The sequence below is a fragment of the Physella acuta genome, unplaced genomic scaffold, assembly GCF_028476545.2.
Source record: "Physella acuta isolate Inbredline_101_S28 unplaced genomic scaffold, ASM2847654v3 ptg001481l, whole genome shotgun sequence".
Lineage (NCBI taxonomy): Eukaryota > Metazoa > Mollusca > Gastropoda > Physidae > Physella > Physella acuta.
The window spans coordinates 176,743-232,274 of record NW_026732996.1 but is presented as its reverse complement, the minus strand read 5'-3'; the positions used below and the strand labels follow the sequence as shown (position 1 = coordinate 232,274).

General features: G+C 33.2%; 1 protein-coding gene across 15 annotated transcripts; it reads left to right on the top strand.

Moving 5' to 3' along the window:
- Positions 1–14,697: 14,697 nt before the first annotated feature.
- Positions 14,698–51,986, top strand: LOC131928312 (cytoplasmic dynein 1 intermediate chain 1). Of its 15 annotated transcripts, none has more exons than XM_059284304.1 (19): positions 14,698–14,852; positions 20,127–20,303; positions 21,098–21,188; positions 21,532–21,619; positions 25,310–25,434; positions 26,941–26,970; positions 29,036–29,059; positions 32,431–32,502; positions 38,762–38,893; positions 39,464–39,629; positions 39,876–39,975; positions 41,633–41,758; positions 42,243–42,389; positions 43,100–43,213; positions 47,007–47,140; positions 47,921–48,065; positions 48,393–48,533; positions 51,266–51,391; positions 51,495–51,986. In XM_059284304.1, the coding sequence occupies exons 2-19, from the start codon at positions 20,208–20,210 to the stop codon at positions 51,618–51,620; spliced, it is 1,983 nt and encodes a 660-aa protein (XP_059140287.1). In that variant the 5' UTR covers positions 14,698–14,852; positions 20,127–20,207; the 3' UTR covers positions 51,621–51,986. The 15 variants fall into 15 exon arrangements, with proteins under 15 accessions (XP_059140287.1, XP_059140284.1, XP_059140286.1 ...); XM_059284301.1 differs by having other exon boundaries at positions 38,732–38,893; XM_059284303.1 differs by lacking the exon at positions 26,941–26,970 and having other exon boundaries at positions 38,732–38,893.
- Positions 51,987–55,532: the final 3,546 nt, after the last annotated feature.

The following is a 55,532-nucleotide window of genomic DNA, read 5'->3' as shown; positions in this document are numbered from 1 at the left end:
CTGAATAATCAATATTCTGTAATTCTAAATTGTGTATAAATTAATCATACAATCTCTAAAACTAATCATAACTATGATCACAATTAAACTCAGCAACCCACTGTATTAATTTATATTGCTGAAAATAATTTAACTATCAATTTTTAAGACAGAAGATACATTTTTATAATATTAATGATTATTAGCTTTGTAAAATGAATGGTTGTTTAATTTTTCTTATATTAATTTTTTTAAGCAATTAATTAATCGAAATGGTTTTATTCCATTAGCTAGTTTGTACTGTTTATAACTATAATTAGAGTCTCAACGACAGAATCAAATGAGAAAAAATGTATAGCTTTATTCTTAAATGACGTCACGCTTTTTTGGCCCTTTTTTTACCCCCCCCCCTACGTCACAAATCGTCACAAAAAGTCAGACCCCCCCTAAAATGACGTCACACTCTACCCCCCCCCCTAATTTACACTTTATCTTATGTTTTAAGTTTGAGGGGGGGGGGGTGCAAATCGAAAATTTGAAAGTTTGTCCCTGGGAAAGGTCTCTATGCCTCTGGGGGGGGGGGGGGGTGACACCATTAAGTGCCGCACCGGGTGACACCCGACCTCGCTACGCCACTGGATTTAGTAAAGACTCTCCACTAGATTATTAAATTGCGTGTTTTGCTGTTAGCGAAGAGGGTGTTGAAATAGGACAAGAAATACTCTCACACTGACTTAAATCTAAGCAAATTTTATAGAAATTTCATTAATAACGATTAAATAATAATATAAGTAACAGGTTATACTTATAACTTAACCGACCATATCTATATATATTCATATTTCTAAATCTTAGCAAGATCATTAACAGAAGTATTAAACAAAAACTACTTACAACAGTATTAATATGGCAATCCTCAATTGAAAGTTGTGATATTTAAGCTAATTCATTCTCCCATGGAGAATTAAAATGTTCCTTCATTGAATACACAGGGACGGAATTGATTTTTTTTTTCTGTATGGAATGGGAATTCCCTTTACATCAAGATCTTACTCTTCTATCCAATCTACACTCTCACCATTAATTTCATTGGCAATTATAACCATCAGTTCACGTTGGCGGCTTGCAGTAGGTAGTCCAAACTGAAATTAACTATTGATTGCAGACTTCTGGAGTGAGTATGTCATGAAAGAACTTTTAATTGTAAGCTCTATGCCACAAATTTTATAAAAATATCTTAACAAATAAAAAAGTTATGCGATTTTTAAAAAAGCAAAATTTGGTAAAAAACTGATTTTTAAAAAGTGCCATTTTTGAGAACCCATATTTTCTAAACTAAATAACATAGAAGTGTAGAAATTGGTAAAGTTACTGCAAAGTTTGCAATATATATGCCCAATTTTTTTTCAGTCATCTAAAATGAGTCTTTCTAAGGTAAAAAAAATAATTGAAAATGACAAAAATGCGTTTTGGTCACTTTTATTTTCATAATTTTTTTTTTTTTTTTTTTGCTTTGGACATAGAATAACTCTAAAACTATTTTGTTGGTAACATTAACAGGAATAATGTGTTCATTATTTTCAAAAATCACATGAGTTAAAATATTATTTTAAAAAAATGCCACAGTTATCTAGAGCAGGAGAAACAGAATCAAAATTTAGTGGAGTAATGTAATGTAATCTAATAAAGACGTGATGCCTACAAGTAATTCAGCAGTTGCTGCTACATTCAAACCTATTAGGTTGATAACTGCTTTGGGGGAACAGTTTTTAAAACGACAACTCCACATCTTTGTATGTCTTGTTTCCCCCAACCTTGATCTTGTGGAGCATCAAGAGTAAGTGATATGTTTTGGGAACTGTAGTTGGGGGGGGGGGGCTTGGCCTTCTTCCCTTCCCTTGTAAGGAAAGTTCTGGATAGGCCACCATAAATGTCTCCAGCTATGGAATAAATAATTGATTTAGTGATTAATAAAATATAATTAGATTTACTACTAGCCTATTGTGTAGGCCTACTATTTATCCTGTGACTGTAGCTGGAAACATGAAAAAGCCTGAAAACACCTTTTTGTTTAAAGAAATTTATACTTGATAGTATATTTTGAACATTAATTCTATTGAATGAAATATTCGTTGTTTGTGCCACAATGGTTGAGATATCCAATGATGAAGATGCCATACTGTGGTTCTCAACATCATATAGGACAACTTAACTGTCCTTCAGTGTTACTATATGCATATAAAATAAATAAATAATGAGAAATACTACTAGTACTACTTACACTTACAACTAATATAACATTTACAACTAAGTCACAACATGTACAATCTTATTAAATTGCACCACCATCTAAAAATTGATCTGGTACATTTTATTAAGGAGACTGGCGCAGACCATTTCACATTATTCAGCAGGGGAATCAGAATCAAAGTGCACAACGGAAAATTAAAAATTAATCACATTAGTCCTTAAAATTTAGTGTCTTTTGTTTTAAATAACTTGATAAAAATGTATAGTTATTACAATTATAAGTTTCTTTTGTGTTTCAATAACATTTTATAAGTATTTAACCTTCGTTCCCTGTAAATAATTGAGTTCGTCCACATAGTAACCAAGAATGTCTGGTGGCCATTTTGAATTTGTCGATTCATAATTTTGACGCGATAGTCCAGATAAACTGTAGTAATACGACCCTATCATTAATCCCATTCGATAGATTTTAAAGAATTCGTAAACACTAGCATCTAATAGTTAAGTGCATCCATATTTTAAGTCCTTAGAATGTCCTGAATTAAATAGCTTCACGTTTAAACACACCATGTGTACAAGCGTAGTTCACACGCTAAAACCGTGGACTAGTAGGGTTCAAATTTACATTAATAACGTGTGCTAATTAAACCAAACTGACATTCAAACTTAAAATTCATTTATTAAAATGGAAATGAAACTTTAAAAATGATACTTACAACTTGTTTGAAGGCTCTAGCAAGGGTAAAATCCGTTTAGCATCATCGGTCGTCAACCTTTAAAACCGTTCGGCGAGCAACTGACTCCGGGGCTGAAAGTTGACTCGAGGGTTATATGCTTATTGAGGGTACGGCTTCGCGACCGTAAATCAGAAAGACTTGAATTTACAACACAAAGTAGTTATAAAAGTGAACTTTACATCGGTGTAAAGATTGAAACAGAATTAGTTTGTTTTCGTGTATATATCGTCATTTAAAGTTTAAAAACTGATTTTTAAAAATGAAATAAGCAAGTTATTTTTTCAATTTATACATCAAACGATAGACTAGAATTCGCTCTTTAAAATGACATTAAGATTATGCTTCTACGATGCTTCGTCGCGAAGCCGCAACCAAATGAAACAGTGTGGGGTCGATCGGTACACGCAAAACGGTGAAATTTGTTGACGTAACTGATACTTTTCAAACAAGTATAAAACACATTCAAACATGTGTTACAGATATAAAAATACCAGATTACGACAGATAAAGGCTTAAACTTTATTGACATATAATTTTTATTCTTATAGGACAACTAGAAGTAGTGAAATTTTATTTTTGAAAACCGCAAAAACTGACCCTAAAACGCACTTTTTCGCCAGTTTGGACTACCTACTGGCAGCAACTCTCAGAGGCCTGTTTATGAGTTAAGGAATGATTGCGCAGCATAACCAATGAAGAGAAGTATGAATGACACTTCTTACAAACCCTGTCGCTGATCACGGATTGAACAGACGGACAATACAAATCATAAGGGATTGTGCGATAAGGATTTGAAGAGCGGGGGAGGATTTCATCCACTTTTATACTTTGAGTAGCAAAAAGAGATGGAAATTTATGTGAAGAGCCATCTGTTGAACGCTCAGGTATTGTTAGTCCACAGCTTGTTTTGGCGACTGGTAAAGGTGGAGGAAGAAATCTATCAGTTATTAAGCTGAAATACGAGCTTCTTGGCTTTGAGCAACATTTACCATCCATGCATTTAACGATCTGAGTCGAATACTGGCTAGTTCTCACATGAATATCGTGCCAACGCTGATCCTTTGAGCAGAGCCGGCGTTAGGGGTACGCGGGGCCTATGGCCAACCATCCGCGCGGGGCCTTATATTTTTTTCATTGGTGTATAATTAAAACATGTACAGTGAGGCGTTTGTTTTTTCTTCTCAACGCGAATTAATATTTATAACGATATATATGGTATTTTTAAGCTGCTTATCAATTAAGACATTGATTAACAAATAATTTGTTTACATAGAAGTGCTTTTGAAACGTTGCTTGTTTCTTTTAAGGTTTTTTGTTTGAAAAGTAAAAAATAAAATAGATATAATTTTGAGACACGCATTAAAGAGACGATAAACGTCAGCTTCAAACCTGATTTTTTTACATTCATGTTTATTTATGAAAATCTTACCAGTACGTTCACAAACGAAGCTCTACTTTTCTTGCCTTTCGTGAGGAAAATTCCATGATTATATCATCATAGTCCAAACTGGAGGCTGTCTTTTTCTATTGACAGAATTGGGACATCGTTGACCTCAAATAGTTCTTGATCAACTTCAGTTTGGAGAAACTTCTTTTGGCGCTTGCCACTGTGACTGGAACTGTTAGCAAGATTCTGTAGGCGATCGCCGTATTGGGAAAGGAATCCCGAATACTCCAAATGTACTGAAGGCACTGTTTGGCTGACTTAATACCTTCAGGCACTTTGAAGCAACGTTAAATCGGTCCACAGTGGCAGGTGATAGTATCAATATTTTCTCAATTTATCGAGTGTTAACAGTGGCATTCAAAGTGTGTGGATGCCGGGGAAAATAGCAAAACATTGATGGATTTCGGAATAAGCTCGAATTGTGAAAAACACTGTTTACGGCTATAGGTATCCAAATGAAATGACTCTCAAATGTAATCACGGACGCTCAGTAGGGTGGAATACTGGGGTGGGTGACAAGCGCGGGGGCCTGGGGTGACCGCCCCGTTTGCCACCCCCTAACGCCAGCTCTGCCTTTGAGAGCAGAGAAGTTTCAAGGAGTTCAGAATCTTCTGGATCTATGTATGCTGCCACTGTAGAAAATGTATCCACTGTCAAGTGTGACCATATTTCTGCCAAAGTGTTTCCGGCAAACTGAAAATTCTTCTTCTCTAAATCTGTATCTATTGTGACTCCTCTTTCATCCAAATGACTGCCGTAGTGGTCATGGGGTAAAACTAATCCTGTGAGCTCATTGCTAAGTGGCGCCATTTTTTTTCAACCCTATTAAATGCACTTCTTCCTGGTGCATTGGTAGCAATGAACAAACCATCATAGTTTTGATTGAGAAAGTGGTGTACCGCAACTTTGATCACCTTTTGATACCTAGGATTTTCGTCTGGGCCACCATCAACCGTCTAGATCGTTCAACAAGCATGAGCTACCGACATGAACACCATGATGTAAGGGAGACAAGGCGTGTCATCAAGGGCAAGAGTCGCAGCCCTAAGTGTGAACATAAGTTCTGTAAATAGTTTTTAAATAAAGTATTCGGGAAACGGGGTTTAAAGTTTTATTATGACTGCCCTACTCTGTAAACTTCAAAGAATAGCAAGGATTACACTGATACCCCTGCTTTACCCTCACTAGTTGATATGCTTCCGACCTTTATTCATATAGCACTATTGACAAATTTGCAAATACGGCAGTCTACTACACAACATACATCGTCAAATTATAGGGCAATTTAATTAGAACAACTATATATTTCACAATCTTTTGACAACTTAGAAGTATCGCAACCAATGTAAAAAATTATTTAGTATTTAGTAAGTTTATTTTTCTAAAAATAAAAAAAAAATGCATGTTAATCAATTAGTGGAATTAAGACAACGTGACGTCACACTTTCTCTACCCCCCTCCCCTCCCCCTCGTCACACATCGTCACAAAAGTCTGAACCCCCTCCCCCCCCCCCTAGGCGTGTGACGTCATTTATGGACGACCCCTATATCGACACTGTCGATGAGCCACTCAACGACAGTGTCGTTGAGTAAAGTGTAGGATCGGCTGGTACCGTGATCTAACCCATACCTTATCATTATGTTAAAAATTATCTTTAAAGAACACACAAAACAGTAGCTATTTTTTTTAAATGAATTATTTGAACCGTAAGACCAATATTCTCGACATGTATTTAGACTATTATTCAGAATGTTCCACCTATTAGTTTTAGTTTTTCCATTTGATTGAAAAGCTTGATTTTATACCAACTCAGATTTCAAAAACTTTCATTGTGTTGTAATATTTAACATTAATGATGACAATATATTTAATTCTGATTATAGACAACATCTATTTATATAATTCTCTTCTGGGAGACGCTAAAAAACATGCTGTAAGCGCGCTCCCTACCACCCCACCCTTACATGATCTGGTGAGCTGTGGTTCACGCTAAATGTTTACAGTCGTAGAGCCGGGTTTAGTGACGGTTACTAGGGGCAGATAATTTAGTTTGAAACGATTTTAAACTTAGGGGAGGTAGCAGAGAGGAGGCTGTTTTCACGGGGGTGGGGTAGGGGTTGGGGAAAGGGGGGGGGGGGGGTATCGTCCTTAACGAGCTACTGATAGTGTTTTAAAGCAAATATATCAAGTGGCAGCATTGGTACTGTCGAATTCACAAATTATGAATTACTGAAAAGTAGAAAATAAAACAACTAAATAGCGGCGTATGATACGCCGCGGGTCGGCTCGTATATTTATAAAAGGGAATAGTGTTAAGCTACTATATTACATACTAAAGCAATTATTGATCTGTTTTGACATTTGCAATTAAATTTGTAGAAATATACATATTTATATTAAGAGATTAATTATTTCCCCTGGTTCGCATGTCTTAATTAATATTCTAGGAATCATTATGTCAAATTGTTTTTTTTACAAGGATTACAAAACAGATTGTGTTGCGTTCATTGTTTTTGGTTTTATTGTGTGTATATTTTGTTTGCTTTTTGTTTAGAGTGATAAATTGTTTTCTTTGTCGGCCTACATTGTGTATGTTTTCTTATTTCTTCAAAGTACTATTTTCAATTTATTTTACATCATATATATATATATATATATATATATATATATATATATATATATATATATATATATATATATATATATATATATATATATATATATATAATGCTGGAAAAAAAATTGCCCGCGCATGATACGATCCTGGCTACGCCACTGGTGCGATAGACAACGGATTAGATGGAGCGTTATAGTCCCTCGCTAAATTTGGCGCCCCGGACTAATCCAAGAGCGCTATGGCGCCTATGTTAGTGTTAAGGAGCATCCTACAATATTGACTAGGCTGCACACGACATTCGATGATTAAATCGAGGCAGGGGCTGTACGCAGCGCCCCTGTGGTAGTGTAATCGAGGGCTCACGAAAGCGCTCCTCTACGTCCCCGAAACGTAGGCGGTGAGTGCAGTGTTTCTTCCAGACTTTTTTTCCGAGGGGGGGGGGGGGCACTTGAAATTTTCGGGGGGGGGGGGGGGCGGTAGACTTTCTTCGGGGGGGGGCGGACATTGTTAAAAGTATATATTTTCTATATAAATTATATACATTTCATTTCGTTCGGTGGGGGCGGTAAAATTTTTTCGGGGGGGTTTTCCCCTCCCCCGAAGAGATGCCTGGAAGAAACTCTGGATTAGTGATTAACGCACACTCAAGGCTTTCATACAGCGGTAGTGTAGATAAACCCGTGTCCCGAAAAATACGAACCAACATAGGCATTGTTTACATTTAAATAACGCAGTTTTAGAAAACAAGGTCACGCGTCTAAGAATATAGAATTGGTAAAGCATTGATGAAACCCTCCTAATATATTTCGTCAGACTTTATTTTTCTTTTATGCATTTCTACACATTTCATACGATCGCAATGAAACTTTGGAACGTCGTTAGGAATACTCCTGAGGAGATTTGTGTGAAAAATAAAAAACATTTTGCACGGGCAGCGCCCCGGCTGGTTGCAATTTGGCGCCCAGGGCTTTCCTGTGAGCGTGATAGAGCCTACGTTCGTTTTAAAAAGTGCTATAGACTATGGATACAATTAGGCTTTATAGTCACTGGGGATGGGCACGCTAGTTTTCTTCATAAAATTCATTTCGTTTGTAATACTTAGCTTCAAGAATGTCGGAAGCCAACATTGTGTACAAGTACGAACCTTGGAGACATTTTTCTACTGTGTGAGTGTCAAATTCTCTGTTGATTGTAGTAGGCCTATTTTGGCTAAGTTTTGTTATCGCAGTTTTTAATTTCTCGTATACAAAGTATAGAGAAAGTATTGTAATCGTGCAAAAAAAAATCGAGCTTTTAAATGTAAACACTGCCTGCGCTTGGATCATAAATATCGGGACACGGGTTTACCAACACTATTGAAATAATGAGGTAGAACACACTTCGATGACCGCCCATGAGTCAGAGATTTAGAGGATCGCTCTTGGGAGCCCACGACTACATTACCGAAGAGCAGAGGCGTAGCGATGGGTGGGGGCGGGGGGTGCGGAACACACCGGGTGACACCATTTAGGGGGGGGGTGACACCATTTAGGGGTGACACCAAGGCAAAAAATAGCAAAATATATAGAGAAAAATTTGAGGGGGGGTGTGCAAATCGAAAGTTTGAGGGGGGGGGGGGTGCAAATTGAAAGTTTGAGGGGGGGGGGGGTGACACCATTAAGTGCCGCACGGGGTGTCACCCGACCTCGCTACGCCACTGCCGAAGAGGCTCCGCGTATGGTCCCTGGCTCCTTAAAACTAACATAGACGCCATAATGCTCACACAGGAAAACCCAAAACGCTAAATAGCATCCTGAAACAATGATGCAGATTGCGTCATTCGCTAAAGTGACACAAATCAACAGGATTTTTCTTTAACACGTAAATTTTTTTTTATTTGACGTGTTTTAAACATCAGTGTGACTGATGCAATTTGTTAGGGTTACTGATGGTGAATTATTGACGAAACTGTTTGGATTTTTGTATGGACAAAAGGAAACCACCCAGTTAATAATCTAACCATAGTTAATTTTTCTAATTATTAAAAAAATGTATTACATGGCCCTTAGTGAGCGACTGGTGTCAAACCGCAATCGACTTTTATATTTTATATACCGTATATAGAGAAAAATCGCACCCTCCAGTGGCGCCGCCCTTGCGAAATTAAAAAAAATATTTTTGCAGAACACTTTCCTGCAGTGTTCTTATTAACTCCCCAAAGTTTGATGGCGATCGGATAAACTGTGTCAAACAGCAATCGACTTTTATTTTTATATACCATATCTAGAGAAAAATCAAATCGCGCCCTGCCGGGGCGCCTCCCTTGCGAATTTGAAAATGTTTTTTTGCGCAGAAACCTCTACAGGAATATTCTCAACATCTTCCCAAAGTTTCATAGTGATCGTGTGAACGGTGTCACTTCAATTCTCTTTTATTATTTTTATATACTGTATATAGAGAAATCGTACCCTCCCGTGGCGCCACCCTTGCAAAATTGAAAAAGATTATTTTGCAGAAACCTCCATTGAAGTGTTCTAATCAACTCACCAAAGTTTCATGGCGATCGGATGAAAGGTGTCAAACAGCAATCGACTTTAATTTTATATACCGTATATATAGAAAAAACAATTCGCGCCCTGCCGGTGCGCAACCCCTGCGAATTTGACATTTTTCCCCCCGCAGAAACCTCCCCAGAAATATTCATAGCAACTTCCCAAAGTTTCATGGCGATGTGATGAGAGGTGTAGTAATGCATAAAAGACAGACACGCAGACAGACAGACAAACTTACATTGCTTTTTATATATTGAGATTGTAATAGATTGAGATAATTGTATTGGTATTATATTTATATTGTTATCTTGAGTGATGTCCCTTACATGTTGTTATCTATATATAGTTGTCTCTGGCCACTTCCTCTCTCTCTTTGCATCATGGCTGTCTGTAAATAAAAGGCTGTTAACACCAATGTGGCTCCTCGTCAATCCATAACATTTTGGCGACGAAGGATAAACATCTACTAGAAAGAGCACCTACTTACGCAAAAAAGAGGTTTGCTAGAGCTTATTAGCTAATTATTTCTAGAATAATGGCGCTGTATGGCCAAATAAATCAATTTGATGCGAATGATGAAATCATTCAAGATTACCTAGATAGGTTAAGCTTTTACCTAGAAGCTAACGACGTGACGATAGAAGCCAAAAAGAGAGCTATTTTGTTAACAGTCATAGGGCCTCAACAATTTAGGCTACTAAAAGACTTATGCGCACCAGCTAGTCTAACTACCAAGAGCTTTAACGAGCTGAGCAAATTGCTAACAGACCACCATGCGCCTACCCCATCAAAGTTTCTATGTCGAGCTAGATTTGACAGTAGGACTCGTCAACCAAACGAGTCAATATCAGAATATGTTGCTGCTTTACGTCATTTAAGTGAATTTTGTGAATTCGGAGACACGCTGTCTGACAGATTATGTGAAAAGTTTGTGACAGGTGTAAACAGCCCTGATATTCAAAGAAAGTTGCTGCTCGAGTCAGATCTAAAATTGGAAAAAGCAATACAACTTGCAATGTCATTCCAGCAGTTATCAGATGCGGCGAGATCTTTAGCACCTTCAGAGATTCATGCAGTAAACAGCAGGTTAGTCAATAAACATCAACCCCATCAGAGCATTCCAACTTATGCTAAACAGCCTGCTCGTTCAAATCCTAGATCTAAATCTAGTAATAATTATCAAAAATGTCATCGATGCAAAGGTCCCCATGCATCTCATCGGTGCAAGTTCAAGTCTGCAACTTGTTATAAGTGCAGTAAGCAAGGTCACATTGCCAAGGCCTGCTTTGCAAAGTCTTCGTCTGTTGCTAAATCTAGCCAGTCAAGACAGTACCGCAACCAAAAGCAGCACTATGTTAACTCTCACCAAGACTACCTAACCCAACCAATGAACCACTCTACCTGTGAAAATGCTCAAACTGATTTGCAGCCGGATTTCAACCTGTTCTCTGTGAAATCAATAAGTCATGCTCCCATCAATGTACCAGTTTATATCAACGGTAAGAGCATCAGCTTCCAACTTGACACTGGAGCATCTCTAACAGTCATAACAAAGAAAGATTTTGACGCTGTCACAGGAGGATCAGTGCCTCTACAACCATGTCACAAGTGTCTAACAACATACACTGGTGACAATGTTCCGGTAATAGGAGAGTGTATGGTTCATGTAAGTTATAATGGTCAAAGTGTTAAACTTCCTCTTCTTGTGGTTGAAGGAAATGGACCGCCATTACTAGGTAGGAACTGGTTAAGTGATCTTAAGTTAAATTGGGAGAGTATTTGTTCATTGAAGAATGTAAAAGAATCTAGTCTTACTTCACTAGATAAAGTTATATCTGAAAATAAATGTGTTTTTGGTAACTCTGGATTACTAAATGATAGAACAGTGAAGTTAAGCATTAAAGACACAAATCCAAGATACTGCAAAGCTAGAGTTCCACCTTATGCAATGAGGAATAAAATTGAAAATGAGCTAAGTAGATTGGAATCTAATGGCATCATAAAGAAGGTAGACTATTCCGATTGGGCGTCGCCCATTGTGCCAGTGTTAAAGAAGGATGGTTCTATAAGAATTTGTGGAGATTATAAAACTACACTGAATAAGCAAATAGAGCTAAATAGGTACCCTATACCTAACATTGAGGAAATTTCTTTGAATTTGGCAGGAGACAAATTCACTGAATTAGACTTTAGTCATGCTTACACTCAACTAGAACTGCATCCAGATTCAAAAGTCTATACGACAATAAACACACATAAAGGACTCTACCAATATGAAAGACTATGTTTTGGCATATCATCTAGCCCTGGAATTTTCCAAGCTGTCATGGACAGTATTTTTAAGGACATTCCAAATGTTTGTGTGTACTTTGACAATGTGTACATAACTGGTAAGAATGACACTGAACATCTTAAAACACTTGATAAAGTATTGAAAATTGTTGGTGAAAAAGGTTTAAAGATAAACAAAGATAAATGTCAATTCATGTTGACAGAAATTAGTTTTCTTGGTTATATATTGAGCAAACAAGGCATCAGACCTCAACCTGAGAAAACAAAAGCCATTAAAGAAGCACCCAAACCTGAAAATACCCAACAACTAAGAGCTTTTTTGGGCTTAATAAATTACTATGCAAAGTTCATAGGAAATCTGTCTGGTAAACTATCACCACTGTACAAGCTGCTACAGAAAAATGCAACTTGGCACTGGGGTAAACAACAAGAAGCTGCTTTTAATACAGCAAAAGAGGCTTTGTCTGCTGACACCTTACTAACTCACTATGACCCAGGGAAAAGACTTATATTAACATGTGATGCTTCACCAGATGGTGTAGGAGCAGTCTTGTCCCACATGGATGAGAAGGGTGACAGACCCATTGCTTTTGCCAGTAGATCTTTGAACCAGGCTGAGAAAAATTATTCTCAGTTAGATAGGGAAGGCTTAGGCATCATGTTTGGTGTTAAGAAATTTCATAAGTTTCTGTTTGGTAGGAAGTTCACCATCTTTACAGATCATAAACCATTGCTAGGTTTATTTGGAGAAAACAAAACCCTACCTGAGCATGCCTCACCAAGAATTCAAAGATGGGCTATCACACTAACTGCATACAATTATGAATTGAAATACAAACCTGGATCTGAGAATAGTGCAGATAGTCTTAGTAGATTACCTTTAAAAAACTAAAGCCTGAGCTATGTACCAGAAGATGTATTTGTTCTCTTCACTATCATGGATAACTCCAATATAAATGTGAATGATATTAAAAGAGAAACACAAAAAGATGAGTGCTTAATAAAAGTATATGAGTACTGTATGAATGGTTGGCCTGAAGAGTCTGTGAATGATGACTTAAGGCCATATAAAATAAGAAATTAAAACCCTTTGTGAAGATAATATAAAAGATGGAGAAGATGCAGTCCATTATCAGTCAGAGTTGCCTAAACAAAGTATTTGTAACTTAATAAATGATTATGGTGATATGGCAATTTCAAATGTTTTAAAGAGAATACATTAGTAAGAAGGAATGTGATCATCAAACAACTTTGCTAACATCATTAGCACTTACAGAAACTAAAAGGGTAACATCAAAAGAAAAGAAAAAAAAAAGATTTTTGCCATTTAATACACCCACTTCAAATACTGGATCACAGTTGCAAAGTGATATAGTCCAGGATATTACTTTTAAACAGTATTTTTGGTTACTAAAAAGCACTATCAGATTACCTAAAAAAATTGATCAATTAAAGAAATCTATGTCAGTCAAGGATCTGAATAACAGCATAATACTTCCAGATGCCAATTCAAAAATAGTTCCATTAAATCATGACAACTCATGCATTGAAAGAGAATTTGGTGTTAATGAGAATGTGTATCTAAGAAACTATGGGAGAAAGGAAAAATGGATACCAGGTCAAATTGTTCAATGTACAGGACCTGTGTCTTATAAAGTTAAAAATAACTTGTGCAGATAATAAGTGTGAATCTGTCAATCCCACCAAATCTGATCAGTTCACACCAACTCAGTTTGTTCCACAACCAAGTTCTGTTGATATGAGTGAACCAAGTTGTCTAGAGTCAGAAAATGTAAATTCTGGAGTTAATGATTTAAATCCTAGACCTCCTGAGATAGAGAATCCAGATGGTCAGAATCTTGAGTCACCAAATCAAAAGCCACTGAGAAGGTCAAACAGGACAATCAAAGTCCCAAATAAGTTAGACCTATGATTTTAAAGGTCAAAAGGACTTTGACATCATTGTTTTGTATCTTGCTTATGTTGTAGCATATTGTGCATTGTTTGTAAGGATGTAATCTACCATAGTGTTCATGTTACAATATAATTGGTGATTTTAGGATACTATCAATTGTTCTATTAAGAGATGTGTTATTGTGTTCTAAGGGTAAAGGGATGTAATAGATTGAGATAATTGTATTGGTATTATATTTATATTGTTATCTTGAGTGATGTCCCTTACATGTTGTTATCTATATATAGTTGTCTCTGGCCACTTCCTCTCTCTCTTTGCATCATGGCTGTCTGTAAATAAAAGGCTGTTAACACCAATGTGGCTCCTCGTCAATCCATAACAGAGATAGATTAGTAATGTCAGAAAAAAAAATTGATCTGAGTTTAGAGGGTTTTATGTTCTTTCTTTAGAACATTCTCAGTTTCTTCCAGGCATCTCTGACGTCACACCTCAGGTTACCCCCCCCCCCCCCCAATCCTCAAAATTGCAGTTGAATTTTTCTTAAAATACGATATTTTTCCAAAATCTTGTCTGAACTCAACATAGAGGATTTTAATGAATTACTATTACAATTTATTAAAACAATTTTCTAAACGCAAAATAACGGCTAAAATCCATATGAGTGTGGCGTCATTTATGGACGACCCCCATAAAGTTATCAAACAAAATCCACACTCTTATTACTTATTAGTTTCCAAAAATAAGGAAATTCAGACATTTTAACAAACAATGTAGCAAAGACTAGATCTAATAATCGTGGAGAAATTACATAATACGAGAATATGTAATATTTAACCCAACCCCATAGCCTACCTCTTAAGCGCCAAACACAGTTTTTGCGTAGGTGTGTGTAGGCCTATTGTTATATATTTTAAAATTTAGTTACACCACTGACTTCCGTCATTTAGAGTACTCACACAGTTCGGTACACTTCGGACAATTTGATGTCATATAATTTATGCTAATTATAACGTCCGCTATAATGATGAGTCACTATCGATATCAGAGAAAAAAGTAATACACATCAACAAATTGTGAACAAAGGTGATTATCAAAATTATATCTAGATCTAGACTTTAATACTTAACTACTGGATCTAGATCTAGATCTAGATTCTAGATAGATCTAGATCTAGTAGATATCTAATATCTAGATCTAGTCTAGATTCTCTAGAATCCAGATTTCTACGTCTTGCAGTCTAGCTAGATTTCTACTTCTTCTAGAAATCTAGATTTTCTAGTTCTAGATTCTCTAGGTAGATTTAGATCTCTAGATCTAGATCTACTTCTAGTCTAGATCAATGGTGTACAGTGTACTGTTTAGAGTTTAGAGGGTGTTGGGAGATTGCGAAAAGCGAAACGGCGAGGCGGGAAAATGCGAGAAGATAATGCGAGACATACCTGCGGAATTAAGGGTAAAAAATAGCGAGACACTTTTTGCGAAAAAAAAGTTTGTTTCGTGCTTTTTTCATCTTTATTTATTTAAATTATTTTTTTTTGTTTTAAAATAAACAAGCATTTAGCCATAGGCCCTACCCTTAAACATGAGTGTTGTATGTTGTTATTTTTTTATCTAGATTTTATTATATAGATAGATAGATACTAAGAAGATAGATAGATCCAAACATCTTTAGCGAGAAGAAAAATCCCGTCTCAGTCGGCATTAATTTTAAAAATCTAGCTCGCTCATGTTTATACAAATGTGAGATGTGTCATTGTCAACTGGTATAATCTTGTCAGCAGGAGAGTTATTCTGCAACATGTATTCATGGATTGTTGTACTTGCAAAAAGTGTAAAAATATAAACAGTTCTAAAAAGTGTAATTTATTTTTTATTAAGTAATTTTAATTACAAACAAAATTTACAAACAAAATCTTCTGAAACAGTCCTAGCACTACTCAAACACACCTCGTGACACCATCTCTCACACATAGTACATCTAACATCACAGTTGACCTCCCCGTTCATCCCACACACAACACTGGCGGCGGCTATAATACAAAATTTCTATGCAATAGTACAAAATATGTTTGTGGCGGCAGCGGATTGGGGCATGGTGATCTTGAAAGACGGTAAATCAGGCGGCCTAAGGCGTTCCACACGAAAGAAAGAAGTTGATCTATTGTCGGCGGTATTTCGGGCGGTTTCGAACAAGGTGGTATTTTAAGTCGACACAAAAGATGGGGGGAGTTCACAAATCATCAGTATGTCTAGCGACGGAAAAATCTGAAGTTTTAACAATGTAAACGAAACGTCTTTGAAGTCTGGACCAAATATCACTGAAAATCAGGTGCGGTAAATTTTTCGCAGAAATCTTCGCATTTCAACACCACCCAGCGTAAGTATCGGGTTGTGGTAAATTGCGAGACAAAAAGTCACGTGATCGACCGTTTTCGCGCCCTTCTCGCATTTCCCCGTCTCGCCATTTCGCTTTTCGCGTCTCGCAATTTCCCCACACCCCTGTTTAGATTTAAGAGTTTGAGAGTGAATTTAGTTACTAGGTCTAGATCTACTTAGATCTAGATTAATAGATTTTAGTGTGTTTCACTGTTTAGACTCAGAGTTAGGTCATATTGGGAAATTTTTTCTAATAATCATAGAATGATAACCATAGACACAGATTAATCCTAGATCTATAATAATAATCTATAATAATAGTTTCGCTGTCTGTCTATCTATCTGTCAAGAACGCCTTAGAGATAACACAAGCAGAGTAAAAACATGCATAGTGATTTGAAAAACTAAACGTGACGTCACATCGAGCATCTAGTAGAAAATAATATAAAGCCGGGGAGTGCGCACAGTAATATGACGTCATTGATTCTTGAGTAAGCACTGAATAAAAAGCCAATTATGTCTAATCTTAAAAGTGGTTTGCGTGAAGAGTTTCTTTCATGCATCTCATCGGGTAGGGGCAAAGCCCCACCCCCCGGTAGATCGTCTATGCCGACCCCCCCCCCCTCCCCCCTCAAAGAAAAGACGTCATCGATACTCCATAATAAAAAATACTGACATTACGGCCTAAATTATGTGTCTAATGTTACAAGTGTTTTGCGTGAAGAGTTTCTCATCTGTTAGGGGCTAGGCCCCTTTACCCACACACACACACGGTAGAACGTCTTATCCCCCCCCCCCCCCCCCAAAAAAAAAGGCGTAATATAATTTATATAGAAGATATATACTTTTACCAGTGTCGTCCACTCCCGACGCGGAGAAATTTTTTAGCTCCTGCAAAAATTCAAGTGCCCTACCCCCGAAAAAAAAAGCCTGAAACAACACTGTCTGCGTGAGTAAAATTTATCGGTCGAAAGTAGTTAAGAGGTCTATATTATAGAAGTAGGCTCTAGTTTGTATGAGCTACAAATGCGACCAGTGATGCAATTTTCCTCAGCTGATTTAATTTTTGCCGAATTTTTCGCCAATTTTCGATTTTGTACGAAGTTTTAAAAATTAGGAAAAAAACAGAGGAAATGACCTCTACGGAAACGACTGACGTGCGCTTTCCACATGTTTGTATTTAAATCGAGACTTTCAGTACTTCGGTCAAACGGACACTCGAAATAGATTATGCGCTTGGTGTGACGGTGCCAGATTAAGATGAAATGTAGATCTAGGTCAAGATTCAGAGATTCGGCGGATTTACAATTTTTTCAGAACTCACATTTTTTAGTCCAAATTTTCCGCTGATATTGTCAGTTAACGTGCGGTGTCAAAACAGCCAATGACAAAACGGCCCCGTCAATACAACCCAGACAAATCGGTCCCGACATAAGAGCCACGTCAAAAGGGCCAGCAACATATGGACCCCGACATATAGGCTCCCGTCATTTAGTTTTTCGACAAAACGGCCCCCGCCATTACGACTCACGACTAATAGGCTCCCATCATTTTGGCTCATGACAAATAGGCTCCTGTCAATTTGACTCCCGACAAAAGGACCACTGACAATACGGTTTCTGTAGAGACTAAGTCTCCCGGCAATACGGTCTCATTGAATATGACACCTGCCAGTGGGACCCCTTCACCAATATTCTTTAGAGTTAGCTTATCCAACACTCTTAAGTAATACAACGTATACATCTCTTGTTCGGCTGGCATCTTTTTTATAATAGTTTATCTATTATAAGAAAAAGTATGTTTTAATTTAAGGGTCATCTATCTATTAATAAGTCGATTATAGTTATAGGCTGTTCCAACTCAAGTGTGTGGGGAGAGTGGTCCACGCTGTACATCCTTACCTGCCAGGGGGGGGGTAAAATATGTCCCCGAGCGCCAACCTTAGGGGGCGCCAACATGGGTTGCAAAACAAATTGAAAGTTTGAGGGGGGGGGGGGGTGAAAATAGAAAGTGTGAGGGGGGGGGGGGGGTTTGCAAATCGAAAGTTGTCCCCAGGCGCCGGGAAGGGTCGCTACGCCTCTACTACCTGCAGTATGCTTGTAGGTTATCAAAACAAAATGTCGTTATCCTGTAAACATCATTTATATCATACATTTACACTTCTGTGCTCGCTTTTAAGCAACAGAGGTTATAGTGGTAGTGGATGTATGACAAAATGGTTACTTTTATACCAATAAAGTCCTTGCAAACATGTGACCTAAATCACGTGATACCTGCGTCCGCCGCCACGGTGGTGTACACCGGACGTAAACACAATCAGCTATTCACCAGCGCTGGACACGTTCACTATATGTAAAGAACCGCACCTGCGGAAAAGGAAAAATACGTTAAAAAACTTGAACTCTTAGGAATTGAAGATCCTTATACTGTTATTGACAGTTTTGTGGATAAAATAAATATGTGGCCGAAATTTCCAAATAAAAATACTGTTAGTAATACTGTTTGCGTTTAGAGTTTAAGTAGACGAATCTGATCAAATGCAGTAATATATTATAGGTCATCTAGATCTGTTTAATGTAGATTCTAGATTTTCAGTTAAGTACAAGATTTAGTAGCAATAGATCTAGTACAACCACACTACTGTAGCAAACGTGAGACCACTTAACTCCTACAAAACCCACACTACAACGGCTAATATAATTCTAATATGCTAGTCTAGACATTGACCTCACTTTGTTATGTTTGGTTTTAACTTCGACCTGGTTGCTCTAACTTAGTCCAGTGCCTTGCTCTAACTTCGACCACTATAACTATAAGCCTTGTATATAAATTATTGTTTTTTTTTCCATAAATCTATGGTTTAACTTTGTCAAAAGATCAGGGAATTAAAATAAAATAAATGTGTAGGGCTATATTGGGGTAGAAATGCTATTTAATTATAAAATAGCTGTACTAAATAATGAATAGATTGTTGTAGGCTGAGGTGTGACGTCATTTTAGAGGGCGGGGTCTGGCTTTTGTGATGGTATGTGACCGAGGTGAGGGGGGAGGTAAAAATCGTCAAAAAAGCGTGACATCATTTATTGATGACCCCATTGGGGGTTAATTGGGAAAACAGGGTTTTATGTTATATTTGTGGCTGCTAATAATTAAAGCCCTGAATAGCTACAGTAAGTCAACCCTGTATTTAATAGTGACAATCTTATTAGGGGTCTTGCATAAAGTGGGCTTAATATTCAATAACAAGACGTAGAGGTTAGCAAAATATTTGTTACTTAACAGTTGGCTGACTTCACACTTTAAATCAAGTTAGGAAGTTCTAAAAAATTAAATACTTGGGTATGTTATAAAAGCATACAACGGTGTACATTAGTATTGTAGGTCTACCACTTGTTGAAGTTCGGGCCTACTAAAATAGTTCTTAAATATTTGTACACATTTCTGTATTTCCAACCGAAAACAAGGTGTGACTACTGTCACTATAAACAAAGTATTAGTAACATAAACATTTGTTTTGTATTGTGGCTTACATGGGGGGGGGGAGGGGGGGGAGGGGGAGGGGAGTTCTACAATAACACATTATGGGGTAAAGCTAGAGATGGGACTAACATTGTAAACTAATTTTGCGGTATGCACAATCCTTTAAAGATTATTTTTATTTGAAGCTTGTTACAAAGAAAATAAATCCATTTTAAAAGAATGTAGATTGAACATAATATGAATCAAATGTCTAAAAAAATAATGAAATAATAGTCCATTTTATTTTGAAATTCCGCGCGAAATTAAGTTCAGGGTATCAAAAATTTCAAATTTTAGTTTCAGGAATGGTAAAATTGTGAGATTGATTTTCAGGATTCACTTAAAAAATGAATGGCACCCCTGGGAAGGCAATTTTTTGTTGAAGTTTTTCTTTTTTAAACTCAATAGCTGATAATATAAAGGCCTAATTACAATTTTAATTAGTGATTCATTTTATTTCAGATTCAAGACTACAAAGGCATTCTTCTTTAAATGTAATTTTATATTAGATTGTTACTAGATTCGTACTAAACAAATAAAAAAATGGCTGACAGAAGGGCTGAAATAGCTAGGAAAAAAGCACAAATTGAGCAGCTCAGGAAAGAACGGAAAGAAAAGGAAATGGCAAAGAAAGGGGAGGTAGATTAATTAATTTATTATTAATAACTAGCTGTTCTGTTCCATCCATATGTTGCTTTAATCAGCATTGTAACACTACCGCTTTATTACAGAAATCTGCCTTTTCCAGTTGAGGAAAATTGTTATTTTTAAGTCAAGTTTTTAGAAAAAGTCTGAAAAAGTTTCTGCCTATTCATTCTGTATTTTATTTCACCAAAATTAAAATGGAAAAGGCTAATTTATTTGAAGGACTATTTTGGTATGAAACAGAAATGTGATGAGACATGCCAAGATCTCATTATATTTTCTTAATTTTAAGTCCACTTTTTTATTGGCATCTCCAAAACATTAAAGGGGTAGGCATCGGTAAAAAAACCTTTTTTAATATTTGTCAGGAAACAATTATTTCTCTATAGCTTTTTTGAGGTACATCTTCATGTGTTTCCATTTTTTAAAAATTGGAGGGGAAATCTTGGTAACTTTGACAATTGTTGCCATCTTTAAAAATTAACCTATTCGTAGGATTTCCACAATTCATAAAGTATTAAATTTTAAACCCAATAAAAAATTAATTCAGTGAATATTTTAGAAAAAAATTCATGTTTAAAAAAATTCAAATGCAATTTTGAGGGTGCGGGGGCTCTTAATAATATATATTAATAATATATATAGGAGCCTACAGTTATGTATAATATATATATATATATATATATATATATATATATATATATATATATATATATATATATATATATATATATATATATATATATATATATGGAATTAACCAATGTATTTTTCATACATTTATCTAGGGTCCTGTGAAAGCAACTTCACAAGCCAGTAATGACAGTGCTCCTACTGACCCAGATGCTCTCTTTAGAGACCTTGGTATTCCTTTAACAGGTGATTAAATATTAAATCAACAAATATGTTTCCTTCAAAAATCTTTGTAATATGGATTTAATAAATGCTTATTAACAGTTTTAAACTTTAAAAAACTACTAATTTAGATTTGTCACTGAGCACATCCTCTTCATTGATTTAAAGCAACCATCTCTACAAGCTTGATTCATTATTTGAATGTTTTTATTTTATTGTCTACATTATGTAACAATACAATTTTTTAGTACTTAAATTTTATTATTAATAGCCTAATTTATTATGCACTTGTAAACAGTTAAGCAATCCACCTTACTTCATTAATACAATATGTGGAACTTAGTATTTCTTTTTTTATTGCAATTAGATACTCAACCACAGTTGGCTACAAAAACTTCTTTGGCTTTCAATCAAGGTTCTAATGAATCCTTAACAGCTTCTGTAACAGTTGACAGGTATTTTTAATGCCAAAGCTGTTTTTTTATGTGCTAACATCATTTGAGATAATATTTTAACATTTAATATTTTATGTCTAATGAAAAAAGTTGTTGTGAGGGTTATACAATATCATCTGTTCATGTTCGTGCCAAAGACACATTTGGCATATGAAGTAGAGTTCATATGTTTCAATTAACTCATTATACTGGATTCTCTTATGTGATTTGGGTACCCAGGGTGGACTCAGCGACATCCTTTAGACTCAGCTCAGTATTCAAACTGGAGACTTTTGGGTTTAAAAGCAAAAATTAGGCTGTTGCACAGAGTTTTCAAACCTCACTAATTACAGAAAAAACGATACCAGAAAAAAAGCTTAACTTTTTCCCATTACTTCTGATACCTATTTTGTGTCTAGCTTCAGTAGGAGCTAAAATATGGCCTTAAATGTGTGGGCCAAGACATGTGCTGTTCTTGCCAATGTTATGCAAGCAAAAAAGTTGTCACTAAAGCTTTTTTTAATTTCATCATTCCAGATTAGCATTTTTTGTAAAATCAAAAAATAGTAACTAAGTTCATCACAGCAGTCTCTAAGTTAGATAAATACATGATTACAGAGTTATATTACAATATATGTGACAAAGAGAGCCTAGAAGAAAAATAAAATATCAATGGGGTGGAGAAAATCAAACTTGTGATTTCAAGTAAAATGAAGTCATATTTATGGGGATTTGTTTTTAAAGATTAAAAATTAACTTACTATTCTCACAGCTATTTTATTTAATATAGTTTGATGGGGGGAGGGGGATGTTAAAACATTCTAATTATTTTTTAATACAAGTTACTATGTTTTAGAATACAAAAGCCTACATGAGTAAAAAAAACTATCATTAATATCATAAACCGGACAGAACATAAGATGAGAAAATTTGGTACTACTCCATTAGCTGAATTTTTATAATTGAATTTCCTGTAATTGATGTAATATCTAGATTTTAATTTTGTTGTACAGACTTAGTGTCTGCGCAAAAGTTCATCTATTCAGTCATTTAGTGACAAATAATTTTTGTCATACTAATAAATGGATCAAGAAATTAAAAAGTAATTCTCACATGAAAACATTTTCTTTTGGGAAAAAGGCTTTTATTATATTCACAAATCACTAAATATTTCCAAATGAAACTGAAAATACATTTTCAGTCGCAGCATTGGTAGTGTCAAATTAAAAAATTATGAAATACTGAAAAGTAGAAAATAAAACAACCAAATAGCCTATGCTAAGCTGCAGATCAGCTCGCTTTTAATAAAAGCACAAATAATGATGTGACTTGGCTACTATTTAAATAGTAAATTTTGTTTCAAATGTTTTTACAAGTATCAACCCCAAACAAATTTTAAAATAAATATTAGACCCTTTCTAATTTCAACTAATCTGGTCAGTTGCATTTTTACTTTCTCGTATATACGAAGTATAGAGAAAGTATTGTTTTACACCTCACTGATACGGAAAAACATAATTTTGCAATCTTGTCCGTATGTCTGTGTGTGTGTGTGTCTGTGTGTCCGTGTGTAAACATGATTACTTGAGTACCGTTACAGCTAGGTTGATGAAATTTCATATATAAGTATTTTATCAAAATCGTAGATCCGTATCAACTTTTGAGCGATTTTCGATAACCGGAAGTGGTACTTTTCCTACTTTGAATTTTTCAAAAGCCTATAACTTGAGTACTATTTCAGATAGATACATGAAATTTCACATGTAAGTAAAAGATCTAATTCTCTACCTTCTGTTAAATTTTGAGTAATTTCCGTTGACTGGAAGTAGTAATTTACGCTACTTTCGATTTCTCAAAAAACTAATGTAAATTTTAGAAGTACTAATAATATTGCGCACTATTATGCGCTTTTTTATTTGGCGTTCACTTGGTGTGCAATTAATTTGTCTACGAGATTTTATTCTATTTTTAAAACTTTAAGTATTTAAAATGGATTAAAAATCATGTCTATAGCCCGAGTTCCCATCCCCTGTTATTTTATATAAGAATATTCGAGAAAGTTTAGGGGAGATCACTCCCGGTTTATTCATCACATGAACTAAAACTTGTGATGAAGACTTACATTTTTTGCAATGTCCTTCTTTAAGAAATAATACATAATTTAAAATTGAAATCAAGAGAACAACTGCATTTGATCATTAAAAAAAAAATTACAGTTTAAATTAGCTTGATGTTAAAATAAAATTTCATTTTCCATTTTTGCTGAATTGTAAAATTTAATTTTTTAAAACGTTGTTAAGGGAAACATTAAATTACAATTAGACAGGATTTTTATTCTTATATTTAAAACGAGCCGACCCGCTGCGTATCATACACCGCTATTTAGTTGTTTTTTTTTCTACTTTTCAGTAATTTATAATTTGTGAATTCGACAGTACCAATGCTGCCATTGAAAATATTTGCTTAAAAACACTAATTTCAAATAGCTTTACATGCAATAGCTACAGGCCTACAGAACTCAATGTGACTCTGACAGTGTCTTGTTTGTGGAAGAAAAAAATAGGATAATCACTGTTTTAATAAGGGATCTTCCATAAATAATGCTACTCAAGGGGGAGGGGGTGGGAAAACCACAATTTTGTGGCTTGTGATGAGGGGGAGGGGGGGGGGTCAGAGTGTGACGTCATATTTTTAAAAAAAATAATGTTGAAAGTTAATTTTAGCTATAGCATGTTTTAGAAAATTATTTTAAACAGTTGTGATATACATTGATTAATATACCCCATGTTGTTTGAGCTCAGTCAATATTTTAGAAAAAAAAACGATGTTTAAAAAAAAATTTAAATTCAACTTTGAGGTGGGGGGGGGGGGGGTGTGCGCATGTGCATGTTTGTTGGCTGAGGTGTGACATCATTTGCGAGGGTCTGAATTTTATGACGGAGGGGAGAGAGGAGGTAAAAATCGTCAAAAAAGAGTGATTCATTTATAGACGACTCCTAACAGCTATTCTAAAAACATTAATAATGATGTGACTTGGCTATCAAAATGGTTAATTTTGGTTCAAATATCTGACCTTTTCTAATTTCAGCTAATCTGGTTCATTTCATTTTCCATCACATGAACCAAAAGTTTAAAATTACAGTTAATCTAAATCCAGTCTCTTTACCGTTAAAGACTTACATTTTTACAATGTCAATCTTTAAAAGACATAATTTATAATTGAAAACAAGATTACAACTAGATCATTACAGTTTAAATTAGCTTAATGTTGAAATAAAACTTAATTGCCACTTTTGTTACATTGTAAAAATATTTGTTTTGAAACTTGTTAATAAGGTAAACATTAAAATGCAATTAGACAAGACTTTCAATGTTATTTTAGAGTAACATTAACTGCTTTTATTTAAAATATTAGCTATAAATATTAAACAATTAATTAGTAAAGTAATGATGTGAGACTGCTTTAATTGCTATAAATAATACATAAAACATTGGGTTCTAGTCCGAAGAAAATTTCCTAATTTTTTTCCTGGTCTGGTCATATCCCTGTTCATGGTGTAACCTTACTAAAACTATATACTGGTATGACAAAAAATAAAAGCCTCAGTGTTTAATAAGTTGTTCAATTTTCATAATTTTTTCTTGACTTTTTATACAAAAAAAAAATATTTTAGAATTATTTTAAAGAAACAATGCTTGTTTTCTCATTAGCCCAAAGAGGAGAAATATTCAGTTAAGCATAGTAAAAGTGAATGAAACTAATATTCCACCAAGAGAAAATGTGTCTTACAGTAAAGAAACACAGACTATTAATCCAGAACCTATTGAAAAAGATGGTAAGTTTATATTGTCTAATTATATTTTTTTACCAAAGAAGCAAAACATACAATTAAAAGGCACAAATCCAATGTGTTTTCTTTGTTTGTAACAGCCAATAAAAATCACAATTTAAAGATTAGTTTTGACAATCAGTTACATTAAATATATATTTAGTATACATAAAATAATAGCCTGTGACTTTTGAATGCTTTAGTTATAAACTATAATTAATAAAAAGCAAGTTACAATATATTATTTATAGCTGTTGACTTGTGTGTTGCTTAAAAAAGTTTCTTTCAAAAAGTTCATGTATAAAATTATAAATAAAAGTAGCTTATCATTTAAAGTTATTGAAAGCAGATATTTATTACTAAAAAATTCATCATTTTATTTTCATAGCAATATAAACTTGAAAGTTTAACTTATTCTAAATCATTAGCCATAAGCAAGAATGTTTTTAATTGCGCCTCTGCCATCTGAAACCAAATATATTAAACACATTTGTTTGATTGAAAATGCAAGCATATTATTTAAATTTCCTTAAATATGTGTTAAGAAAATTGTGAATTTCTTTGTAATAAGTGTTTTTAATGTGGGGTACGGGTATTACTTCTCATATCAATTTCAAACCAATCCAACTTTTTTTTTGTTAAATGAACTCAGATAAATGCCACCTTCCCCCTTTTGAGTTCAATTTCTATCATGTTACTAAATTGTAAACTTGTGCAGATATATTTGTTTAAAATGTCTCTTGCAAACTAACAGCTGTTATGTACTTATATCATTGGTCATTTAAATGGCAAACATATGTTTATTGTTAAATATGACCAAATTGCATTTATTTTATTTTAACTGATAAGAGTACCCTCTGTTGCATTGACATTTTTAACAAAATCGACAGTTTTCTTAAGTTAGCTAGCTAATCTTCAATAAAGCAAATCTTATTATTTACTCTTATAAAATGTTTTTATAACATGCACATAGGATTACAGCAAATAACTTTGTAAAGTAGACCATACTCTAAACTATCATACTTTTTAAAAAATTTTGTTATTTTTATTGAATATATTTTTGACAGCATTTACACAAATTGATTATACCTCTTGGTTTTACTTTTAGTTTATGAAAAAAAAAATGTTTTTTCATGAATTCTTGTAAATTAATTCTTAAAATCAAGTAGTATTTTAAGATAAACACATATTTTATGCTTTAAAAAAATTGTAACACAATCAGGAGATTTAAGTGTCTCTTAAACTACAGTTTTTAATTTTTAATTTGAATATATCAAGACAGTTATTTTCAAATTGATATGTAAATCATACTTTAAAAGTAAAAAGGTTGTGCTTTGAATAAAATGCTCTTTTTAATAATTTCTTTATTGAAATTAATATTACGTTTTTTGGCTCTTCGTTTATTTTTAAAGGTCTAGATTACTGCTTAAATCTGTTTACTCATGAATTAGCAGATTTTTTTGGCCAAATTCTAAAAAACTATAGAATTAAATATTTTTTTTCACCCACTAGGTAAAAGAAAACGATCTCACTCGCATGGAAGTGAGTAGTTTGTTAATATGTGTTTATCCCAAAAGCTTTGGAATAATTGTTTTTCCAATATAAAATATTAAGAAGTTTACTTTTTAGTTCACATTAATGTAAAAATATTATCCTTTAACACATAAAGTATTTTCTTGTGGATTTAGAAATGTATTTTTAAAGTGTAAATGAAATGTTCAAAGCTTAGATTAAACATCTTATGTTAGGTATAATTTCATTATTGAGAACTAAATCTTCAAATTTAAGTTCTAGTCTAGAAAGGGTTTATATTTTTATGGATAGCTCTAAATTATTTAATTTCTTTTTTTTTTGTAACTGATACAAGTTTAAAGTTAAATTCTAGATGTGTATGACTAGTTGGTGTTGCACTGTTAAGTCTACTGTATTTTAGTTTACTGTAATAGTTTTGCTATGTGCTGAAATTTTATCTTTTACACAGAGTGGATGTATTCATAATACACATGCAATTGCTTTTACATTGTTATGGCAGCTATGCAGCATGAAAATAATGCTTGATTGAATATATTTAAATGTTGTCTTTTATATCTATATCCTCTACTGTTATTTCTAAAAAATACATAGTTTTTTGTCTTAGAAGCTCCTAACCATAAAAATTTTAAAAAGTCTCTCCACTTTATTTGGATTTAAAAAGGCACCAAAGACAATATGCATAAAGTCGGAATTGTGAATGAATTAAGTCAATGAAAATAGGTATTTTTTATTAAAGAAAAGGTACATTTTTTGAACCTTCAAACTTTTCTTGGTTTACAACTTGGTTTGCCCTTAGCCATATACACTTCACATTTGGATTGAATTGTTGCTGCAGACAGTTAAAAAGACAAATGGTCAACCTAAATAAAAACTTTGCTCCTAATGAAGTTTGTTAAACCCATAAACAAACTAGTTTAACTAGGAGGATTAATAGCATTAACCACAATAAAGTGAACCATGTTTAAAATTAAAATTTGTAGAAAATTTTTACAAGAGTTAAGAATTTTTTTTGTTTACAAATTTCATTATAAATTCATTAAAAAATGTCAATAAAAGTAATATATATATATCTATATATATATATCTATATATATCTATCTATATATATATATATATATATATATATATATATATATATATATATATATATATATATATATATATGCTGCATACCTGTGCTCTGCCACGGTGAATCTTTTTTAGATGTACCAACTTGGGAACAGATTAAAGCCAAACACAAATGAAAACACAAACAAAAAAGCGCAACAAATGAAAACGCAAACATAAACACACAAAAAGTATGCAAACGCTAATGCTTATACAACAGGAAAAAACAATCGCAAACACAACGCAACACAAACTCAAATGCCAACACAACCACACAAAAAACTCAAACGCTAACGCAAACCCAACACACAAACACAAAAAACCCAATTGCAACACAAACTCAAATGCAAACACACACAAGCAACACGCAAACACTAACACAAATGCAAACACAAACCCAAAAGCAACACGCAAACACAGACTCAAACGTAAACAGCAGTGATCTCTTATGATAACATTATGACTATTTAGTAATTAGAAGTTTGTTTGAAACAATGTCAAAAAAAAATGCAAATAAGTAGCTTGAAAAAAATTTAAATCTTTTAGATCTGGTGCATGATTGTTGCATTTTTCTGTAATTAAGAAAACTTAAGTTTTACTTCAATAAGAAGATAATTTAATATTTAAATGTGTTTATTTATATTAAAATTGAAATGTTATTATAAGTTTAGATTTCACATCTGAATCTTTGATTGTACTAATTAAAAAATTATATAATTCTTTAAAATCTTTAGATACAAAGTGTTTGGTATGAAATACTTAAATAATAGATACAGTAAAAACTTATGCATATGATTTTTGTGATTGCTATTTTTATGTGTCATTTTATACTTTCTTGCAAATGCTAGTGTATTATTTTGTGATAAAACTAGTGATGTATGTGGCACATTACTGCTTTGGGTATAAAAAACAATAAATACTAATCTAACTATTATCCATGTCTTAACAATTTACCTTTGCCTTCAAGGCCGTGGACCATGGGATTATTACGGTAAGTATTTTGCTGAAATGGTTTAGGTGGGCAGGTGGATCTAATATACTTTAAAATTATTTTCTTTACTTACTTTAAAAGTCAAAATAATTATCATTTCCCTAGTAGCCTACTCAATTTCCAAAATATTGCATTTTGTGGAAACTGCTTTTCTTTAAATATTGAATCAACTGATCTTGTTAAATGCATGAAATTTTTAAAATCTAAAAGTCTTCTCATTTGTAAAGCTTACAAATGTTTTGTTTTCAATACCGTATATCTTATGAATGCACCATCTCATCTTGCAGTTACCAAATAATTTATTATTCCTTAACTCATTTTAAAATTGTTTTGTCTTATTGCAAGAAAATGCTAGCTTTTATTATATTTTAAATGCAAAATGAATATGTAAACTTTGTTTATATCCAGATGTTAGACAGCTGTTAATTGTTTAAAACATTAAAAATATGAGTATTGTAATTTCAAGAATTTAACATCTGATTAAAAATTAATTTAATATGTAGAATGGCACTCTCATAAAATTCATCCTTAGGCAAAAAAAAAAACCTTCAAAATGCTTAAAAGTTGGGTGATTTCGATTATAGTATTTATAGACAACTATTTCTAACTATACTAACTTTTACTAACTATAATAGGAAAATATAAATATTAAATATACTTACTGGAGTTTAAAACATTCTATAAAATGGAAAAGGTGCATGAATAATTAGTCGTTTCCAGATGATAATACTGCATATACAAATAAATTATAAAATGAAAAATAGACTAAAGGTGTTTTGTGATATTGGAAATGTATTGAGAACCCTAGTTAACCCTTTTACTTTACAGTCATGAATATTTTTAAATATTGGTATTTCTACAACTAAAATTGTCATTAATATTAAGCTCAATTAAAAGTTACCTTTCACTATGCCTGCTTGCTTATTTAGATACAAATATTTTTGACTTTCTAAATGTTGTATTTAGCTATGTTTTCAAAATAAGTACACTGCTCCCAGTTTTTCCACATTAGGTTTCAAAAGCTTATGGGATTAAAGTAAATGGAAACAATGATTTTATTTATAATTATCAGTGTATTTCTAATTAACAAATTAATAACCTTCTGTGTGTGTGGTGGGGTGGTTTATTATTATGTTGGTTTTGGTGGCCATTATTACCATGACGACATTAAAAAAGGTTGGTCAAGCGACATCCTAATACTAGTTGAGCATTAATTTAATTCTTTTTTCTGGTATATAATACTAGTTATTTATATGTAACAAAAGAAAGCAAGTTGCCAAATGAGGGCTTAGAACTTCTTGTAAATCGTTTTTTATTTAATGGTGTTTGTGTCATTCTCAAGCATTGCATTTGTTTGGGATACCATCTATACATTTGCTTCTGCTATCTTCCTTACCTCTGTTTGGGCTGCTTGCCTTTGATAGAGACAGTCTCCACATATTTCATTGAGCAGATTACCTTACATTTGCTTAAGTAACTTTACGCATCTGTTAATTTTCAGACTATAGGTTAAGTAAACCAGGAGTGATCTCCCCTAAACTGTCACGAATATTCTTATATAACACTATGAGGGATGGCAACTCAGGATATACACATGATTTTTAATCCATGTTTAATTACTTTAGCTTTTTAAAATAGAATAGAATCTTGTAGAAGAAAGAATTACGCACAGAGTGAATGGCAAAGAATATGTGTATAATAGTGCGGAACGTTAGTACTTTATAAATTCATTCTCGTTTTTTTTTAAATCGGAAATAGCGTAAGTACTACTTGTAAGTACTACTTCCGGTTAGCGGAAATGACTCAAAATTTGACAGAAGGCAGAAAATTAGATCTTTTACTTATATGAAATTTAGTTTATTTATCTGAAACAGTACTCAAGTTTAGGCTTTTGAAAAACTAAAAGTAGAATAAGTCCCACTTCCGGTTATCAAAATTGCTGAAAAGTTAAAACAGAAATACAAATTGGATATAATACTTTTATATGAAATTTCATCAACATAGTTGTAATTGTACTCAAGTTATGGTGTTTACAGACACACATACACACACACACACAGACATACAGTCAAAATTGCAAAACTATGTTTTTCCGACTCAGGGAGGTGTAAAACGTCTAGATTTGTGAAAATCTCGATTTCGATTTTTTGCACCATTGCAATACTTCCTCTATACTTCGTATACGAGAGAGTAAAAAGCTTTAACTATTCATCATGCCCTCAACATGTGTAACTTCTAAGTAATCTTTAAGTAATTCACTTATAACAATATCATCTGCAAGAAATTAATGGGTATACAAATACTATGTCATATGCTCAGAGACAAGTAAATGCAATATTATGCTTCAACTTTGTCTGATTTCTTAGAGGTAAAAAAAACAGAAGGTGGGAAAATGCTAATCTGATACTTTAAAAAACTTTCAATCTGAGTATCTGGCATGGGTGGATGGATGTGTACAGTAGCAGTAGGATAACTCGCTTTCCAAGTAACTGTAAAGTGTACAGCTCATTTTTTTTAATGTTAAGCTTTATTAATAGTTTTAACTGTTATACTTGATAACTGTTAAAGTTACAAATTTAAGCTAAAATTTTACTGTATACTGATTTTATGGTTGACATTTCAAAAATGTTTTCCCTGTATTGTGGTTTGTTTTGTTTTGTTGGCAGCTTTTTTTTTTTGGTAGCTTTGCCTGTGCTGTTACTTATTTGCAACATTTTTAGATCATGTGTGCTTTGATTTTAATAGAACCGATAGCATTAGTGAATATCTAATGAAACACCAGCACAGATTGAGAAATATAGTTTATTAAATTTTTTTCTTTAATTATGTTCTTAATAAACTCTGTTCTTAGACAATATCATTAATCTTCACAATATTTACATCACTTAAGAGTTGAATGACATCAGTGAATTACAAGCTTGCGCTTTGTCTTTTAAAACTGCCTCCATCTACTTCAGTGCATTCTTATGCAAATGCTTCAGTGGTAAAAATATAATCCCAATTTTTTAAAAAAGGTTTCTTCTTAACAATGATAGCAAAATTAGGAATAAGAAAAAAATATTTATATCTGTCTGTCCAATTTTTAGATGTGTGTGTGTTTTTAGTTTCTTTAAAAATATGATCTGCATATTAGACATTTCAAGGTGGTAATTTTCTAATCTATAAGGTGCATATATTCAAAAGCATTATTTATTAAATTCAATGGGGTTTTTAAGTAATGATTTTAAAAGTAGTATTAATGAAGAGTCCCTGAAAGAGAAATCAACTATGTTAAATTGCATGTTTTTATACTGAGATGCATTTAAAGATTTTTTTAAACTTTAAAACTGACATTTTGCTTTTATGCCATTACCCTTTCTCCCATTTTGTAGGCTTTGGGTCCCCAAAATTTGTTCATCCTCATATGGAATGGGATGATGAATTTTTTGATGATTTGGATGAAGGTATGGTGAAGGTGGCAATGTTGTTTATTTTTGTTGACCTTATATTTTTGCCTACCTTGTTTGCAAGGCCTGTTTCTTGAAAAAATGTGTTTAAGTCTCTTTTTAATTTTAAAAAAATATTTATTTTTATATAAAACATAAAAAATATGAATCAGTACGCAAGCAATGGGCCTTTTAAAATAATAATTTGTTCCATTTATAATTAATAGATGTTTTAAAATTATATTAGGTGAGTTAGAGCTACTTCTAAGTTTTAATAGCAATTGTATATTTAAATTTTTTTATAATTGTTGAAATTGAAAATATATTTTAAAATTATTATTTCATTATGAAGTCAAGCTATTCGATGCTAAATCCAGGTATATTGTTGATAAAAAAAGATCAGGGATGTGACTTTTAGGGAGAATCTGATTTTTTTCCCCTTGCAATTTTCCTCTGCTAATTTTAATTTTCTCTGAAGTTTTCCTCTGATTTTCAATTTCTGCTTAATTTATGGTAATTTTTTTTACAAATTTTAGAAATTTGTATAAAAAAATGGCAATGACCTCTACGGAAACAGCCGACATGCATACTCCACAAATTCCTATTAAAATAGAGTATTACACTTGGCCTGCAGTATAAATACTAGTTAAAACAGAAGATATGTTTACACTAGTTCTTACGGTAAATATTAAAACCTAGGTCAATATTCTGAATAAAATGTTGCTGCGCATTAAATGAAAAATACATCTCCAAAGCCTGGTTTCTTTACCGATAAACTTGCATGCTTGTTAATATAACTTTAAGTAAATTTATCTACCAGTATTTGAAAACCATCTGTGTTATGAATGGTATCTCAGTGTATTGCAATGGTATGAAAGTATGTGTGTTGTAGAATGATTTGATATTAATAAAAGATTGAGACTCTGTGATGAGATAAAGATTGTGACGAGATACATAAGGATATAACATTTGACAGTAGTATCTTGTTGCTGGGGGAAGAAGGATAGTTTGCTTCTTGTTTTGTTAGGGTTTGGAAGTGTTTGCCTTGTCCTAGTGAATGTAGTCTTCATATATGTTGTGAAAGTTGTCGTCCATGTTTATCTAGTGGATGTCATGTGCAATAAAGAATGAAATAAAATGATGCGATCTCATCAAGTAATCTATGTTCAACCCCTTCCTCAACTTCACTTCACAACACTAGACTAACCTGCCACTACTTATAACAACGGCCGCTCTTGTGACCTCGCCATGACCCCCAAGTACATATTTGGTACTGCTTGTTTGGGGAAATATAAAAATGATGTCATGGTTAATGTCAAATAGCTATGTTCCTGCTATTATGTATGCTATAGGCCTACTTATTTTGAAGCTAATGTTAACCCACAGTGACCCTGACCATGCCTTGTTTGTGGAAGGAAAATAAGATACCAACTATTTCAAATAACAGTGTACTACTATCCAAAAGCATAAATAACAATGTGGCTTGGCTATCAAAATGGTTAATTTTGGTTCACATGTTTTTACAACTATTAATTCCAAAACACTTTTTAAAATAAATATCAGACCTTTTCTAATTACAGCTAATCTGGTCGATTTCATTTTCCATCACATGAACTAAAACTCATGGTCTGGTCACATCCCTGAAAAGATAGTAATGTATCTTCAATAATGTATATTTGTATTTCTGAGAAAAGAGAGAACAGAAAAGAATTTTTAAGAAGATCTCTGGATTATAAACATCAGTTTGAACTTCAAACAATACCTTTGGAATAACTTTTGATACATTGGTTATTACTTTTCTTCTTGATTAAACTTATAATGAATGAGATATTTAAAACAAAAACCTTGCTTTGAAGCAGTTCTAACTAGCAGTTTAGTTGCATGCTTCCATGAGCTATTTTTGTGTATAAAGTCTTTAATTAATCCATCCTCAGCTTAGTTTCTTTTGTAACTCTTTGTTGTGGTTCTGTTTGTAAATTTAAAACTTTTTAAATTTACGTTTTAAACAAAATTGTATTTAAATACTTCATGGCTGACATTTATTCTGAATGCCTGTTGACTTGTCTTTATCTACTGAGAATTGGATATTGATGTGGCCATTAATATTTTTGAACTATAAGTTGAGTTTGATACAAAATATTTTATCCGGTCTCAATTTTAAATATCTTGTACCCAAAAAATATATTATCCAATATTAGAAAACTTATAATTTTGTTAGTAAATGATTTCACAGAGAAACTACATTTTAGTGTGCTGATTGTAAATAAATACTCAACCATAAGTAATACAATAATACTAACACAAACTATGTAAAAAAAGTAAAGTTGATGGTTTTTCATTTTTTAATTAAGTGAGAAATCAAGTTTTCTATGTTAAAAAAATGAATTTTGCTTATGTTACTAATCTAATAATACTTGTAACCATTAATCTTCCTATTTCTGAAACAAGATTTCTTAACTATTGCATGTGCCTGGATGAATGCATATAAAATTGGATACATTATAAACAAGTTTTTTACCTAGACCCCTTTACTGTTCTGTATTTTCCACCACTTAGATCTAGTAATATAATCATTTTAAAAAAAATATGTAAGGGAAATTTAAACAAAAAGAAGTGGTCAAAGTTACACTTCAGTGTATGCATGTGTTTACTTGCAACGAAAAGTATAATTGTAGATTTGAATTATTTTTTTTATTAACATTTTATTACACTTTTCTAAAATGTTTCCTTTAACCATATTCTTAGATTATTACAAACAATAAATATTTTGAAGTTACCAAATTCAATCTAAAGATTTCTCAATCATGTATTAATGATTTTAGTAGTTGCATGAATCACACCACTAAACCAGTCTATTATTAGTAGTACAACTTTTGTGAGTAAGTTGTCCATTCTGCTTTTTATTAATGCTATTATTTTAATTTCCACTTTTTTTTTAAATTTAAAATTTGTGCAAATTTTGATATGAGAAAAGTGCTTGAATAGGCACTTGCTTTCATCAGAAACAACTTATTAGAAATTGTTGGTTGCTGTGTTTAAAAACATACGGAAAGTTTTTTTAAGAGCACGTAATAATAAGTATATTTTGAAATTTTTTGATACTTATTTTATTTTAAAACTATATTTATGACATAATTAGTATATAAAAATAATAACCTAAAATGTAAAGTTTCAGAGAAATACCATCCAACGCGTATATCTATTTACTATTTAATAATTATTTCTTAATAAATGACATTGCATTAGATATTCAAGTAATTTGTTACTATTGGCTTAACTTAAAAACTGGGCTCAAAATTTTTTGAGCATATATTTATAAGACTAAAACAAATGAGTGAGATGTCATTAATATAAAAAAAATGAATTACACTTGAAAGATTGAAAAATTACTGTTGTTGTTATTTACCTTTAAGTTTTCAAACAATTGGTTTTTAAATAATCCAACAAGCAATGAAACATAGTCCTATTTAACAGCATGTAAATATTTACTATGAATTGTTTAATGGTTAATTATGAAGTAAATAGAGGATTAAAAATTGATGCAAAATAATAGAATTGGAAATCCACAGTTGGATGGTAAAAAGGTAGATTTTTAGCATTTAAAAATAATAAAACAATCATTTTTTGCAAAGCACGGCTCATCAGTATTGCAAGTAATAGTATTTTAAAAACATGTTTATATCTAGGTTGTATTATCGATCAAGACATTAGTAACTTGAGGTGGTGCATTTATTAAGCTGAGAAATGATAAATACACACATATATGTATATATACATGTATGTATGTGTGTATATATATATATATATATGTATATACATAGCATGTTATATATATATGTATATATATTATATATCAAACATTTTTTTAGCTTTTTTATACTGATAATAAATCATTGCGCACATTTTTATTAAGTATTGTAGTTTATCATTCTTTTCCTTGATGTATAGTATTGTATAGTTCTTTTTGTTTTTTCCTTAATATATGTTGTGTGTCAGAAGTAAATTAAAGAGTATCATTTAACTTATAGGTCATAGAAATATTTGACGCAAAGGTTTTATGTTTCAAAACATGATCTACACTTCTTGTGTATCTGTCCTTCATTAGTATTTGAAAATCATTAAACGAGAATATGAAAGATATTATGTGACCTAACTCTATCAGTGTTAGCTGAATCCTTATTTTGCATGTCAGGCAAACAGAGACATAGTATTGGGAAGTTGTTCATTTTGATAATATTTATTTATCTTAGATTGGATAATAATTATTTTAAAAATGTAAAACTATATGACAATTAAACTGGAAAATGGTCTTGATAACTTTCACAATTTGTTTCTTAATCACTTTTAGATCATTGTTGACAATTTAGATTTTTTTTAAATATATCATTCAGCACATCAGGTCTTTGCTAGAGCTCATATCTGTACATTTTACCTGACTTACCATTGTATTTTGGATTTTTCTTTTATACACACTGAACTTTATTCTAAGAATTTTAAGATAATTAAATAAGATGATTTTTATTTATTTAGTTTATAGACTGTTTCAAGATAATATGATCCACAAATTTTACTGACTGTATCCCGGCCTATTAATCAGTTCCTTTGTGGCATAATTGTTTTTTGCTATTTTAAGTACGCCTGGCATTCTGGAAGAACATTTAGATATCATGTGCAGTAAAATATCCTAGGATACAGTTTTTAAATGTTTTCTTTGTGGGAATGTTGGAATATTATGTATTTTAAATGGGGTTTTTTTTTGGTTGTGATTTACATTCTGCTCATCTGGTACCATTTTTGTTTGGGATTTTTTTTTAAATAAGTGACCCATTCTTTTAATTTCTTATATAGCTTGTCTCATTTAAAAAATAATTTTATTGGATCAGCAACCTTTTGCTGCTAAAATTTTAAAATTGAATTAAATTTTTTAATAAATTCTTTTAAAAATATGTAAATATGTTTTTTTAAATTAGAAAAACAACAGAGCCATCCTTTTTATAAGCAACATACATTCCAACATAATAATAATTATATAATATATATCTGTAAGCATAAAAATGTATATTTAAAAATAATACAGAGTTGTTTTTTGGGCCACTGCACGTAAAAGAATTGTGTAGCCTGTACATTTTACTTTACTACAATCAGTGCTAGATGGGCTGATAGATTCAAGGGAGGGAACTGAATTCAAGACTTCTATGTGGCGCATTTCCAGGCTCACAACTTGACAACTTCAAACAAGCAGATAAACCTTTTATAAAATTGCACACACACATACAAGTATATTCAAAGTACTTACTTATATAACAGGTTTGAAACCGGATATAAAAATAAGTTTTTAACGTAAATGTTTGTACTTATTTGATTTTTAATGCAAGTGCATGCTTAGAGCCTTTTTTATACTGTACAAACTTTGTTTATTGAGAGATATTAGCTTTAATAATTACGTAATTCACACAATGATTTACTTCATAAAAATAACATTGTGGGTTTTTTTTTATTTGTTAATTTTAAATTCTTATAACCAAACACAACACCATTAAAACATATGTAACAAAAATCACATTTATATAAATTCAACACTCACTATAAAGTGCTGTTATAAAAACTTGAGCAAAATGTTTTAACTACTTCCCTTGGCAGTTACCAAACAAACAAAAAATATTTTTTTTAAATATTGTATATAATCAGCCTTGTTATTACAAAATGGGGAAGAGCTAATGAACCAATTTACTAGTAGCATGCCACTACCTCTTGTTTTTATATATTTAAATTGTTGTAATTGATCAGTATTGACGAAAAAGTACTCTTTATTATCTATGCATTCATTATCTTTTAGCTTAAAAATCTTACTGTCTTAGAGTCATAAAAAATATTATGTTAATTTTCACTATAAAGGGACTTTTTAAACTATCACCTTTTATTTATTTATTTTTCCGAATATTTTATATTATAACTGGCATTTGGAAAGTATGAAAAATGAGTTATAGAAAATGGCAGAAAAATTGTATGAGCAATTTCTACAGCTTAAAAACTTTTTTTAAATAATTAAAATTTGTGTTATGGTATATATGCCTAATGAAAAATATGAAAAAGAAAAACATTGGCAGAGAATAGTTCCAGTCTATGAGATATGTCTTGTAAAATTAACCTTTCCTAGTAATTCCTATCATATGATTGTTGATAAGAAATTGTTACACATTTTTAGAATTAGTTATTGAGCAGCTGAAAGAAATTATTAACATATCAGTTTTGGTTTATGACAATGCGGACCATACAGATGATGATACAGATTCTCTGGATGTTAGTGCAGACACAGCACATCTGCCAAATGCTGCTCACCGGATGCCACGTGTTGAGATGGTTGCTCCTGCAAGTTCAGAGGGGGAGAAAAAAGATGAGATTGTGCAAAGTAAGAAAGTTCATTTTCATTTATTTTTTTATTAACAATTAAAAATAATATACTTGCCACTAAATTTTTAAAAAAAGCTAATGATTTCCCACATAGAAAAATATAACATGTGTAATTTAACCTGTATTTTGCTTATTAATGTATGTGAATGTTAAAATACATTTTATTTATTCCAGTGAATTGAATTTATTTTTAAAAATGTGTTTTAATTATAATTATTTTGTTTTAGTGAAGCCTTACAAAGGAATATACATTATTAAACATTTGACTTAGCTCAAACCTTAAGTTCATTTATCAATTTATTCTGTAGAGTTTAAACATTTCTTTTCATTAATATTGCTATTAGTTACTTAATTTTAGAATGAACCAGCAAATGTCAATTTCAATAAATTAAAAATATTACTTGAAAAATCCTGAAGTTTCATTTGTTTTCATACACTAACAATGACATTGCATTTAAGAAGTAGGCTATAATAAAACTAGAACATTTTATGAACTTTTGTTTGACAATCTCATTTGTCTTGACATACATGTAAAATGAAGTTTATTTTTGTTATTAAATTGTCTTAGGCTCAATTAGAGAACTCAGTGAAGAGGAAAAAAAACAGATCATGATGTCTGAAGATTACCAACTGAGTGTTACCAGGGCTGCACGTGTAATGCAACGTCTGCTTGCTGTAAATGATAGTGGACTAACAATAGATTATAGTGGAGGTGATAATGAGGGTAAAGATGAGTAAGTGAGGACATTTTTCTTAAAGCACAGTAACCTTGTAATAGAATATTTGTTTACCTCAAATCACTTTGATATTTTCATTCCAATTATTCAGTTTTTAAAATTTAACGTTGAATGATGTTAAAATATTTAATAAATTTAAGTACCAAGAATTTAAATTTTAATGTTATTCACTTAATATGGTGATTTTCATTATAATTTAAATTAATCGCATAAATATATAATTACTTGGATCATTTTGTTTAGTGATGCGCTTGCTGGGGAAAGATTAAAACTGCAATTAGAGTTCTTTGATGAGCGTTGGTCAAGGCGTAGAACAATTACCAGTATGGATTGGTCACCACAGGTTGTATGAATTTATTTCAATATGTGCCTTTTTTTTTTAATTTATCACGTTTTACTAGCAAGGAAAAGAGTATAATTGTTTGTGTTATGTTGTGTTATTTTAACCCTTTGAGCCAGACAAGCCGGAAAACCGGCTTCAAAATTAGGCATGTATGTCCAAACAAAAAGCCAATTTTTCGGCCCGATGATCTAGCATCATAGTCCTAGGGGCAGGTATATCTTCTTATTAAATATAATTTGCGGTGTAATGAATAAAAAGGGCACATGTCTATTTAGTGCAAGATTATGATTCTAAAAACAGATTTTGGGGAAAGTTGAAAGTAAAAGTGTTTGCATTTTGTAAAATACATTGTCAACACACAAAAAATCTGTTATTATATATTATTTTATTATTCAGTTTATAATTATTATTATAATAACAGTAAATAGGTAAGTTGCTCTAGTTTTGTCATGATGCTTAGTTAGTATATAAAACCATTATTGGTATATAAATATTTCATTAGTGCAAACTTTTGTTGTACAAATAATTTTTTTTAAGCAATGCCGCCAAAACGGCAAACTGAGTCACAGCCACTGACTGTGTTCTTTTTATATACATTGTTATGTTCATACATTGTAAAAAAAAAAAAAGAATTTCAGAATCTTGCTGAATTGTTGTTTGATCCTGAGCCTGGATACCAAATTTGGCTTGATATTCTCAAACGATTCCAAAGTTGTAGGCTTTTGAAGAAATCCAAAACGGCCACCATCTTGGATTTTAAAAAAACAAAGAATTTCCGAATCTTGATGAATTGTTGTTTGCTACTGAGCCTTGATATCAAATGTGGCTTGATTAGGCAAAGCTAGAAGCAGATAAGTGAAAATTGGTTTGGGCCTGGGAGCTCAGAAAATGGGAGAAATTAGGCCACGGAGGCCCTGCTCTAAGAGATAAGAGCATTTTGTTATTAGACAAGATTTTGGTCTAGATTTAACTTATTAAACATAATAATAATAAAAATACAAATAGAAATGAAATTTCATAAAATGATTAGTATGTAGTACTACATAGTTTAATAAACTACTGAAAAAAGGTAGTAAGTAAAAACCTGTTTTGAAATGTTATATAGGGGATGGCGTGGTCGAGTCTGTAAAGCTCAAGCTTGCTCAACCGAAAAGTTTCGAGTTCGAACCCTCGGGCAGATGAGGCTCGTTAGCTGGGGACAGCCACTCTTCTAGGAGAGACAACTCCAAAATCAAACAACTGCTGTCTTGTAGTTTGTTCTTGGTTGGACAAAGGCTATGGAAGCAAATCCAAAAAGAAAAGCAGGCTGAAATCGGAGTCAATGGCGCAAAACCTGTTGACACTTATCCATAATTGTGATGGAGGCTTGGTCGAGTCGGCAAAATCTCATGGTTGATAAATTCGAAGAAAAAAAAGTCTCGAGTTCAAGCCCTCTGGCAGATAAGGCTCGATACCTTCCAACACTAAAAATTAAGCATGAAGAAGAAAGAAGAAGAAATATTTATTATATAATGTCGAGTTATTTTAACACTCAAAAAGGTTCTTAAAATGTTTTACTGTTGATTTGTATACACATTTACTTGCATTTATGATTGTTAGGCCTAAAAAAAATCACCTAAAATATATTTTAATTTTTAATTTTTTTATTAATTTACAGTATCCAGAGTTGTTGCTTGCTTCTTATAATGCTAATGAGGATGCACCAAATGATCCAGATGGTGTTGCTCTAATCTGGAATTTAAAATTCAAAAATATGGCACCAGAATACATTTTTCATTGTCAAGTGAGTTGTAAAAATATTTTCAAGCTTTAAGGACGCGGGATGGGAGATCATTAAAATGTTGCTAATCTGGATTGCTCAGTATTCAAACTGAAATAAAGTAGGCATGATCTCCCTTAAACTTTTTCCTATATTCTTTTATAACAGTAAGGGGTTGGCACTTTCAGTGCAATTGGACTTCATAAATGTTTTTAATACTTACATTATTTTTCAATAGAAAAGAGAATTTCGCACCAAAATGAATGCAAACAATGTTTGCATAATTCAGTGGAAAATTAGTACTTTTTAAAGGAAATATAGATTACTTTTTAAAAAGTTATTTAAAAATCACATTTTATTTGACATTGCATTTTCACACAGTCTTAATTGGTCTTAATTAAAAATTGGTTACAATTGTAATAATTCTAGAAAATTTTAATTTACTAACTCAAGAACTTATAATTGCATATATTTAATAAATATTTTTGATCACATATTTTATTTCCAGTCTTCAGTAATGTCAACATGTTTTGCCCAGTTTCACCCTAACCTTGTTATTGGTGGCACATATTCAGGACGAATAGTGCTATGGGACAACAGGGTGAACAAACGTACCCCAGTACAGCGTACTCCTCTTTCTGCCTCATCACATACAGTAAGTATATGTTGTTATAAATAGAGCAACAGATTTTTCAGGTGTTAATACAATTTCACTCAATCTAACAATAGCTTGTCAAAACAGGCAAGTTTCATCTTCAGGGATAGAACTTTTCCAAATTTCTGCTAATTCAAAAAATTTTCCTTATTTGAATATTCATTTCAAATTTTTCCACTGCTAATTTTCAGTTACTTACTTACATATTTTTACCCAAAAAGGTTATTAAAAATGTATTCTAAAATGTTGCCATTCTATTAAGAAAATGCGTATCTCCTCAGCCTGATTTTTTTACCACTCATCTTGCATGCTTGGTAGTAAAGCATTTGTTTTAAAAACCCAATCTAAATGATAATATCAATTTATTTTTAATCATAAAATACTGTTTTTAAAAACTTAAATATCAAGTTATTATTTTTTTAAATTTTGAAATTCAGAATTACTAAAAAGTAAAAAATAAACAACTGTAAAAACCTACATATTGTTATTAATTTTAAGCTTTTAAATACATGAGAATCAAAGCACTGATTGCTCATAAAATTTCTTACACATTTTGTTGTTTCAGTGCATTAAAAAGCTTGTTATTTTAATTTTTTAATTTATTTTCACAGAATAATTAGGTTAGAAAATAAATAAGTCATATACTCTTTGCTTAGTCTATGACACAAAAAATGTACTAAATACAGTTCAAGTAAAAATCAATTTTGCAGCATCCGGTGTACTGTGTAAATGTTGTGGGTACTCAGAACGCCCACAACTTAATTAGTGTGTCAACTGATGGAAAATTATGCTCTTGGAGTTTGGATATGCTTTCTCAACCACAGGCAAGTACAAACCTTTTTTTTTATGTTAAATACTTATAACAGGGTTCATGGAATTGGGAAGTTGTAAAAAATATGGAATTTTGAAAATAGAATTTCAGACTTTTAAAAAGTCTGTAATTTAATTTTAGAAAAAAAACTTTTCCAAAATAACTGTCACTTAAATGTCACTTAAGGCCTGATCCCACCACTGAAATGGTGATGTCACAAAATTCCAATATCTTACCCCCAACTCATTATTGAAATTAAAATGAAAATTAACATTTGTTTAGTGTCTTTATTTTTAAGAAGTACAAAAAGGCTGCTATGTTACATTTCTTCAACCCCTTTTACCTTCTCCTATATACAAATTATAGAGAAAGTCTTGTAATCTTTAAAAAACAAATTGAGATTTGTGCAGATCTCGACGTTTTACACCTCCCTGAGTCAGAAAAACATAGTTTTCCAATCTTGTCCGTATGTCTGTGTATGTGTGTGTGTGTCTGTAAACACAATAACTTGAGTACCATTACAGCTAGATTGATAAAATTTCAAATATAAGTATCATATCAAAATCATAGATCCGTATCAACTTTTGAGCAACTTCCGATAACCGGAAGTGGTACTTTTTCTTCTTTGAATTTTTCAAAAGCCTATAACTAGAGTACTATTTCAGATAGATAAATGAAATTTCACATGTAAGTAAAAGATCTAATTCTCTACCTTCTTTCAAATTTTGAATAATTTCCATTGACCGGAAGTAGTAATTACGCTATTTCCGATTTCTCAAAAAACGAATGTAAATTTATAAAGTACTAGTAATATTCCGCACTATTATGCATATTTCACTTGGTGTGCAATTCTTTTTTCTATGAGATTTTATTCTATTTTAAAAAGTTTTAAGTATTTAAAATGGATTAAAAATCATGTCTATATCCAGAGTTCCCACTCCCTGTTGTTTTATATAAGAATATTCAAGAAAGTTTAGGGGAGATCACTCTCGGTTTATTACCCTTACTCAACGTCACAAAAGTCTGCCAAAATCCCTCCCCACTTTATATGACATCAATAGACAACCATCATGCATGCAATTTTGCTAGTCTGATGTGTAAATGTTTTGTTATAATATAATAGATCATTCAGCAATGCTTATGTACACTTTTTATTGGTTTTGTATTTGTCACCATCATTTTTCTCTATATAAAAGTACTAGCGTACCCGTCCCCCGTGCGTTGCCGCGGGGATAGAAGTAAGTTTGATGAAATGTATTAGAAGGATTTCAGCAACGCTTTACCAATCATATGTTCTAAGACACGTGACCGTCTTTTCTAAAAGTGAGTTATTTAAATGTAAACAATGCCTGCGCTTGGATCATAAATATCGGGACACGGGTTTACCTACACTACCGCATGAAAACATTGAATGTACATTAATCACTCCCCGAAATAATATGGTAGAACACACTTCGGTGACCGCCTATGTGTCAGAGACGTAGAGGGGCGCTCTCAGGGCCCCCACCCCCCGATTACACTACCGTATAGGCGCGGCTTACGACCCCTGGCTCCTTAAAACTAACAGGCGCCATCGTGCCAAATAGTATCCTGTTAATAATGATGCTGATTTCGTCATTCGCTAAAGTGACACAAATGAACAGGATTTTTTTCTTTAACACGTAAAAATAGTATTTGACGTGTTTTAAACATCAGTGTGACTGATCAATATGCTAGCGTTACTAATGGTCTATTATTAGATGTTCGATCTCAATTTCTGACTGGATTGTCTAATAATAGATGCTTATTGCATCATTCGCAAAGTGACGAAACTCTACAGTAGGCTCCTCATATTCAAAAAGTTATTTTTTCATCTTTGGCAAGGTGACGAAACTGTACAGAAGGATTTCCTCGCGTTACAAAGTTATTTTTAGAAGCCTGTTGTAGTTTTACTGCTGAATATAGTAGTACCCCTTACTCGCTATGCAGGACGCTCGATTAACGGATGCCAAGTGCCAACATTGTCGCTCTAAAACTCTGGGCGCCAAACCGTGTATTGACGAAAGTTGTACCCTATATGGCGCTGCCCATAAGAAACTTTAGTTTTCTTTTTCGCAGAAAAATTCTCGGGAGTATTCTCATCTACTCCCAAAAGTTTCATGGCATATACCGTGTATAGAGAGAAAAAATCCCCCCCCCCCCCCCCCCCCCCCGGCGCCGCCCTTGCAGTATTAAACAATATTTTTTTTGCAGAACCCTACCATTGAGTGATCTAATTATCTCCCCAAAGTTTCATGGTACACAGATGAATGGTGTGAAACCGAAATAGACTTTTATTTTTATATACCGTATATAGAGAAAAATCGGACCCTCCCGTGGCGCCGCCCTTGCGAAATTAAAAATGATTTTTTTTTTTTACAGAACCCTTCCCTGGGGTGTTCTAATCAACTTCCCAAAGTTTGATGGCTATCAGATGAAAGGTGTAAAACTGGAATAGACTTTTATTTTTATATACCGTATATAGAGAAAAATCGGATCCTCCGTGGCGCCGCCCTTGCGAAATTAAAAAAAAATTTTTTTTAAACCCTTCCCTAGAGTGGTATAATGAACTCCCCAAAGTCTCCTGGCTATCAGATGACTGATGCCAAACCAAAATCGACTTTTATTTTTATATACGGTATATAGAGAAAAACAAATCGCGCCCTGCCGGGCCGCCACCCCTACGAATTTAAAAATGGTTTTTGCACAAAAACCTCCCCAGGAGTATTCTCAACATCTTTCCAAAGTTTCATGGCGATCGTGTGAACGGTGTCACTGCAATTCACTTTTATTATTTTTATATACCGTATATAGAGAAAAACAAATCGCGCCCTGCCGGGGCGCCACCCCTGCGAATTTGAAATTTTTTTTCCGCAGAAACCTCCCCAGGAATATTTTCAACAACTTCCCAAAGTTTCACGGCGATGTGATGAGAGGTGTAGTAATGCATAAAGGACAAACAGACACACAGACAGACACACATACATTGCTTTTTATATATATATATAGATAGATAGATAGATATAGGTGAGGGTTAATTTTCTTAAATTGTGAAATTTTTAAAATGTTTATATTGAATACAATTAAAATAACCTTCAGTATTATTTTAGAATAAAAATAAATATACATCTCAAAATATTAATCAGTACAATATTGGCATAAAAGTGCTCTAATGCAATATGATATTAGAGCTGCTAATTTAATAACCTATTGAGCCTGATCTGAAAAAATTTCCTAATTATTTTTCATGTTATGCTTCGATAAGCACTGTTCTTTCTATGGCATTCTTAATTAGTCTATTTAATATTTAGAAATGGCTGTTTGATAAGCCTATTTGGCTTTAAAAAAGTGGTCTTTAAAAACTATTTAAGTCTTAAAATGGTATTATTTCAGAAATACTGAGATATTAGTCTTTAACACTTTAAAACTTTGGCGGGGTAGGCAGCCCTAGAAAAATAATTTTCTGACATTTGGAAAAAGAAATTTAAAGATAAATGTTAACTCCATAAATGTCATTATAGTGTAAGTAAAACGAGAGTATAAATTTGCACCATTTTATAAACAGTTGCTAAATCGTTATTATCTGTATAAAATGTGGAGTTTTTTTTTAAATTCTGGAATTTTTTTTCAAAAAGTTAAGTGAACCCTGTTATAAAAAATTCTCCTTTTAATTGTTTCTTTTTATTAGATTTTACTAAATGTAGTTTTTTTTTACCCTTTTATTTCAGTAGAATAATTTCTGAGTATAATTCTTACTTTAATAACAGTACATTTTTCATTCATATTAGGATAGCATGGAGCTGCAGTCAAAACAAAACAAACCAGTTGCTGCCACATGCTTTAGTTTCTTGTCTGGAGATGCAAATAATTTTATTGTTGGTTCAGAAGAATGTGTTGCTTACTCTGCATGTAGACATGGGAGGTAATACTTGTCAAATGAAATCGTTGTTACAAAATGTTTTTTTTTATTTACTTTTTTTACTGTGAAATCAAATTTAATATATAGATCTAGTAGCCTATTACACTTTAAGTTTTTCAGTTGCACCATAGTAAGATATATACTAGATATGTAACATAGGAAATGCGATGGCTTCTGTTAGCCTTCTACATTTAAAGTATTGTTTTCAGCAGAACAGGTTTGTGATTCTGATTTGTGTTCCATTTTTGAACTGTTGCTTGTGTAATAACAGTTTAGTATCTTTCTATCCATTTACCCATTTTTACAAATTTTATTCAACTTGCTTTCTCTGTCCATCTATCTGTCTGGACAGAAACTAATGAGCGAAATTTTGACCTCTTCTAACCGACTAATTTCTCTGAAATTTGGCATGTGACAGTGCAAGCTGACATCAAATTTGACTTAAGTAGATGCTTAATTAATTTTTAAAGAATTAATAAAAATTTCATGTATAATAATTTCATGTATAAAGTACTATTTGCGCGCAGATTTTTCCTGTTCAGTTGGTGGGCAATTGAATTTAGTCATGCAACTCTATTGTATTAACATTTTTAAAGAACTGAAGAAACATTCATAAAAAAAGGTTTTAACAATGTTTTATATAATCATGCACTAAAAATGAGAAAATTAATGATTTTCTTTAAATATATAATTATGCACTATTATTTAAAGAACTATTTATGCAACCTTTCATGTTAGGTATTTTTACAATTTTTATAAACTATTTTCCTTTTGAAATTTCAGCAAAGCTGGTATCAATGATCTTTTTGAAGGTCACCAGGGACCAATAACTAGCATTGACACACACAAGGTACCAGGACAAATAGATTTCTCTCCATATTTTCTGACATCTTCATTTGATTGGACTATCAAACTTTGGAGTATGAAGGTAAATGTTATCAAATGTTTGCTTTATGTTGCAAATTAGAGATCTCCTTTCAATGGTTATTCCAAGAAATAATTATTAGCCACTACTGTATATCCTTGAAATTAAATGATAGTGGGTCTGATGATTCTTTTTTTAAGTAACAGTATGTTAAAACAAATGTAATACCCGTTATCATTTTTCATTATATGTCAGAAAAATTTCACAAGTAAATGACCTAAAAGACTGCAGCTTTTACAAGATTAACACACCAAATGTTCAACTGCAAAGACATTTAGAAAAAATGCTGCGGTGTCAATAATTACTGTTTATTTTTGTGCTTTTTTCCAGCAACCTTACTACATACATTCTTTTGAAGACAATAATGATTATGTGTATGATGTGAGGTGGTCCCCTGTTCACCCAGCACTTTTTGCCAGTGTTGATGGAGAAGGTCGGCTTGATTTGTGGAATTTGAATAGTGAAACCGAGGTTAGTGACCAATCTAATTTTTAAATGGAATAGGACTGACTCATCTATATTGAAATTATTGTGAAATATTTTATTTTATTATATGCTAGTGTGCCCGTCCTTGCACGTTGCCGTGGGGTTTAAAAAGTCCCAGGATAGCCCGGGGCAAATCGCACCTTACCTGGGCGCGGTCTGACGCACCTGATTCAATTTATTGAATGACTATAATACTACTTCTTTTCCATATTCCATCACACTCTTTAAAACTAACATATGCGCCATAGCACTACCTGGATAGCCCAGGGTGTCAAATTGCACCCTGTCAGGCGCCGGCAAATGCGCGTGATTCAGTTTAGTTAATGACTTAATACCCCATCTTATTCATAGTCTATCGTACTTTTTTAAAACATCCAGGTGCCATAGCTCTCACAGGATGACCCAAGGGGCCAAATAGTACCCTGCCTGGGCGCCGCCTGTGCAAAATTGAAATTTTTTCCGCAGAACCTCTCCATGTGTATTCTCAACAACTTACCAGTTTCATGCCGATCGGATGAAAGGTGTAGTAATGCGTAAGAGACACAGACACACATACATTGCTTTATATATATATATATATATATATATATATATATATATATATATATATATATATATATATATATATAAAGTTCCCTTTTCAAACCTGACAGTCTAGGGCAAGTGAAGTAGAGTTCACTTGTTTCTGTGACCTTGGTATATGAAGAGATAGTGTGGGCAGCATTATGCCCAGCCGCCTTTACTTTCCCTAACGTGAGTTAGGTACCCATCCGAGTTGGGTGGGCTCAGGGACGGTCTACTGACTTGAACCTGGAATCAATTTAGAGACTTATGGTTTAGCAGTCCAGCTCTCTACCACTAGACCACTCTGTCCCATACTTTATATATATATATATATATATATATATAGATTGTTTTAAAAAATATAATTTATCAGTAAATGAATTAATTGAACATTACTTATAGTCAATTACTATTAATAAATGTTGTTCATCAGATGAAAGGTGTAGCAATGCATAAAAGACGATTAAAATCAGACGAAATATATTAGGAGCATTTTATCAATGCTTTACTAATCCTATATTCTTGGACAGGTGACCTTGTGTTCTAAAACTGAGTTATTTAAATGTAAACAATGCCTGCGCTTGGATCATAATTATCAGGGCATGGGTTTACCTACACTACCGCCTAAAAAAGCCCAGGGTGCCAAATCACACCCTGCTAGGGTACTGGTTAACGCACCTGATTCAATTTAGTGAATGACTATAACACAGCATCTTATCCATAGTCTATCTCACTGTTAAAATGAACGTAGGCGCGGGCACTAAATCGCACCATGCCGGGGGCAGCTTGTGCAAAATTGAAGGTATTCCACCAAAAACCTTTTTTGGAGTATTCTCAACATTTTCCCAAAGTTTCATGGCACTCGGATGAACGGTGCCAAACTCTATCAGACTTTTAATTTTCATACACCGTATATTGAGAAAAATCGCACCCTCCCGGGGTCGCCGCCCATGCGAAATTAAAAAAAGATATTTTTTTGCAGAACCCTTCCCTGGAGTGTTCTAATCAACTCCCAAAAGTTTCACGGTGATCGGATGAACGCTGTCAAACTGCAATTGACTTTTATTTTTATATACCGTATATAGAGAAGAGAATTTGCGTCCTTTTAGGACGCCACCCCAGGGAATTCGAATTTTTTTTTTTTTAAAAACCTACCCAAAAGTTTTCTCAACAACTCCCAAAGTTTCATGCCGATTGGATGAAAGGTGTAGTAATGTATAAAAGACAAACTCACACACAAACATAGCTTTTTATATATATAGATTATTTTGAGACTGAAAGTGCATATTTTCCTAATACACGTGATGCATTGCCATTCATCACATTTCTCAAATGTGTAACACTTTGCAGTCATCTTCTTGATAATTCTTGTGATTATTGGCTTTGTGATACAAAATTCTAATTCATGTGTATTGGTCATTTTAGTAACAGTGTTGGGTCATGAGGTTTTAACACTATAGACCTCACATTGAGGCTGGGATTATAAACCATCCAACCACACCAAGGATCTGTGGGGGAAGAAATGAAAAGAAATTTCGTATAAAAAGTGACAAGTTGAAAGCCATCCTTGTTGATTTTGTTTCATTTTGTGGCTGAAAATTTAATTTAAAAAAAATTATTATTTCCATCTAAAATGGGAAGTTACATTGTGATTTGATGGTATGAAACAAGCATGTCACCATGATTTTTCTCTGAGCATCAGAAACAGAATAGAAGCCCCTCAATATGGACAGTTAAAATAATTATGGTTCCATTAGATGCATGTCGTAAATTTAACTACACATGGATCCACATGTACCCAGGTTAGTAGGGTAATGGGCAGTTGTGCTGATCATGGTATTCATTGGACAGGATAAAGGGGGGGGGGGGTTGTGCTGTTTTATAGCCCCTGGGGTGGACCAATCATGTTGGCGGCCACCTAATAATTTCTGACTAGATAGCCTGGTAGGTCAGAGGATGTTGCAAGAACTATTGCCAGCAGATAAATAGGTGGGTGAGAGAGTGGATCAAAGGGGGGGGGGGGGGGCATCACTCAAATCTGTTCACATATCAGGTTCTTTTTACTTGTCAAAATTTTAAATATTTTGTGTGTCCTTTCCCCCCCCCCCCCCCCCCCAAGATATTTTATACAAGATGTTACATACTCTTGTTAGGTTCCGACGGCATCTATTACAATTGATGGTCGACCTGCATTGAATCAGTGTAGATGGCACCAAACAGGTCATCACATTAGTGTTGGAGATAACAATGGACGAATACATATCTATGATGTTGGGGAGGTGAGAAGTTTTAAATATGTTGTCTTTTCAAATTATTGTGTTGTTTTTGTTTTTTTTTTAATTTTGTTAACTGCTTTTCATAATTAAAAAATAAACTCACCAGCACATTGCTAACCCAAAGCCAGATGAGTGGTCTAATTTTGTACATACACAACAAGAACTGAAACAGCATGCTGCAGAACGAGAAGAAGATTCAACTTTAGCTGGTTCTGGAGCACCAATAAGATAGAATGCTACATCTGTGTTTTATTTAGAAATTGGGATTAGGTGTTTCTTAAATATTATAAATTGTAATTTCAAGAACTGTGCTGTGGTTTTTTTTTTCAAATAAAGATATAAATATACTTTCACTCTTTAAATGTTTGTATTACTGGTAATTAATTTTTACTAGCAATAATAATTTTTGTGAATTCAAAATTCCTGATTCATTGATTTATACACCCTTCCCCTCCATCTCAATTTTTTTGGATCCAGTTATAATTGTTATACTTTTATTTGTGTATTAATATTTATTTTCTGTAGATTTTTAAATCTGATAAAAGTTGGCTTTAGTCATTCTTGTAATGTTCACTTCAAATAAACTTGATTAACTTTGAGATTTCTTTTCTTTTTATTCAGCATGTCCCAAGATTATTTTATTTAACCACATCATCACAAATATGATAGAGTAAACATGAGATTCACTTCAAACGTTTATCTGACAATATTGTATCATTAACATAATTGCCTACGATGTAACATTGCTATTCTGCATGTATATATTTTTACTCTAAATGAGCCACTGCTAGGTGAGATTAAAAATGTTAATACATGTTGCATAGGAATGATAAGACTGCAATTTTGGAAGTGGTTGATTTTTAAAGCAATGTTTTGTAAAAATTGGTTTAACTTTAGTAAAGGCGGCTGGGCATATCTACTGACGGTACTTATAAGTACCACTTTATATAAGCGCCTGTATTATTTTCAATTTAAGACGAATATTAGAAATTAGTGATGTAATTGATAATATCATCGCCCCTGAAACACTGGTAGGTAGAGGGATCGATGTTTTTTGAAAATTTCTTGTGTAGCGCCATTTTCCATATCTTGCTGTATCGCAGTTAACAATCGTTCTGTACAGATATCACATGTGTTCCTGATTTTCCTTTCTTTAACTTTAACCTTATTCTTGAAGTTTTCAACACCGAATATTTTTTACTAGCGTACCCGTCCCCCGCGCGTTGCCGCGGGAATAGAAGAAAGTTCGACGAAATATATAAGAAGGGTTTCATCCATGCGTCACCAATCCCATATTCTTAGACGCCTAACATTGTTTTCTAAAAGTGAATTATTTAAATGTAAAAAATGCCTGGCTTGGATCATAAGTATCGGGACATGGGTTTACCTACACTACCGCATGAAAACCTTGAGTGTACATTAATCACTAACCGAAATAATGAGGTAGAACACACTTCGGTGACCGCCTATGTGTCAGGGACGTAGAGGGGCGTTCTCGGGAGCCCCCCACCCCGATTACACTGCCGCGTACGGCCCCTGGCTCCTTAAAACTAACAGGCGCCATCGTGCTCATAGGATAACCCAGAGTGCCAGATAGCATCCTGTTAAAATGATGCAGATTGCATCATTCACTAAAGTTACCCAAATCAACATGATATTTTCCTTTAACACGTAAAAAAAATTATTTGACGTGTTTTAAACATCAGTGTGACTGATGCAATGTTACCGTTACTAATGGTCTATTATTAGATGCTCGATCTCAATTTCTGATTGAATTGTCTAAAAATAGATGCTAATTGCATCATTCGCAAAGTAACGAAACTGTTTGGATTTTTTACTTACAAAAAGAAGCATCCCAGTTAATAATCTAACCTTGGTTAATTTTTCTGACTATTAAAATAAAACGTAATACATGGCCCTGACGACAGAGGAAGTGAGTTAAATAAAAGCTTGTAAAAAAGCGGGCATAAGTGATGGGTAGCCCTATGGTAGTCATTGATATTCCTTAATAAATGTGTGTGATATTTATTTAGTATAGTGTAGGGGCATCTTTTAGAGTACTTGTGACCAAATTATTCCCACGCACTGTATGGAAATCCGAGGCGATTCGGTGCCGTGTGGAATGGTAGGTTCGGAACCCGTCGGGTCTGTCTGTTCTGTCTTTACCCCTTTCCCCGGCAACATATTTGGTACCCTGTCCCCGGCAACTGGGTGGATCATACCCGGAGACTTTTTATAGTGGGAAATACTATTTCTTCTGATTCCCGGCAACTGGGTAGATTACACCTAAAGACTTTCTTATAGTACATTCTTTTCTTTGTTCGTTGTGGGGTGGGTAACAATACTGACACAGTTAAGGTATTCAGGGCATTGTGGCCATGGGGAACACAAGACATGTTGTTGTCAATGGGAGAGCTGTAATATGATACTACAGGTTGATGGGATTCTCAAGCAAGAGTTAACCTGTGGGTGGACAAATGTAGTGATTTATACTCTTTGCTGGAGCTCTGACTTGCAATTACAGACAGAACTGTAGTTTAGAGTTACAATAGGTTAATGAAATGCAGGGGTAAGATTGCCTGTGGGAGGACATATATGGTGATTTGTACTCTTTTAGGGAGATCTGGAATGTTGATAGAGACAGGCGAGCATTTTAGAGTAACTTGACATTAACCTCATTAGGAGTACAAATGAGGACAAAAAGGCAAAACAACTTTGTAATGCTGCTTGAAAGTTGATACTGGGCAATGAATTGATCAAACTGGGAGTGGGGTGGGTGTTCTACAGGTTGTGACCCTGAGAGTAAGGTTTATAAATAGTCATAAATGTTATTGAGAACACAACAGAAACAAGTCTTGAACTTGAACGCTTTTGTCTAAACTCAAGTGCTAATGATAAAGGCATATATTTGCCAGTTTTAGTATAGCAGGTGAAAATGACTAACAAGTTTTGAGTCTGAACTATCAGTATCAGCGGTAGAAGATGAAGAATGGCAGCCATCAGTATCAAAGGTGAAAATGAAGAATGGCAGCCATCAGTATTGTTAGGATTGTTACATATAAGTATTTACGTAGATTTAGAGTAGCGTCCCTTTTGTTTACATGTTTCCATTAACCTTCAATCTATAGTCTATTTTAGTATATTGAGATCAAAGAATGTAAATAAATAGTACACACACATTTTGTAGCATAGGAACGATTGGGAGGGAAGTGACATAGAGCGCAGAAAAACTTAGATGTTAGGCGGGGTATAAAAGGTGGGGTTAGGATTATTAGGGGGTCCATTCTCTTATAGGCATCCTAGGTTGTGTGATCTTACAAGCAATAAAAGTAACGGATTGTGAACGGACTTCGTGTTGGTTTCTTGTCGACCCTGTCCTCAACTCACAACAGATGGTGGAACAGCTGGTTGCTCAACGCAGTAGAACAACGTACATCCACCCGATGGTTCTTCCTAACGACCGTTGTGATCTACACTACGCCTATCGTTTGCCGCAACACGCCTGCATTTAGATTCGCCCGCCATCTATTGCAGTGCACCGTGATCTACAGCCGTACCAGTTTCGCCCGCCATCTATTGCAGTGCACCGTAATCTACAGCCGTGCCATATTCGCCTGCCAACTATTGCAGTGCACCGTGATCTACAGCCGTGCCAGATTCGCCCGCCATCTATTGCAGTGCACCGTGATCTACAGCCGTACCAGATTCGCCCGCCATCTATTGCAGTGCACCGTGATCTACAGCCGTGCCAGATTCGCCCGCCATCTATTGCAGTGCACCGTGATCTACAGCCGTGCCAGATTCGCCTGACCTTGGACCGTGAATGGACGTTTCGACACTTGATTTAGCTGCTCGAGTCGTTATCGTTTGGGCAGAGACGGACTTCTGTTCGACCGTTACGATATCCAGCGACCATATCAGGTCTCTGATCGTCTATTGACTCCAATCAAGTTCAGGACTACAGACGTGGAGAGTGGACCGAGTGCGCACCGTCTGACACCATCGTGGGATACAAGCTTTGGATTATTTAAAGATAAGTACCTTTAGTAAGGCAGGGTTGCCTGCTTTCACCATTCCTGTTCCTACTGGCCATAGACTGGGTTATGAAGATGTCAACAGAGAAAACGCGAAACGGCATACAGTG

Bases quoted from the DNA above. Each gene is read 5' to 3' on its own strand.
- LOC131928312 (XM_059284301.1), top strand. From the start codon at position 20,208: ATGGCTGACAGAAGGGCTGAAATAGCTAGGAAAAAAGCACAAATTGAG. The intron at 29,060-32,430 runs GTAAGTATTTTG...CCCATTTTGTAG, and splicing joins TGGACCATGGGATTATTACG to GCTTTGGGTCCCCAAAATTT. The intron at 43,214-47,006 runs GCAAGTACAAAC...CATTCATATTAG, and splicing joins ATATGCTTTCTCAACCACAG to GATAGCATGGAGCTGCAGTC.